We start from the raw sequence: 72089 nt of genomic DNA on the forward strand, positions 1-72089 counted from the left end.
AATATTGATAAATGAATAGATTCCTTTACTTTAGAATATATAATGGACTGTACTTAATTAATTTTAGCTGTTTAAACAAGAATCTGCTGTTTCTGTCTAGAATATCAACTTATTGCACATTTACTGCGCAGTAAATATATACTGGTATACATACCTTATCCGGCATACAGTAGCTTTCACTATATAGTTATAACTATTAAGCAATAGATTAAATTTTACATAATTGATATGCAATACTTAATCACAGTTCAATAAAAACTTAGTAACCTGTATATTATCTAACCAAAAATCCTTTGTATGATGACAAATGTAGGTGGAATCCCATCTATACCAAAATTTTTAATGTTTAGAACTTTTAACGTTGAATGGTTTAAACTATAGGTACTTTAGAAACTCTACCTGTCATAGTATAGCCCCTGCGTTTATTTTTCTGATAAAACGTAATGTTCCTGTTTATTCCAGCTTTAGCCATAGTAATTTTTGAAGATCTGGACTGCATCTTCTTCTTCTTTAGGTGCTATCTCCGCTACGGAGGTTGGCAATCATCATAGCTATTTTAATTTTTGAGGCAGTAGCTCTAAATAGTTGTTTCGAGCCGCATCCAAACCATTCTTTCCGGTTCTTATGCCATGAAATTCGTCTTCTTTCGAGGCTTCTTCTGCCATCTATCTTTCCTTGCATTATGAGTCGCAGGATGCCATACTTCTCGCCCCGCATCACATGTCCGAGATACTGGAGCTTTCTTTCTTTAAATGTAAGTTCAACTTCCTTCTCTTTACTTATTCTTCTCAGTACTTCATTGTTCGTAAGACTCTATCTACCCAGACAACCCTCATAATTCTTCTATATGTCCACATTTCAAAGGCGTTAAGTCGTCTCATTGTGTCTAGATTTAACGTCCATGATTTCACTCCATAGTATAGTACACTGTATACGTAATATTTTGTTGGGCGTACTTTAAGAGCTAATGTTAAATCCTTGCCACATAGGACCTTTTTCATTTTCATAAAATTAGAACGTGCTTTTTCGATTCGACTTCGACTTTGATTTCTGCAAAGGAAAGAATTTCTACTTATTTATTACTGTTTAATCAGATCTTTTCATTTTTTATAATTATATAAATTTTAAACAAACCCTAATAATAAATTCCACGGTCACGTTATGATTGCCGAATCGAACATTTGGTATTATTTTGTACATCCCTGGTAGAGGCAACTGCAGCAAATAGTAGTCGCATAACTCAAAACTAAACAGGTGCACGACTACAAACAAGATCACGATACAACATACACACAGTGGAAATGGTTCTAAGCAATAATAGGACTGAGTAACAGGTTGGAAATTTATAGGTCTATAAATTAGTCGTAATTAAGTAATGCTGGCTAATTCCTATTAATTACCACTGCTTCGTTGTTGTGAAGAAAAAACAACAAAAAAATGTAAATCGTCTTAGATGTAATTTAAGATTAGGGCAAAAATGCAAATTGGAACGTTTGAATGTGAACGAGATACATAGGCGCGACTTAATTTATTTTTTATGTTAGAATGGAACAAATGTAGAAGAATTTTTTTTTATGTGGCTTCGGCAGTTTGCCATACAGCCAGTTACATGATCTTTTAATCTCATTAGGCGCAGTAAAAAGTTTTTGAATTATTTGCAATCGAATAGACTAAAATAGATAAATTTAAAGTTGGGAAATCAGTACAATAATTAACAAAAAGAAGAGAAAAAAAAATATATATACATACACATATATATCCATAACATACACAGGAGAACTAGGCCACGGTAAATAGGATTAAATATATAAAGGAGAGAAAACAAAGGTAAAAAGTAAAAACAATTTTTTTTAACTAATTAAAAATATTACATTTGGTCAAAAAATCGATTATGCAAACGTAAATTAATCTATTTTGAGTCGCTAGGGCAGATAAAACGTTAAACGGAGATTTACCGGTAATATGAACTATATTATTGTATAATAAGGTGGATTTCAAATTATATTTGGCACGACCAAAAATTACATGATCTAGGTCATCTTCTACTCCAAATTCCACACAGTTTTTACTCTCGATGTAGAAGAATTACAAATACAAAGAAAAGAACGGATATACAAATTGATGAAAAATTATTATTTTTACATGTAGATGAAGAGATACAAGAACTGAGAAGTTAATTATAATTACAATGTTTTCTATTTGTGTGTTTGTGTTAAATGCGGTAAACAATCAAAATCATGGTGTTATGGTACAATATACCAAAAAACTTATATGTAAAAAGGAATGTATCACAACACCAATATTTTTATTTATTTGTTTGTTTTTATTCCTGCTTGTTATAAATTTGTATGGCCTGATGGTGATGAAAAACTAATAAATATCGAAATTCGTTGCATTACACTATATATAAAATACAACATCAATATTTATACAATATTGTGATTGGTTTTGGTTTGGTTTTTTCCCACTATTCTAAACCCTACTTTTTTACAGCTAAACTTGCGTTTATTCGCAAGTAAATCGGTCAAAGGACAAAACACCGAGTGTTGACTAAAAACAAATTTCATTCATACAAATTAAAGATTGTGCACCAACTTTCAGATGATGACTCCAACCAACACTAAGATTACACAAAAACAATTTGTTTTAGTGACGAAATTACTTTTTTCCTCAACGAAAGTATCAAAACATACAATGTAAAGCATTGGAGTTTTTCGTGATGGTAACTTAACCCTCGAAGTGTATCTCGAGATGTTACAAAACGCAATTGAGCCGTTAATTCTTGAAATTCTGGAAGATAATCCACATAAATTCAGCAACTTGTAAATAACGTTTTAACAAGATGGTTCTCTTACACACTACTCTGGTTACCTACCTAAGGAATATAGTGGTAGATTGATTGGACAACGAGGTTCGATATAATGGCCAGCTCGGTTACCGGTCCTGACACCATAAGAATTTTTCTAAGGTTACTTGAAATCTAAGGTTTACATTACAGCATTTGACAGTATTGACATTTTGAAACAACAACTTGTCGAAGAATGTAGGGTAATTTTCCCCTGAAGGAGTACAAAAAGAGTTTAGCAATGGGATACATTACGAATAGAAAGTTAATGAAGCACATTTTGAAAACTTAATCTAAGAACTGGTTTATTCGCGCTTATTACAGGATGTAGTAACTGCACGATGGGACTATCATGAAGTAAATTATATGAACGGCAATGTCGTTCGTATAATTAATTCTATGGTAGTGCCATTATCCCGTTGGGTCGACGATGCTAACGCGGCGCTACTAACACGACAACATTAGCGCTCGTATCACATAACCCTTAGAGTGTATGGCCTAGTCATGATCTACTACTACATGGTACATGGACCTACTGGTACATGGCCTACTATTTATATATATTTTTATATTATATAATATAACTCCAGTCTTCCAGTTATTGTACAAAACTGTAGTCTTCTTGTAATCACATTCTTTTCACTATGCCCTGTATATATAAAATGTTTTAACAGACCCATGAGTGAACGTTATCCTGTATATGTTTACTCATATTAATCACTGGACGTTATATACTTTGATGATACTCTGTAGTCTTATTTTTCCCATATAGTTTTATTGTATATATAATATTTAATCGTATTATACCTGTTATCACACGGTCCAATAAAAATACGCCACAGTGCTTTTTTGACACGACGCCATGTTCATTTTAATAATTGTCTTCTCTGCCCTTTATCGATACCTCAATTTTGTGTTCGAAGTGAGTTTGTTAAAACAATCTTCTTTAAAAACCCTGTAGTTCCCTAAGAGGTTTGTTTGATTTTTTTTATTAATTTACAAGAATATCAACTTTACCTCGTGTTGTACCATCAAATGATACGAAAGCATTATTGCTCACCTGGACATCTTCCACAATGGCTTGTCATTTTATTTTCACATGGTAACAGACTATGCAATATCGGAAACCAGGCTCATTCTCGGGTTGTTCTTGTACGGGAACCAAGGTAACCAAGCCCGCTCAATATAAGATTATTTCGTCATTATTTTTAAAAGAGTTGATTTTTGTAATAGATTGTCTTTCATATTTAGAAATTGCATAAGAACACTTTTTAGTAGATTTGCAAGCTTCGCCAGTTGCATGAGATTAAAACTTTAGTTTCTTTGAAACATATTGCATTCTCCCAAAGCTTTTTCTTTTCTTAGAATGTTTCCCACAAGCGCAAGGTTATTGATCATTAAACACTCACCTGTATCTGACACGATTATTTTTATTGTCAGATAAAAGTATCAAACGTTGTAAATAACCACTTTCACTTTAAAGTAAATCAAATTGAGCACTAAGATAACCAAAGAAACTGAAATCATCAGTAGCAATAAGGTTACCCATTGTAGCATGCCATTGTTGCCAACTATTAGGATTATCTGGACTTCTAACGTTTTCCCCTGTTTGGAATGGACATGTCAAATTCTTTCCCCGTACAGGGTTTTTTTAAACACTTATATCTTGTGACTGATCGAGTTATTACTCTGTATTGTAATACTCTTAGACAATATGTAATTCTTCTTCTTCTTTAGGTGCCGTCTTCTTAGCGAAGGTTGGCGATGACCTCTGCAAATTCTTCCCTATTTTGGGCTTTCCTTATTAAACTTGTAACTATGTAATTAAAGCTGCAAATTGGTATTAAAAACGAGAAATGTCAAAAATTGGACTTATCAAGATCTTTCCCTGTGGTCTTCAATTTTAAAACAGTTCTAAAATCGTCCAACTAATCCGTTTTTAATCTCATAAACTAATTTATATCGATTATGTATGTTTTTATAAGTAAAAAAATTACAACGTTCTATATTATTTAGTTTTTGTTGTGGAAAATAAAAAAAAAATTCAATTTAAAAAAAGTAGATTGCAAATTTATTAAATCTATTACAAAATCTATTAAATTCATTTTAATGAAATTCAGTGTGCTGTTTTATTATGATTTAAAACATTTTTAGACGAATTCTAAAGGTTTTAAGTGCAATTTCATTGGTTAAAAAATAATGAATAAGAAAATGCTTGTTTCTCACTCTTTTTTAGTATTTATTGCTATTTTTAAGCAAAGGTAATATATTAAAACATTTTAACTAGTCGTATCTTATAGAAAATTGAATTGTCGCTATTATATTTCCTTACGACTTTGCTCCAAAACGAATTATTTTAAAGTTATAAGCAAGAATAGAAGAAAAAAAAAATCGGTATTTTTAGTAATTTTTTGATCAATATTCCCGACGTATTTGAGAGAAAGAATAATTATTATTTGAAGGTATCACCTCACTATTTTTGCAAAAATCGAAATGCCACCTCTCATATCTACCTCAAACAGATCCGTCCTGGTCTAAAAGATATTTACACGTTATAATAAACAATAGCTTGTCTATAGTTAAACAAAAATTTAAGAACTATCGTTTCATAATTAAATATTTTAATATATTCACATACGTCTATTCTCATTACATTAACCAGAAAAAACACTTTTTATTTTTTTATCTACAACTATAGATCACTTTTTAATCAGTCTTGAGTTAATTGCTTTTAGGACCGTAGTTACGACCATGTAATACAACTGAAATGTATCGTTAGCACGTAATGTAGCATTTTATTTATGGTCGTTTACTTTCTTGTATAAAATTATTACTTTATGATAAATACTGGTTAGTGACTTCAAGCACTGGTTATTGCTCTCTTGAACGTCGTTAAACTGTAATTATGTCTACAAATATTTTTCGAAAAAGGAAAAATGTGACTAACAACCATTCTGCAATAGTGAATATTTATACATAATATAAAATTAGTATTTCTTGGGTTTAGGTACACTAAGTAATATTAACGGCAGGTGACCCTTGCCTTTGTCAAAATTCTAAATTATACAATATTGAGAAAAGGTTTTTGTAAAATATATAAAAACTTACCAAAACGTAAAGCGAGAAATCTCATTGGTTACTGTAAATCTTCGCGACGAAGTTTGGCAATAATCATGGCTATTCTGACCTTCGAGGCAGCTGCTCTGAACAATTGCCTTGAGCTGCAACCAAACCACTCTCTCAGATTCTTCAACCAGGAAACGCGTCTTCTTCATACGCTTCTCCTACCCTCTACTTTTCCTTGAATTATGAGTCTCAAGATGTTGTATCTTTCGCCTCTCATCAGAAACTGACTGTCAATATACTGTCAATAAACATCCAAATTTAATATTACGTATCGAACTTAATATATACAAATTTTATATACTGCAGCAAAAGCTTGCTTTCGCTTTGATAAGTTCAGAAGCCAAATATATCGCTTAAAAGTTTAATTCGTCAACCTCCCGTGTACGAATCGGTATCAAAAGAGTGTTATGACGCCGATTTAACATCCATGCTTCATCAGTCACTCTGCTTGATGAAAAATAAAACACGGAAAAGTCAGCGAATGTCTCCTGCTTATTTCTCACTTCAAGTGGTTAGATTACAAAGAAATGCTGATGAAACGACGTCATAACACTCTACTGATACCAATTTATATACGAGAGGTTGATGAATTATGCTTCTAAGTCATATATTTGGCTATTCAGTTTATCAAAGAGATAGCCAGCTTTTGCTAAAATCTGTAAACTTCTACACATTTTGTATAGAACAGAGGACAGAAAAAGATATTACTAAAATTGTCTTCGTTTATGGCCATCAACTTAGATGATACCCTTGTGCTAACTACTTGAAGTAAACAATAAGCAAAAGACAATCGTTGGCCTTTATGTGTTTGATTTTTGTATTAACCCAAGTGGCTGACGAAGTAGGGATGCTGAAATGAGTTTTCGGGTTTAAGCGCGTGTCAGATTTATATTACTAAGACTAGATTTTGACATACTCTATGGAATCTTGATCAGGGCTTCCGGTGTTAATCTTCTGACTTCCCAGATCAGTACACTCTTCATTGTTTACTTCACTACTGCTGCTCCTCAGGCATTAGCATTTAGGTACTCCCATAATTTATTTGTAGGTCCAAATTAATGTTGAAATTTTATTTTTAACATTATTAGCTTTACAAACGTTAAATGGGCAAAGTGTGCTAAGACCTACCTAAGTACTCACGTAAACAAAAAAAGTTACAAAGCTGACTGTGGAAACTGAATGAAAGTTGGCTAATAGAATGTTAACAATATAATCCAAGCAATGTACAGACTATAAGCGGTTAAATCACTGTATTTTTAATCATTCTGGAAATAACAATCCCAGCCAATATAATGGTGTTGGTAATATACTAGACCCCAGAAAAGCTCGCTCGGTCATTAACTTCTTTGGTACAGAAGAATATATAGGCTACATATAAAAAAAATATCATAAATCATTGGTGATACTACAATATACTAGATTGAATGCACAAATAAAGATATTTTTAAAATACACAAGTATAAAGAATCTCAGTATCTTGTTAGAACAACAACAAGAAATGCCAAAGAAGCATTGAATGATGTATGGAACATTGATCCATTGGAGCAAAAATTAGATTTTGTGAAACTTACAAGCAACAAAAACACGAACAATCTTAGCTAATCTGTGTAACACTATCTATAATAGTAAATATATTGCTCAATATTGGCTAAAAGCTACATTCTTCACTATTTTTAAAAAACCATGTGTAAAAAGATGTGAAGAGTTTTAAAAGATCTATATAAATGAATTCGTAAAAAATAAGTGCAAGATTTGAGTAAATTGCAAATAGGTTTTTCAGATGTATTGTGAACTAAAAAGACTTTATTTCTACAATAAATGTTATTACAGATGTGTAAAGGTAGTAAAAATAAGTTTATCTATGTTTCGCAGATTATATGATATTTCGCAATTTGAATATGCAAGACATATGAGCATGTTGGCCTGGAAAGCAAAGGTTTGGACTGCCAAGATCTAAAATTGTTCAGTTCAACGAACAGTAAATACCTATAGTACAACTAAAAAATGGCAAAACAAAAATTGTCTCAATATAACAAACGTGGAGACAGACCATGTTGTGTACTGAGCTCCAGTTTTCAAACCTATTCGTTAACATATTATTCCAAAATGCAGTAAGAGCCACAGAAGATGGCATAAATGTAAATGAAATATTAATAAATATTTTAAAATGCTTGGATGACTCTGTTTAAGTTATATACAGTTCAAAGGGGTTGCAATGTTTACTTAAAAGAATATCAGCGAGGAAGATCTATTGGACAATAAACACTAAAAAAAAACAAAGATATGGATGGTAAATCGGAATCTAAATCAACCATTACAGAAATAACTATAGTTTTCGATATCGATAAGAATCTTACTCCTGAGTTAAAATTAGAGGTAAAAAATACGTATCTTCCTAAGCGATAGTTGCCCCTAATCCAAATAAGGTATAATTTTGTAGACTGCTACATATATTCCACACTTTTGGAAAAGCTTGAAGCGTAATGACTAAAAGTTAATAACCTAAAAAGACTTGTTGACTTAGATAATGTCAAATAAACATGAAGAATAACTCAAGACATTTTAGATAAAGACCGTAAGAAAGATGTATGGTCCGGTACAAGGTGACGATTGTACATAAGTAAAAAAGAACAAAGTAAATAGTGCACAACATAAAGAAAATGAATAAATATTAGAGGCTGTCATGACTGGAACATGTTTAGAACTTAAACGACATCAAAGCAACTAGAAAAGTGCTTCGACCAATGGACAAACAAAAATAGGAAAATTTGAAGGATAATTTCAAAATCATGAGTATAAGAGTATGCAAGAGAAAGACATAAGAGAGATCTAAATGAAAGAAAATATTAAAATAGACAAAGACCCAATTCGGATTATAAAGCCAAAAGAAGAGGAAAAATGTGGCTTAATAGTATCCTTGAACGCGTATTTAAAATATGTTGAAACAAAATGTTTTGTGAAAATAAAATAAATACGTTTATAATAATCTCCTTTGTTATTACGCCTGTAATTTAATCTATTCTAAAAATAATTTTATTTTCTATTTATTATTTTCGAATGATTAAGTGTCGAGTTTATTATAAAACCTTGGCTTCAAAACTTGATTGACACGCGACACGGACTTGTTGACCTGATTTCCTACATTTTTCCTTTAGTAACGTCTTCCTTCTTTCATAACAAGCATTTTCTCCATGGCTAGTAAACAAGTCTGGCATACAATACTACCTCGTTTGCTTAGTTTTATATTTCCTTGGAAAAAAATAAAAATAACGACCCCAAAAATATGGCAATCGCTTAACGAATATCAGTGACACGAGGTTTTATTTTCTTGAATTTTTTTACAGTCTTTTGTTGAGAATCCATTATGTATTACTCCTATTAATTACTTTGTATTACCAAAAAATATAAACGCTGGCCTAGAATTCTTTGATATATTAATAAAAGGCATGTCGATATAGACTAGGGAACTAACGATTTTCCCATGACACTCGTTGATACAGATATCTAACAAGTGATTTTCATCAATTTGGTGCTAACGAAGTAGACGATTGGTAAATTATATAGAAAAGTGGCAACTTTACTAAAAAAGTAAAAAATTCTTTAAAAATAAGATTTGTAAAGTTATTTTTGTTATTATGTAGCTTAATTATTGCAAAAATGTATTTAAAAGTTTTTTTTTGAAAATTTCTAAAAATTATAATTCATAAGTTTTATTTAATAGTTATTGCAGAATTGAATTTATTGTTTTTCTCAAAAAGCTTTTATCTACAGTACTATTACGCATAAAAGCACCAAATTTAAGAAAACGGCTACGTCACATTCCATTTGGCCCTTTAGGTCACGTAGTCGAAAAATCCGCCCCGTTAGAAAGAGATGCAGGGACTGCTTTGCGTCAGTTTTCTCTGTCGTACTGGGGGAACGTGCCTGTATTGCAACAATCAGTATATTTGAAGAGCATTCACGTAAAAGTTGAAGTCCAATTTAATCAATTTTGAGAAACAAGTTCTTTTGTTATTGTCTCTTTGAAACAAATGAATTTCCTATGCGGATAAATACCTTTAAAATGTTCATTTTTTACTTAGCTCATATAACAATTAACGGTAAATTAAATGCTATAACTGCTACAATTAAGCAGACAAAATATAACATTCTGGTTAGATAACTGTAGGTCTCAAAACAAAAACTGGGCACTTCTTTCCTTTTTAATATATATTGTAAATAGTCCTGAAGTTCAGTTACAAAATCTGACGCTAAAATTTTTCGAACCTGAACACACTTTTATGGCAGCTGATAGTTTTCTTTTTAACACAGTAAAAGTTAGAAAAACATCATACCTAGGCCACATACTGAGAAATAATAAGTACCAATATGCCCAACTTATAGTGAAAGGAAAAATCGAGGGAAAGAGAGGCCTAGGAAGGAAAAGACTATCGTGGCTCAGAAACATCCGACAATGGACAGGGCTAAATTTTGAACAGCTAATAAGAACAGCTGAAGATAGAGAAGATTTTAAAATTGTAGTAGCCAACCTCCATTGAGGAGAGGGCACTTTAAGAAGAAGAAGATAGTTTTCGCCATCAGGTAGAAAAGGCACTAACAAAAATGGGTAAAGGATTAGACTTTGATGACTTTATGTCTTGTGTACAGAATTTAAATTCTGGAAAAGTGCAGATATTACCTATGCAAACAGAACATTTTTATGCTTGGAAAGATCATAGCTCAACACATAAAATTAATTACTTGTCACCAAGGCCGTATTTACGAGATGTAATTCTTATTTCTTGTTCAAAAGGAAGTAAAAAATTTAAATTATACAAAATAAGTTTTTCAGACGATTTTAAAAATCTTAATTTCCTAATGGCAAAATCTTACAAAGCAGACATACCCAAACCCAACATGCATAATAAGGCTCGAGGGATTGACATAAAGAGCAAACAAACATTGCTAAATAAGCTCCGCCCAATATTACCCAAGAATAGGATTATGTTTTGGGAAAATATGCCAGTGTTAGAATCCGTTGTTGAGGATAATTTGTAATTGTATTTAATTTTTTTCAACATTTTTTTAATGTAATTAATTTTGTGGAAATATAAAATATGTAATAGTTTTTTCTTTTTTTAATAAACTTATTTAATAAGTAACTGCAGTTAGTAAAATTTTAATTGTCATTCATATTTAAACTAAAAAAGTCCTATCTGAAAAATTAATAATTCTAAATAACCTATACATTATTAATACTTAGTTAAAAAGTCCTATCTATCAAATGTCAAACTTGGGGTAGTTTTTGTTAGTAGCAGGTAAATGAAAGAAGGGCACAAGAAGCAGAGGACGACCACGAATGAGATGGATTGATGATGTGGAAGAAGACCTACAGATTCTAGGGGTTAGAAGATGGAGGGAAGTTGCCAGGAATCGACAGGAGTGGCGACTTCTTTGTGAGCAGGCCAAGATCCATAACGGATTGTCGAGCCCCTTATGATGATGAAATGAAAATAAACTTTAATCCTAATTAACTACTTACGTGAAAAAAAACTGTCTGCTTTTTAAAATGAGAATGGCACGGTATTAACTTCAAATATTGTTTTTTCTCAAAAGTCTAATATTTTCAATTAGGACGTTTTTACTTAGCAGGGCAGTACACAACACACAAATATAATTTGCCTGCCAGAACGAAAACGCTCATGTTATTTTTCTGTTTTATGTGAACCACAAAATTTCGTGCGCTATCGCTATCTTACACCAAATACGAACCCAAAACTAATAACTGTAAATACTGTAGTGATGTATTTCTTCTTAATGACAAAGGTTTAGCCACTTGGTAACAGGGGGCATACACCGCAAAAACAATAAAATTATACTACAGTGATCCCCAAAGTGTACTTATCATGCTGGAGATATTAGAGCAAACTTATCGAGTTTTGTTTGAACTTACCTATATAAGTGCCATATTATGGAAATATTTACTTTTGCTGGATCGTGAACACTTTCGTATTTATTTTGCATGGTATTTATCAACTTTAGCACGAGTTTTGATGAAAATATCGATAGATGTTTGCTGTTAAATGCCGAATCTATACCTAACTCAAAAATTACAAATTTGGACTTATCCACATTTGTGTGAATGCACTTTATTTGTATTATACAGTTTATCGTTGCAACGTCTATCACATAATTTTATGAATCACAGTTTACTTTGTTGGGTAAGAATGAAGCTGTTGCTCGGCTGAAGCTAAAATTGTTGTGGTATCTTTCATCTTTTAATCAAGTTCCTGTATATCTAGACTCGCTGACTCTATCTAGTATTTTATTGGTAATGCACTTTTTTTACATTGCCAATCTCGACTAAAAGCATGATCTTTGTAGAGAACTTTGATATCTGTAGCTTGACTTTAATTAAGTCCACTAAACAAAAATATTTTACTGTGAAAAATTAGACATACTTTCTAATTATCCCATATTTTTAGCCAACTTTACATGTTTTACTTCGCTGCTGCTGATGAGTGAAATTTCCGTTTAAAATTTAAATACTTAATTTATTGGTGGTGGCAGGAAACATCTATCGGCCGTTTGTTTTTGTCAGTTTGCTTTTGTATACATGCACATACAATCAAAAATTTATAATATTAATACAAAAAGTAATTGAAAATTGATGATTAAATTTTGATGGAATATCAAAAATAATGAAATAAAGGAGAGAGTGAACGATAAAAGGTATTGAAAGCAGGTGATTTATCATCCTCCTCAAAGGATTTTTATCGCTTTATTGATTACGTGTATTTTCTTTCGGTAAAAGATTTTAGGTCCCGCGTAATTTGTCATTTGGTATAATCTGTATAAAAAACTATGAATTGGAGAAAAATTTTCAATCTGGATCATTTAGAATTTTAAACATAAGTATTTAAAAAATATATTTTTATGATTTTAAGAATAGCAAAAAGTTTTTTTTATATATAACATAACACTAATAGTTTAATGTAGATTTCTTAAAATATCATTTAATCTAGAAATATTCTTCTAATTAAATGATGTATTTTTAATTGCACGAACTAAAATAGTCTAGTTGTTAAGTATATTGTATAATATACTCTCGCGATCATAAAATCCGGATCATCTTGAAAATTTCAAGTTTCTTCAATATTTTTGCCTCTGGTGCAGTAATAACCTTTTTTTTGGCTAATTTATTTTTTATTTGTCATTAATGTTTGTTTTAAAAGAAAAAAAAATGGTTTTTTTATTGTTTTTATTGAAAAAACAGAAAACAAATCAAATTGTTGATAAAACAGACATACGAAAAAATATGGACAATACAGAACGTGGTAAAAAATCAGTGAAATTTCAATGACCAATATCGTGTATTGCCTCCCCTTGCTCTAATAACCTCTTGCAGACGACGGGACATACTCTCAATTTTTTTCCGGATTACATGTTGTGGTATGTTATTCCACTCACTCACTAACAGATCCTTAAGCTCCTGTGCGTTGTTAGGAGGAGGTGTATGGGTTTGAATACGTTTTTCCAAATCGTCCCAGAGATGTTCGATGGGATTCAGGTCCGGAGACCTAGCTGGCCAGGCTACCCTCGTAATTCCAACTTCGTCCAAGCATTACATACTGATCCTGGCAACGTGCGATTGCACGTTGTTCTGCATAAAAACGGCGTTTTCTCCAAGACCTGCCATGTTGGGCATAACATGTTCTTCCGGAATCTCCGTAATGTACCTTCGTGCAGTTAGGGACCCATTTTCGATGGAGGGTAATTATGTGTGGAAGTCGGAAGATATACCTCCCCAAGCCATGACCGAGCCTCCACCAAATGGCATTCTTGGAGCAATGCAAGCTTGTGAAAATCGTTCACCGGTTCTCCTCCAAACTCTTACACGTCCATCGGATCCAGTTAGGCAGAAACGGGATTCATCTGAGAATAACACTTTGCTACAATCGTTAATTCCCCAACGCGCGTATTGTCGAGCAAAAGCTAGTCGAGCAACTCGAGGCACCCGGCGAAGTGGCGGTCCTCTAGCCATTACCCGAGAAGATAGTCAAGAAGAACGAAGTCTTCTTCTGACTGTTGCAACACTAAAATTGCGATTTCGTACTTCCTCTAGACGATTTTGATGCATAACCGCTGTTGAGGTCCGGTTTAGTAAAGACTGAAACACAAGAAAACGGTCATCTAGTGCCGTGGTCGTTGTTCTTCGTCCAGAGCCAGGTCGCCTGGTTAGCAAACTTGCCTCCTGAAAGCGTTAAAGCACTCGTTGAACCGTAGAAAGGCTTACGCCAACAGTTCTTGCGACTTGCCGTTGAGTGTGACCGTCTTCCACAAGTGCAACAATTTGTGCCGTTTCAACAGTCAAAGGCATTTTTGTCAAAAAATAAACACTAATAATGGCACTAATAAACACTAATGGTGGCAACAATAAACGTTTGTTTGTTGCATTTGAACAGAAAGTCAAAGCACAAACGAGACATTTAAAACAAGCGGAGTTACAGGTAGCGTTCATTTTGGGAAGTGTGCACTTTACCCCGAAATTGGCACTATTGGAATTCTTTGTTACAAAGGAAACCGCAACAATTCTGAGAAACATGCATTAGTTTGTATTTGTGTTATTATTATTTACGATAAAGCTCGTTAAAAATGAAATATCGGTGATTTTCAAGGTGACCCGGGTTTTATGATCGCGAGTGTATTACGTGCATAAGATCATAAAAGGGCGGAAAAAATAATGAGCCTCCTATACCAAAAACATTTTTTTGAATTTTTTTTCTGAAGAATATGTTTTAAAACAAAATTTATCTCTCTCTAATCATGAATCCCTGGGGGGAGTGTGGTGGTCATCATGATGTCATGTAGAGTCCGTCTCCAAAGATCTCTGTCTGGTCATTTCTTTTAACTCAAGAATGGGTATTTTGCATATGCCTGTAAATTGATTGATCCATCTTGTTGTGGATTTTTCTCGTGATCTCGTAAATGGACTTTAATTATTCAAATATTACTCGATATCATTTTCACAATGTTTAAATTATACACGGTGAAACTATAATGTTAAGAAGTTAAGAAAAATGTGAGATTACAAATTAAGAGATTAATTTGTGATTGAACAGCCGTTTTCGACATCAATTTAGTCTTCTTATATTTCCCTTACACTTTTCATTTCCTGAAAGTATTTGCAGTCAATGTGTTCTAAATATTTACAGAATTTATAGTTTTCATGATTTCTATGATGAGGAATTTGCTAAATCAATAGAAAAAAAACATTAATATTTTTTATAATTTTAAATTATACCTTTAAATAGAGAAACTCTTTATTTTACATATCCACTTCTGAACAAAGAAAAAACACGATTTCCACTTTTACATCATGTAATGTAAAAGAAATTTGATTGGTTCTTTCAAAAAGAAAAGTCAGTATACTATTTTTTTCCTAAATAGCAACCTTAAAATAACATCTATAACATATAAATTCTTTATATTAAGTTGTTACATTTTACGGAAAAAGTTATATCCGCGATTTAGGAAACGAGTCATACTCTCCACCCACGAAGACATTTGCTATATTGCCGTGTCACGCTCTTCCAATTTTACCCCCATCTTGCAGGTTACATCAAGGAATCTTTACCCATTGTTTCGTCAAAATCCCCTTCTGGTTCTAACAAAAGCCTTCTAGGCCAAGAAATCGGACAACAATAGTCCAATAGTAAAATATTCCAATATAACCCTTGTACACAGCCAGTTCCCTCTTACTTCTCCGTGTACGTCTACTCTTTCTAAAAGTTAATGTGACACGTCAAACCTAAGTCGGTATGTCAGTTATGTCTTTGTGTTCTTATGCTGCGTCACATTCTCACAGCCATCCCTGTTCCAATTAAATTTAAGAGAGTTAGCCACTGATTGGCCCTACAATTCCACCAAAAATAAGAGTATTAGTAATGAATTTCATATACAGTTTTTTATTAAAATAATTATTATTGATTAAAAATTTAGTATATTAATAAATAGTTTTGAAACTGAAAATAGCTGTGAATAAACTAAAATATTTTCTTCCTCGCCTTCTTAATTTTTTTTAATATTTAAATATTCGAGATGTTCTGAATAGTCTACCCAGTTTTATGACTTCCACGATGAAAAGTGACATAAGTAAAACTCATTTTAAAGCCAAGTAAAAAAGTTGGAAAATATACCAGAATAATTTCATCACATTAATTCTAAACAAGGATCAAACATGTAGCACATCTGAAAATTACAAAGACTGTTAAGAAGTGACAAAAAACCACTTCCACCATTATACGGAGAAAACGGAATAGTCTTACTTAATAGCAGAAGTTATAAGGAATACTCTCAAGAGAGAGTGCACACTTAACTTTCACAAGTTTCCGCAAAACTACAGGCCAATAAGCTTACTTCCGGCAATCAGCAAAATTGTGGAAAGAGTCATCCTCAGCCGACTCTAAGACAAAACAGACAGTCTTGAAATAATTCTAGAAGCACAGTTTAGCTTTAGAGCTGACCACTCCAGCGAGCTATAAGTACTTAGATTAACAGAGTACATATCAATTGGATTCAATGACAAGCTATAGGAAGGAGCAGCCTTCCTGGACGTAAGCAAAGCCTTCTATAGAGCCTGGCATAAAGGGCTGATACCCAAAAAGAGGATATGTTTACAGCGGGGCAATGGCGAGACTAAACTCTTCTTACTTAAGTAATAGAAGCTTCAGAGATCGAATAAGATAAGTTCTGTCCGAGCACGGAACCCCGGAGGCTAAAGTGAAACAGAAAGCGGTCCTGTCACCAGTGCTGTAGTCAATATTTATGACAGAAGGTAAAAGAAATAATAAGTTAGACTTACTCACAATCAATTTAATTTAACTAATCGGACGACCGGTTTCGCTTTCTATAATATGCAAAGCATCTTCAGGTCACGATACAAAGTTAAAATGCTGAAAATAATAATCCCATATTAGGGTGTTGTCTAATAAAGATAAAACATAGGTAGATGATATAAATTATATAAATTACAGTAATTATGCCAATATTACATGTCTGTGGTTTTACCAATGAATAAAATGTTTAAGCAGACAAGGTAAGACCTACAAATTGGTAACATAGTCTATTAAACTGTAATGAATTAATAAATAAACAAATAAATAAACATTACTTACATGCCGGTACTCTATTAATTGATGGTTGAAAGAACATGGTTCATGTGGACCATGTTTATGGACCATGTTCTTTCAACCATCAATTAATAGAGTACCGGCATGTAAGTAATGTTTATTTATTTGTTTATTTATTAATTCATTACAGTTTAATAGACTATGTTGACAATTTGTGGGTCTTACCTTGTCTGCTTAAACATTTTATTCATTTATAAAACCACAGACATGTAATATTGGCATAATTACTGTAATTTATATAATTTATATGATCTACCTATGTTTTATCTTTATTAGACAACACCCTAATATGGGATTATTATTTTCAGCATTTTAACTTTGTATCGTGACCTGAAGATGCTTTGCATATTATAGAAAGCGAAACCGGTCGTCCGATTAGTTAAATTAAATTGATTGTGAGTAAGTCTAACTTATTATTTCTTTTACCTTTTGAAATGGACTCACACAAGCAACACATTCATAATTTATGACAGACTTTTCCAGAACACCAGGAATCCTTTAAGATTTTATGCCGACGACATTGCGTTGCACGAAATTGAGGTGAGAAATATCAGATGGAACATTGCCGTAAACTCCGACAAAATGCAAGCGATGCTATTCAAAAAGAGATTACAGCAGCCAGAGGAACAACTTACTGTACAGAACAATCCCATCGAGTGGAAAAGTGGGAAAAAATACCTGGTAGTCGTTATGAATAAAGGACTAACATTCAAAACGCACGTAGACGTCACAGTGAAAAAAGTCAACATGGCTAATGCATCCATCAGAGGACTCACAGACAAAAGAAGTAAACTGAGGATTAAAACTAAAATCAGACTAATAAACAGTATCATCCTATCGATACTAAGATATGCATCTCTCGCATGGGGACACATCTGTAAATCCACAAAGAAGGGGCTTCACGCAGTTCACAACAACTATCTAAGAGAATCCGTCAACGTCCCAAGATAGGCAGTAGAACGCTTTATATTCAAAGAATTAATATCATTAAATGATACATATGCACATGATACATACATACAATAAAAACTATACAATATGTTTTGGAACTGTTTTTACTGTAAAATTAAAATAAAGTAAGTAATCATAATAATAATGTTTTATGCTCATAAACTAAAATAAATACCTAATGTATAAAAATAGATACTCAAAAATTACATGAACTAATCAAACTTTTTCTTTCATGTTATCTATTTATAAGGTATTATTAATTTAATATATATTTTTAATTTTGTGTTTCACTTAAAAAATTATATCAAATTCAAACTTATGGGTCGCCAAAAGAGGTTAAAATTAAATATGGTTTCACACATATTTGATTGTTAACTAGATAGTAAAATTTCACATTCTTATTATCCTAGAATATCAGTACTTAACAGCACTTAAGAGTGCTGGCATTCTAGGATTAATAAACATCATTCAATTGACGATGCAGTTGCTTCAACTTCTTCACAGTCTTCAGAATGTTTTGGGAATATTACGAAAAATATATTTACTGTAAAAATTGGTATTATCACTAAAAATAATCATAACAAAGGTTTGAAGAATACTCTTAATACAGAATATTCATAATTAATCAATATCTATCTATTAAAGTACTTACCTAATAAAACAGCATAATTATAACACTTTAGATCGAGTACTTCTTCGGTTTCTTCTTTAAGTTTGCAATTGACAGCATATTATTTTTTCATTATATTCAGGTGTTATTTATGTCCTTACAGTAGAGATAATTTCTTTTTACTTGAACTTATCCTACCGCTGCATCTCCATATGATTATCTGCAAGGTTTAACATTAAATACTTATTACGAGAAATTTAACATATTAATTTTTCCAAAAAAGACAAAATGAATGGTTACAACAGCAAATTTACTAAGATGTAAATTGGAAACTATGGCAATAACAAGAAAAATGGCAGAACAATTAAGAGTAACTGAACGGACCATGTTAAATATAAGCCTCAGAGACAAAATTCCTAACACCGAAATATATCGAAGAACTAAAGTAACCGACATCATGGAAAAAATAGTGACATTGAGATGGTAATGGGTAGCACAGGTAGCAAGACAAGATACCAACAGACGGTCTCATAAAGTGACATTCTGGAGACCTCGAGAAACACAAAAAGCGTGGGAAGACCCAAAAAGAGATGGACGAATGGACGATATAACAGCTGAAGCTGGGAAGAAGTGAATGAGAATTGCAAAAGATTGAAAAGCGTGGAAGCAATTGGAGGAGGCCTATGTCCAACAATGGATAAATGAAAGCTAAAGAAGAAGAAGAAGTGGAGGAAATTGGAGCTGGAAAGTCAGATAATAGAATAAGTGATGTAGTTTAAAAATCTAGGCATCATAAATATAATCTAGCTGCAGAAAGCATTAAACTGAAGCAGAAGATCAAGTGAATAGAGCTGTTTGCTCAGTTTAGCTTTTTAGAGCAAGAGATGGTTCCCCAATAGAAAAACGATCAGGAAAACGACCACGAAAATGATGGAACAACAATTTACTGGAGGCACATTGAAAAACAGACAGTCATGTATACATAAAAGAAGAAGAAGAGAATAATAATCAGAATAAAATAAATATAATAGGCGTATGTAAGGACAGCATTGATCTAATTTATATTTTCTACTTCTGAAAAACGTATCTGTTTGGAATGCACATGTTATTTTTTTTTGTATGTCTACTCGAACACTTTTCAAACCTTTCAGCTTTGCCATGCAATCCAACCTCTTGGTGGAATGATTAATAGGTTCAAGGTATTTTTAAATTAAGGTGGTGTATCGCCATCGCTGAGCAAAATTAGTACGCGTTCGGAATGCGACAATTCGGCTATCACAAAGCTCAAAATTGTTTTTCGGATCTGTATTGTTACTGCCCACTTAGGTGTCTTTTTTAATGAAATTTCAGAGTCTCAGTTATTTTGTCAATAAAACAATGATTGCAGTAGCGTTTAAAAGATTTATATAATGTAGATAGTAATAAGCATAATCTGATAGTTTAATACAGTGGCAAAAATATAATGGCAATCATAAATATTATATTATAATAATATTATACAGGGTGAGTCATGAGGAACTTTACATACTTCTACCATATATAGAGTCCCTCAGGGAGCATATCATGTGGCCACTAAAAAATGTCAACTCCTCTTCTTTATTAATTAACAGGGTGATTTGTGTAATTGACCATTTATTTCATTTTACTGTAGTGTTTATACGGCTCATTTGATTTTTTTAATTTTTGCATGATACAGTACACTACTATCAAGCATTCGACTGGTATTAGCTAAACTAAAAAATTCCAGGACTGGCTTTGGAAAAATTAAATTAGGGATTCGTATTAAATATTACACCCTGTATATATTTTTTTAAAAATGCAATAAGTGATTTTCAAACTACATAAATAGCCAATGAAAACGACATATGCGACAATGTTTTTGTAAATTTCAAACATTTTAATTGAAGTGATAAACTAAGTCACTGCACAACAAAAAACAGTAACTACTAACAATAACGAAGAACAATTAAAAAAAAAACTAAAAATATGTACACAGTTATGATAAACCCATAAATTAGAACTGGAAAAGATACAATAATGGTAACAAAATAAAAATAATTCAAAATAGATTTTCGAAATGGAACCCTGCAGCCTGTACACATTTTTGTTGCCGAATTGTTAATTGACGTATTGAATTACGGATACTCTGGGGATCGTTTCTAATAGTATTACAACAATGTATAATTCTATCAATTAATTGTTGTCGGTTATTAATATTCACTGCGTAAACTAGTTGCTTCAATCGTCCCCAAATATGGTAATCAACGGGATTGAAATCAGGGGATCTTGAAGGCCACGAAATAGGACCTGCACGTCCTATCCACCTGTTGCCATAAACATTATTGAGATGTTGTCTCACTGCCAGTAAAAAGTGTGGGGGTGTCCCATCATGCTGAAAATACATCCCTCGGATAGCAACGTTCGCGTTGGCAAGCAAATTCGTAAAAATATTTTGTAGAAAGTTCAAATGGACCTGCCCTGTTAAAGGACCATCAAAAAAGTGAGGACCTACTAATTGGTTATTTATGACACCAATCCACACGTTAACCGAAAACCTTAACTGAGAACGACGTTCTCGAATAGCATGGGGATTTTCTTCTGCCCACACATGTGAATTTCGTGAATTATTTATCCCGTCTCTGGTAAATTGGGCTTCATCTGTAAATAGTGTCCTGTATAGCGTTGGTCGATTATTGTTAATCCATCTACAAAATTCCAACCTATCGATCTCATCTCCAGCATGTAGTCGCTGAACCATTTGAATGTGATATGGGTATAGATTATTTTTTTGTAAGACTACTTACTTTTGATTGAGTAACATTGAGTTCTCGACTTACTTGTCTAGTGCTTATTGTAGGGTTCATAGTAACGGCGTCCATAATGTCATCTTCCTGCGCTTCATCTACATTTCGCTCTGTTGTTCCACTAGGAAAAGTGCCATTTTCTCGCAAATAATTGAAAACTGACCCAAATGTTGGATGACTGGGAGTTCGACGATTAGGAAATCTCCTGCGATATTCTCTACTAGCAGCCCTACCATTCCCATTACAGAATCCATAAACAAATATTATGTCTGCATATTCTGTGGTCGAAAACTGATATGGCATTTTGAACGAAAGTAACAAAAGCTCTACCAAAACTAACACAATGTACTTAACGTAGATATGACAGAAGAAATATGTATTCTTGTACACATAAATAATACAATGTACATGTACAATGTACAATGTACATAAATGTACATATAAAATATCAAGAAACGTCAAACGGTCAACGCCAACCTTCATTTTAAACTTTTTTAGATTTATTTTTATTTAGTACAGTTGATGCAATGTATTATTATTTGACATAAAATTTTAATCATTTACAATCAACAAAACAACTAACACATACAAGAGGTTTGACTTTTTAATCAATTTAATTTACTATTTATCGAAAATAATGCCCCAATACGATCTATGAGTAAAAATTTAAAATTGAAAAACAATTGATTCTATCGTAGAGATAATACAAAGTGACAGTAAAGATGTTAACTTTCTACGTATTAGATTATGTTGTAGGAACTCATTTTAATTAAAATGTTTGAAATTTATAACATTTGTTTAAATTAATTACCTTATAATTTGATACTTTATTATGGTTGTTCTATTTTTGGTAAGATTTGATCGTTCACTAAAAACTTAATAAAAGTGCGACAACATTGTCGCATATGTGGTTTTCATTGGCTATTTATGTAGTTTGAAAATCACTTATTGCATTTTAAAAAAAATATATACAGGGTGTAATATTTAATACGAATCCCTAAATTAATTTTTCCAAAGCCAGTCCTGGAATTTTTTAGTTTAGCTAATACCAGTCGAATGCTTGATAGTAGTGTTCTGTATCATGCAAAAATTAAAAAAATCAAATGAGCCGTATAAACACTACAGTAAAATGAAATAAATGGTCAATTACACAAATCACCCTGTTAATTAATAAAGAAGAGGAGTTGACATTTTTTAGTGGCCACATGATATGCTCCCTGAGGGACTCTACATATGGTAGAAGTATGTAAAGTTCCTCATGACTCACCCTGTATAATAAACACAAAAGTGATATCTTTATTTCTTCATTAGATCAGTTAGAAGCTGTTTTTTCTGTGGACGAACTGCCATTTTACCATTCTCTTTTTCGAACAGTTGATGCTGCGAGATCTTGTTTTGGCTCTTTTCTTGTGTTTCTTGGGTCCAATTTGCTCTTTTGAACTAAAAATCTTTCATCTGCTGGTGTAGTTTTTCTCTTTCTTTCGCATTTCCTTACCTTTTTATACCCAATAATACCATTTGTTGTTTACGCAAATATAAGACAGAGAAAAGTAAGGTTATGTTTTTAATACTTGATTAGTTGTAAATGTCTAGACAGTGTTGCCAACTGTGAATATGAAAAAATGTCACACTGATCCCATTAATTCGCACAAGTATATCTTAAACAAGGTTGATAAAATACATCATCCTTGACGTAGACATTTATTGACAAGGAATCTCTGTGATAATCTATCTCCATTTTTGATTTTACATGCTGTTTCTTCATAAAAATTTCGTAACGATTTTATTAAAGTAAAGTTAATGTTGGTTTCTGGTGATATGTTTCATTATTAGACTTCTATTTTATATTATTAGCCTTCTATACATTAACAAATACACGGTGGGTTTCTTTATTTCTGCCTAGCCTAAGCTAATGTGCTTTTTTTAAAGAAAATTTTAATTTTACTTTAAAAACTATTTCTATTTTGTCATTAAAAATATGGGAATCATATTTTATGTATACATCGAAATAAGATTCGTAAGATAATAGTTGTGCTTCATATAGAAAGGGTAAAAAACTTTGCTTTAATAGGGTATCTCACGTCTCTTCATGTTGTTTTTTCTTTTCAAAATATAATTAAATTTGTATTTTCGTCTTAATAGTTGCACTATGGTCTCCATTATTTATCACTTCCCATAAGTCCCTTCATCGTTATCTCAGTCTTAGTCGCCATAGACAAAAACTAATGATTTGTTAGTGAGAAGATCCCAATAGAGACACACGTAGTTCGAAAAGTGAATTATAGCTTTCATTTCGGCCCTTGTTAGTCTCAGTCGTTCTTACCCCGTCTGTAAGAGAAGATCCTTGCGGTCAAGTCCTCTATCCTTCGTATCACAGCGGTCGAATCCAATATTACATGTAAATTATCCTGGAACTCCGAGAATATGCAAAGTTTGCGGGAAATTTATGCTCGGATCCCGGACCCTAAAGGCAAAAACGTATCTACATCTAATGTACTGCAAAAAATCTGATTTTGTATATGCAAATGTATACGTATAGATTTACACAAGAGTGGAGGGTTATTAAACAAATATTACTATAATAAATACTAAAAAAATAAATATAATTTACTCTAAAACTTGATTTCAATATAAAAATATAAGAAATTAAATCAAAAGTTGCCTTAAAATGAAATAAAAATTATGGAAATGAAAATGAGAAAACCAAAACATAAAAAAAAGAAAATTTCCTTCATTTTTTCTAATAATAATTAAGGTAATTTTAAGGTTATGTTAAAAATTTTGCATAACAAACGTTGTATATTCTTATAATATCTATAAGTTTTGCATTTAATATTACATATTTATAGAGAAACACTATATTCATCTCTTTTTAGCCCTCAAAATCACTTGCGGAACGTTTTAGCTGTGTAATTTATTTTATTTTTTGTATTAAACCCTCACCTACCACCTTCTATCACAACGCTTTATATAACATTTTTTTCGCTAATACAAATTCTCCATTTTCGACGAAGAAAAAGTATCGTAGAATGCCCTGAAAATTTAACTAAATATTTCATATTTTGTCCCGCAACAGACCTTTTATTACATGACATTAAAAAATAAATTGGTTAAAATCGGTTAACAACTTCAAATTTTATAGAGATGTTTCCAATCTAAATGGGTCACAATGTATAAAACAGTTTGTATTTTTTTAGAAACTTTAATTTAATTGTCCAGAGAAGTTTAATTGTCCAGTAAATTGTAAGTTTTACCGACGACTTTATTTGGTTTTCTTATAGTGACAACCAAAAGGCACTGCGACTTGCTTTGTTTAAAAAATGAGAGCATCCGAAAACGTGTGTTTATAGTCTATCCCTCAGTGGGCAATCCTGACTTCACAGTGTGAATTTTTGAAAAAGAATAGATCACATGCATCTAGGTGGCGCTGGCGTCAGGTTTAGGTATTAAAACAACCTAGTTTTATTCTGCCATTTATCTACATTGTTTGGTACTTGTTTCCTAGTTGCTATGCAATTTTGTGAGTGATTTAAATTTTAATAAGGTATTTAGTAACTGAAAATGTTGGTTTCATAAATTCCCCTTGAATAAAGCTTTATAAAAATAATGGTTGATCGCTATCATGTCTGAAAAGAGTACCAGCAAGCACACAAAAATCTCATCCGGGCATTTTTTAAATAAAATTTATACCGTTACAAGTTTGGGTAAGTTAAAAAGTACTTTTCCTAATTTCTTGCATTGTCATTGTCTTGTTTTTCTAGGACAATGAAGGATCCTTAAAAAAATGCAGTACCTTCAGTAAATTTACCAAAAAGAAAGTTGGAGACTCCAGTGAAGGACTCTGGGAGAAGTAATAGATATAGAAAAGACTTTGTGCATCAATATTGCGACAAAACAAACAAAAAGAGCAAACAGGATCGTACCGAAATTTCAATAGACCGAAGCAATGACCCTATTATATAACAAGTAACATATTCTACATATATACATTCTACATTTGGTCTACATAAGACCAAAAAATATGTATCTGATAGAATTTCTTCTAAATTATTCCCATATATAAATAAAATAATTTGTAACTGTATTATGATTTGTAATTTTAAAAATATAATAAGTAACACTTTGTGAAAATTATTTTCCTGTCTATAGATCTACCTATATTGATCAATTGAATTCCTGGTGGGAGAGCTTTTATTGTTTTTTAGTTTTACATATTATAATATTTGTGACTTGTTACTATTTATCAACTATAATTTGTTTTAAACTTGAAAATTATAAGACCTAAACAAGATTTAATTTGTGTTATTTCATTGGTTAACTATAAGGCAGCAAATAACAAAAAAAACTTTTTTCAACTGAACGTTGAAATATCCATTATCCAAAAATATTCAAACTAAAGATTAAAAAACTCACTAATTTCAAACATTTTAAATACTGTAAAACTATGGTTAAAAATCTGCAAAAATGTATTAAAATATATATCTGAATCTGAGGAATAATATGAGGTTATGATTTAATACCAAACCTCGACGTAAGCGCCCCTAACGGATATTTTTTAACTGACTTATGGCATGTGATCTATTGACGAAGAAATATATTATGTAGTAAGTAAAATAATTTGGTCGAAGGGAGGTTGTGAACGACGAAATAATATTAGGCTATTTGTTGAACTCGGAATAAGGGGTTTGATGTGATTCTTGTTTATTGTGTAAGATAAGAGAGTTATAAACCTGGCTCAAATTATCGATGTCAGTTCGTTTATTAAGGGGTTGATAGATGTTTGAGAATATGGCACATATCAAGGAGGGATCTCTCATGATAATTTTGTTGTGAGACCAGTATTTTAACGTTTTTTAAGTCGATTTCATGATTGGTTGAGATCGCATGTTATGCTAGTGCACAAGAGGGTTTGGGTATCTTAATGTGGCTTTTATGATAAATTCGACGACCTTGAAGAGAGCAGCTGGAGCTTAACTCTGCACAGGGTATGTGATAGACAACATTAGTATATTCTAAAGGGGCCAATGGGAGTTTTGTCTTCGAAAACAATTTTCCTACAGTGTTGGTGTTTTGTAGGGATATTTGAATGGATAAGTTTATGAAGAGTTTTGTAAGTGATTAGTGATTTGTGGGAAGTGGAGGAGAAAAGCATATTTTGGGGATCGTTCTTAGGTGAACGGGGAATTGTTCAACTGGATCTTATCAGAAATAGAAGCTAACTTTTTGCCATTGGGGCTTCTGAAATAGAACGCTCACACTTTTAGAAAATAGATATTTATTAATGATAATGATGGAATAGGAGTTATCAATGAGAATGGACAAGGAGATTCAGAGATTCATTTTTGTATAGCGAATGTATCAATGTATGTTCTCTAAAAGTTATGTTTATGTATGGTTTCGTGAGCAGAGTGGTAATTTTAGAAACGATTGCTGGCCATTTCTTTATTGTTCCACGTAGTGCCCAGTGTGTTATTTCGTGTGCGATTGATTCGCATATTTAAAAAAGTGATGCTACTCTTATTCTTAATATCCAATTCACATGTAAATTAAACGTGAGGATCAAAGCTATTGAAAACTGATAAGGTATTCAAAATCTTATCAGGTGGTGTTACTAGGATCAGATCGTCGCCATAAGGCTTTTCAAGTGAAAACCGGAAATCTATCTTTCTGATACTCTCATCGATAAGGTTGTCAAGTGAAAAATTAAGGAAATCGAAGATTCCATGGGAGTTCCAAAAATTTGATCATGAAATTTGTTATTGAATATTAAATAATTGGCACCGAAAGTCAATTTTAATAATTCCGAGAAAGTCCCACGATACTGGACTGTTGGATTTCATTCCAATGGTTCTGGAAGGAAATAAGTACGATGGAAAGTGGAAGATTTACGAACAAGGATATCACATCAAAGCTTACTAATACATAGTTACTTGGTAACTGATAAGTATTGATGAAATTACTGAACTGGAAAGAGTCTATTATATTGATGTTATTCTTATAATATGTGTATGATTGCGATAAAATATCTGCTAGAAATTGGGCTAGTCTAGTGTTCGGAGCATTTATTGACGATAAAATGGGTCATACTCAATTGGCGTTTATGAATTTTGGGTAGTCCATAGAACCTGAAAGCATTGCCATTTCAATTATGAAGGAATTTGGCTAGTTTCTCGTTAATGTTTTATTGTTTTTTAATTCAGTGATGTATTTGTTAATTTTGTTCGTATAGATTGTGGAAGTGAAAATTTTTCAAAATGGAATTGTGGAGAAATTGATGATAGTATTTACTATCATATAAAAGTTGTTAGCTCAAATATAGATATTGATAAAACCAGAAAATAGAAATCCAAAGAATTCTTGGTTAACGTAATCAAACTTCAGAGTTTTGCTTAAATTCTTTGCCTTCTATAAAATGCATTTTACGATATATCTACTCATCTAAGCAAGAACCCTTGGTGTACTGATTTCTAGTCCTCATAAAATAGTATATTTATGGAAATAAAGAAATGACAGTTAAGATTTGATCTCACGTATAGTGCCCCTGTATATTTATATTCGATTACACGTATTTCATTCTACAATGATTTATCAGAGCGACAACTACAGAAGCTCTTCAGAACTCCTTAGAGTTTTTTATCTTTTCTTTCATACTTCCGTTGATCTGTTATACTTAATCCTGTTGTCTTTGCCTTTGCGCATTCTCTTCCATTACTGGTTTTCATCAAGCCTTTTTTTTGTTTTACTTGTTGTCTGAGGATAACATATTCTTCTCGTGTTTTTATTATTCTGTTGTTTAGGCATTTATAAAAAGTTTAGCCATTTTTGTTTTACTTATTTCTTCTATATACCCAGCACTTCGTTTGCTGGGTATATCGAAGCTGGTGATAATACATTTGTGTTGGGGTCCATTTTTCTTTCATCTGTAGCAAATTCTTTCGCATATTCTGATATAGTGTTCAAATACTAAATTGTTTTAGAAGTTCTACTTTATGCCTCGCATTTGCGATTTTTGCATCTCCTCATCTCTCTGGATATTGTCTTTTTGTCGTATTCCCGTGTATATGAATTTTCCTTGTACTAGTCGGTGGTTACTTGCATATTCTGCTTCTCTGTATTCTTTTATTATTGTTTTGCTGGCTTTCTTTACTATCATTTCAATAATGGATCCTTTTTACTAAGTTTTTATGCTTAAACTTTTATTGGTTGTAGATATTATTTTAAATTGAAATTGGGCTGATTTGCTTGATTTACAAAGTCAATGGGTGCATTTAAAGTAATTTTTGGATTACTTATATGAAACAATATTGGTCTAATGCCCTTAATGCTAATGCTAATTATTTTAATGGTGTAAAATAATTTTTACATATTTTGTTTTTTATCGGAATTTCTAAACTTCACTTTACTAAGTTGTTAAGTAAAGCCCCACTATTCTGATAGCCGGCGGTATTTTCATTTTAGAATTATTCTTCCTTATGAAATTATGTAAGAAATCGTGAAGTTTCACAAGCAGCAACCCACCTTTTATTCCTTACTCTCCTGCAATTCTCCTGCAATTCTCTACCAAGGCACGAATTTCTGAATTATTTATAATGGTCTGACTTGTCTTTATCACGTACACACCGGCCGAAGTCACACCGCCATCAACGCGTTAACAGTGGCGGGTGGTGAAGACGGGATTATACTAAAGTTTTTATTTATGTTAAACGTAAAATACTTACGTAAGTAGATTATACCAAATTTTTTTTCAGGTCGAAACCAGTTCTCGATTAAAGTTCTACAATAACTTCGTGGCAAGTATCAAACGCCACAATAGATGACCTAAACAATAATATCGAGAGTTCGGATAAGAAAAGATTATGTATTGTACTTAAGATTCTGCTTAATAATTATGACTAGACGGTGAATAAAACAATGACTAGATATACCGGAATAGTAATATGCTAATTTTAATATGAAGGGCAAAAGAATAGTATCTTTTGCCCTTCATCTATCAATTGGTTTAGAAAAAGAGGAAGCTGTATATTTTCTTGTTGTGTACTTTTACCGAATACTGTTAAAAATAATTAAAACTTTTACTATAAAAATTTTCAACCATGTGAAACATTATTTTCTTTAAACATTGAATACCTAGTTCTAAATCTTTCCTAGAATATTTTATCTTAATATTTAATTCTGGAGCACACAATAGATTTGCAAGATAGTTTTCAGATTAAAAAAAAAAAAAAAATCGCTTTTACCACGGCAACATCATTTATTAAAATAAAATAGAAGTATAGAACAGTTGTTATATTATAATAGGTTTTAATTATACATCTTTACATGAAATAATATAATAGTCCAGTCGTCAGAGAATTGACCAATAAAAATTATACGAACAAGCTGAATTTTGCAGAAAATATTAATTTTGGGACCCCAAAAAGGATGCAAATAAGTTTATCACTTTTACCCTCGTGCTTCCCACTAAAACCCCCCTCGCAGAGGGAGTAAAAACACAAAAAAATTGATTTGTCAAGAATCTGTACACCGTAGAAGAAAATGTTTCAACTAAAAAATGTAGCTGAAATAATTATAAATAAAAATGTTTATAAGCATTTTTTGTGTAGAAGGAACCGTTCTCCTAGAAACAATGCTTGAAGTGACCGTTAATTTTGCATGTCAACTACTTGCGTAAAATCAATGTTCAATAAAATTTGTGTCAGCTCGACGGTAAAAATCAACCTGTTGATCTCTCTCTGTCCAAAATATGTGTGTATTTGGTTACTCAGCCATCGATTTGGCAAAATAAATTTTGATCTCTTCGCCGGCTGAGCACCTGAAAAGCCTTGGTCATCAAGCCCATGCTTGTCGCACATGACCTCAATGCCCACTTTTCGCGACTGAGGTCTTTTCCGACATCCCTTTGGGGCCTAAGCCTAAGCGGCTGTATAAATGTTTCGACTGACCTTTTATACTTTGCTAATGAATTAAAGTTTTTCCTGATAAGATAAGTTATTCACTTGACATCAATAAAAAATGGGTATGATATGATAGAAGGCAAGGTTTTCTTTATTAACTACTAACCGAACCTACAATAGTGCGTGTGGTGGGGTGTGTATTTCCAGTTGTATACAGCCATCACATACCCCGTGTATATTGTACTTATCCTAAAGCGCACCCTCTCGCCAGACTATTTTGGGTTTACCTCCTATCTGCTTACTACTATTTGTTTTTAACTACCGGGTGGCTATCTCACTTCTTCATAGGTCCTCTATTTCATTGTCTCCGTTCGGCTCGCGGAGATAAGAATACGGCCGAGGCCAGAAAGCCCTGCCTGTCGTAAGAGGCGACTAATGGGTAGGAATCGAGAGGTGGAGAGCCGTCGCTTGAGGTGTCGGGTCTGTAGAAACGGACGTCACGGTCTACACTCCTAATATCCGAGACGAGACTCTCGTGGGACCACTCTACTCTCATTCCAAAAGAACCAGGTGAGATTGAACGAGCTGAGCCCATAAGCACCTCTTTCGGCCGGCACCACCATTAGGGGCACCGGTGTCTTGGCAAGTACCCACCTTGGAGATTAAAGAGTGGTAGAGGAGAGATCCTCGGCGGCCTATCTACGTGCGAGGTGGAATTTTTCTGCCTGCGTCACCTGTCCGCCCCTGGGTGAGACTAACGGATGGGTGTGCGTAATCGCAACACAGGTACTACGGAGAGGGTGGAGCTCCACGATGCTCTATGCATCGCACCACCCTCATTTTGGTGTTGGACGCCTGGTAAGGGCAGTGGAGTCGCTTACGGTCATATGCCTTACAGGCCAGGAAGACCAGGGTCCAGCCAATTTTATAATTGGAGGGTCACGAATATAGCCATGTATTTCCTTGTATCTTATGATTTGATGTTGTCTCCGTTTATGTACCGTCCCCTCGTTTTAATTGTAGCAACTCAACTCTCTTAGCTTTATATTTTGATGGATTCTTAGAAGACTGTTAAAGATTTTGTAGGCTTTTTCGTCTATAGTACGCAGGATCTTATCCCTATATACGTATCTTAAAGGTACGTATTTGGGTGTATTCAAGGCGTCTCTGATTATTTGGTTTTGCGCGTTTGGATTTTCTTCCTATTGTGTGACCACATGCAGCAGATGCAAACTTCAATGTGGGTAGTATTACACAGTTTGTCATTTTGATTTTTGTTTGAAATCTTAATTTGTTTCTCCTGTCTATTAGAGGTGAGAGTTGACTCTTGAGCGCTTTTTTCCTTATAGACCCCTTGTTTAACATGCTCCATGAATGTTAGTTTCTTGTCTAGGAATACTTCTAGATATTTAGCCTCGTTGTTTTATTCTATTGGACTGTTTTCCATTCTTATTTCTCTGTTTGGTCAGCTTTTTCTTTTCTGGTGCATAATTTTCTGTATTTTATCGGGTTTTGGTGCAATTTTCCATTTTATGCACCATCTATGCAGTTTGTTTAGAGCGTTTTGTAGGTGATAAGTATCGCATAGTGATGCAGTATCGTCAACATACAGGCTCAGTAATGAAACTGATAGAAATCTCTAACAGCCACAGCATTAATACACGCTTGCTCCGTGCTGTCAAGCAGATCTTCTATAATATTAAAAAAAACTGAAATCACGGTAGAAACTTTTAATGGGGACGTTAAGCTGTGAAAATGTCTTATATTTGTTGTAAATGTTAGAGAAAAGATAAAAGACATTTGGCTTGCATTGTACGTGGCAAATTCACCTATTTTCGGTAGTAATAAAAGTCTATAATTAAGTTCTATATTAGAGCTCTAGGCCTAGAGTCTAGAGGAGAAATACACTGAATACAAACACACACACACATACACACACACACACACACACACACACACACACACACACACTAAACTAAGAGGATTAGTGAGATCAAATTTTTTAATTACAAGTAAAGCAATAAATAAATCAAATTGATCTGTCATGTACGATAGTGCATGTATAAAATATTTATAGCCAAGATTCTAAATTTAAAATTAATTAAAAAGATGCCGTTTAAAACCCGATACTTTATACCAGCTTGTATTAAACCCTGAAAAAATTTTGTATACTCCGGCATTGTTTTGCGCACTTTATTTCATCTATTCCATAGTATTGTCGTTACAACTTCAGGTGCTTGCTGCGTTTCCTTAGAAGGAACGAAGGGAGTCTTGAAGACGATAATGTTGATAGAGCACGTTTCTGGAAGGTAGATTTGGGATTTTTGGGGTTGATATTTATGACATTAGATTAAATGAATAAGAGATAGAAATACGAGATAATATTTTTGTTCTCAATCGATAATTAATACATAATCATAAAGCTGTTAAAACCTAGTAAAAAATTAAAACTTTTACTAACTGAAAGTAATTATAAATTTAACATATAAATATAAAATATACCAGGCGACAATTTAAAAACTGTTTACCATTAAGATCTTTATTTCCGTAAATAATACGAAAAACCGCTAAGACATAGCAACATTTTTAGGGTTGACTCAGTAGATATTACTAGTGCTCAAGGTTTAAACAACTAGTAGCGGTAAATCTTACCTTTATAATTTTTAATAGAAATAGGGGTAAAATATTATATCATTTTAAATAAGACATTGGTTCATTAAGCTCTGTTATTCAATCTAATCTTGGATGAAGTCATAAACACCTTCAACAAAGGAAGAGGATACATAATGGGGATCAATGAAATTATAAATGTTCGTATTCGCAAGATATTTTATAAATACAATTCTTTGATCTTTTTTTTTATTTAGATAATCGCATCGAACAAATGGCGATTATTAACAAATTAATAGATCACATAAATACGTTTGTTAAATTTTGTCGTACTTATTAACCTTTCCGGAACCGTGCTACAAAAACTTGCGCTTCAGGCCGTGTGGGGTAACTATGGTACCCCACTAAAATAATTTAATAATTATTTTAAATTATACATTATTGTTTGGGAAGTTATACAAAGAAGCACTAGTAACTAAAATAATTCGTTTTTATTATTAAAAAAATATACATTGTTTTTATTTTTAACTTTAACTAAAATCTTTAAATTCATTATTTTTACTGTCATGGCATACAAATTTTTTACTTTCTTCTCGATGTATGTTGCAAATGGGCATTCTGCACATACTACATGATATTTTAGTCTTTTTATCCCGTGATCTAGCACAAAAGCTCCATCTTCGATTTGTATAATGTTGAGTTCCTCTAGCAGGGTTTTCTGATACTGTGGCATTACTGTTAAAAAGAAATACATCTATTGCGGTTTTTACAGTTTTGTGAAAATAATTGCTATTCTGTTTCCGGCTTATTGGGAGTGCAAGTTCTTGTGCCAAGTTTTGTAAAAAAAATCCTTCGCCTACTTCGGTCATTACTTGTCCAATCAGGAAACTTTTTAGTGAATATAATATGGGTAATGAGTGCAGCCATATCAATAATTTCCATAAAAATCCTAAATGGCCATCTCCTATTTGAACGAACACATGGGTCAACGGACCCTTTGGTTTTATTATAGTATCAAATAATTTCAGGCTTACGTTTTGCTTTTTCATCAGAGGATATTTCGCTGCTGTGAAACTGTATCGATAAAAGAATAACTACTTTCTTTTTTGTAGGTACATAGGACACTAATGTGAAATCATTAGAAAATCCAAAAATAGAGGAACGTTCTTCGTGCGCAGAATTCGGAGCAAATTAGGCAGGAATCTCTTTTTTGTTAGCCCTTAGAGTTCGCGTAATTGTAAGTTGATGTCTTAGCAGTTCTTTAGCTAGGGGAATCGAGGTAAAAAAAAACTACCCTAAAACCTTGATTCATTCTCGTTGTTTTTCTATCATTCCAGTATATATCTGACTGTTCAAAATATAAGCAGTATCAGAGTCCAAACAAACCCAAATTTTTATTCCATATCGACCAGGTTTACTTTTTATATAAACTCTAAATGGACATTTTCCTCTGAATGTAGCTAACCTCTCATCGACTGTGATATTTTCACCAGGTGAATACTTATCAATGCAATTTTTACAAATTGATCACATGTATTGCGAATTGCTTATAGTTTATCTTTTGTTTCTATTATTCTATTTATTCTTGTGGAGAGGTCATCAAATCTTATGTGTCTATAGATCATCTTGAATCTATTTCGAGACATTACAGCGGTTAAAAATGGTTGTTTGAATAGTTCATTTTCGGCCCACATTTCCGCCAGGTGAAGTATTCTTTCGTGATTCTATATTCTATAAGTACTGCAATGAAAGCGTATAATTCAGTAATTGTAACATTTTTCCAAACCGTTTGATCAGCAGGATGATTTTCATTAAATTGTTCAGTATATACTTCTCCGTGTCGATTTGTGTGCGTGCATATGTCACCTAGCATATTCTCATTTATATAGCATTGGAATGCTTCTTTTATTGAACTAAGAGCCATTCTAAAACAAATTGCGAATTTATCAAAACGTTTGTTTATTTTCAAAATGTATACTCACCTATTATTTTGTAAACCTTCACGACAGTTTACTATATTATGAGCCCTGCGACTTGTAGGTGCAGGTGGTTGTGTTTTCCATTCATATCCACATTTCGATTTTAGTATTTCGGCAACTGGCTTAAAAGTAGATTTTTCGCTTTCGTTTTCAAGGACTGTAATTTCATCTAAAACTATTTCTTGTTTTTCGACATTGTCCGTACTTTCTGATTCACTATCACTAAGCTCGTATTCATCGTCACTGTCACTTTCTTCTAAAATTCTACGTAATTCCACTTCAGTATAATATTTACGTCGCGCCATTTTCTCCGAAATCACACATACGTAAAGCAAAGCAAAGTAAAGACTAACAGTAATCTAAAAATAGAATATTGTTTTTATATTTAACTGGCCGAAGACAGGAATATAAGTATATGATTCCAATACATAGCAGGCCGTGCGGGGTAACGGAGGTACCCCAAGTAGTTAATTTCAATTTTAATAGAAAATTGAAATTAAATCTAATAATTTTTATAAAAAAAGGATTTAGTAATGTATTTTCTAAGATTACCTGGAGGAACAAAAAAAATAAAAATATTTTAAAAAGTTATAATAACAAAACCGCATCTGGAGTACCTAAAATACCCCGCACGGTCACGGAAAGGTTAATGTCTTTCAAGAAATTTATATTATTGGTGAAATTACAGTCTGCACCTAGGTCTTCTAGAAGTGTTGCTAGTATCTTTTTGATACTTCCTTGATTATTATAAAAGAGACATTCACATAGTAGGTGTTATATTGTTAGCGTGGTATTTCAAGTTTAACACTGCGGCGATTCACACTTTTTAATTAAGTAATTATTACCAAAATTAATTAAGTAATCAAGAAACATTTTGTAACGTTATAAACGTCACATCTAATTAATTTATATTAAAATAAAAATTTAATTTTAATTTCTTTATTAATTTATCAGTTTCTCTTTTTACTATTTTTTATTTAAAAAGTAGTTGGCGCCCTCTCTTTCTCCATCTGTCTTTCTTTTCTTTCTCTTTCTGTTCCGTAGAATAAATATTCGCCCTCTCTATTTCTGTCCGGTAGACTAAAATATTCTGTTCCATGTTGACAGACAAGCTAATTCCATCGTATAGGAACATCCTATGACATCTGTGCTAACTTCAAGCAGTCCCTACCTATTTTCTGTCAATCACCTTTAATGGTAGGAGTATTTTTTGCTTAATTGAAATTGATAAAAGAGGGTAGGAATTATAATAAGCTTCATTTTATGATCTGCAACATTTCTCTTGGGGTAAGTACTTTTATCGTAATCTTTATTCTATAATTCTGACAGCATTTCCAATATTTATAACCTCACTTCACGTTTTTTTAATTTTGTGCAGTAAAAATCTTAACAAAATTTAGCTAAAGTTCAATAATAATTATATTTTATTTTATCCTTGCCATACGCCATTTGTTTAATTGTAATTTTGTAAAATGGCAAGGAAATTAAACCCTTTTTGATGTGTCTCTAATGCAAGCTGTTTCTGATATTTTAGTTTATTGGGTTTATTGACAAGACCATATTTTATTAACCAGTTTCATTAAATTTAATTTTGTGAACACATTCATAATGAAACACTGAAAACTTTGTTTTCAAAACTTCCACAAAATTTATTTTAAATTCTTATCACTACAGCTGTTTCGGCTGATTGCCTTTCTCAAGTGATCTGTTTTTGACATGGGTTTACACTTTATAGTCTCTAATGGAATAGGTTGAGGAGGGGAGAACTGTTTGTCTCAAGCTGTCATTCAGAATTATATCTGTGTTTTTTAATTTGTTGATTTTCATAGATTCTAACAAAGATAGCTGAAGGCCTTTATTTTGAATGTGAAGAATTTTAAATTTGTCAATAAAAGAATGATTATGATCTAGAAGGTGAAGTGCGTATTTAGAATCTGTTTTTTTATTATTGAAAGCCCGTTTATGTTATGCTATTCGTTTATTAAAATTTCTGCCAGTTTGACCAATGTAAGTTTTTGGGCAGTCGCCACATTTAAGTTTGTACACACCACTGTGTGTGTTTTTATGTTGGCTCTTGTTGTTTTTAAGATATTTTCCTAGGTTGTTATTTGTTCTGAAAGCTGGTGTTATTCCTTTCTTTTTATGTGTTTGGCTATTTTTGTTGATATTTTGCCCGTATATGTAATCGAGCAGAAGGTACTGGGTTTTTCTCTGGTGGTGGAAATACTAAGTTCAGGGCTTTCTTGTGTAGTTTTTGTTTTAACATTTTATTAATTGTTTGTTAGTTGTATCCATTGTTTACTGCTATTTGCTTATCAAAAACAAATTAAGCTAGCGTTAGAAAATTCAAAATCAATAGTAAATCCAATTTAAACTACACAAACCGGATGCTTAGGTAATGATGAATAAAATTGTAACTTACGAGAACTTCGTTAACAAGATATGCTCTTTCGACGAAGTAATATTTGTACTGTGTGGGAATGTGAATTGCCAAGATTTAAAGTATTGGAGTGAAGTAAATCCACAATCAATTACGTGAAAACCATACTTAAATACTACAATAACTAAAAGTGTGGTCAAAAATCATACATTTTTTTGTAAAAATAACATGGTTTTTTAGTTCCTGGTAGAATTTCTACAATCATTATGTATGGTGTTCCTGCAATATCCTATCGTCTGTCTCTTAACACCCGTGGCAGATTTTTTTTAAAGAGAACATCTTATACATTTAAAAACCTGATCATTTTATTTTCCATTAGTTTTAATATTTTAATCTAAAACTTTCCTTTTCATACACAGTTAAATATCATTACACATTTTCTCAGAAAATAAAAATGTGAATTTCGTTTCTCTAAATTTTAATAAACGGTAATAGTGCTTGAAATTAAAAAAAAACTAGGATTAAAAACATTCGATTGTTATCGGTTGATCCATGCCAGTTTTGTTTATTTCTGATTTGTAAACAAAGGAATATACAACATGCATTTCGTTCGGAATGTTCAAAATTTTTTCCATTGCTAGTTAAATCAATAAATGAAATAAAACTCTACCAGGAGCAATTGACTACCAAGTAATAATCTATTAAAATTCCTAAACTTTGTCAGTATTTATTGTTACTAGAACTTTTTTAAGAGTGTGCCTTGTAAAACTAAGCTTAAGTATTTAAGGATTTGTGCAGACACTCATTTACAATGGCGTTATTCTGTGACTTGCCTACATGATGTAAGCAAACAATCAGTATGATATAGCATGGTTAAAATGAATTGTAAACGCTGGATGGGTAATAGTAAATACATCAAAATCTTCGAAAATTTTATAAAGCAAACATATTTTATTGTTTATCTAAAATTGTGTTTTTCAATTGGAGAGGTATCGGATACGTTTGAACATTAATTGTTATAACTTTTTTAATAATAAAAATAAAGTAAGTTCTTTTCGACTGGAACGAGAGTCTAGTAATACTTTTACATAAAAAAGGGGACAAATGTGATCTACAGAATTATAGACCTACATATATCGTTGCTCAGTCAAGTATACAAACTATTTATGAGAATTATTAACAACCGGTTAACCTACAAAATGGACAATTACCAACTGGTTGAACAGGCTGGCTTGCGCAAAGGATATAGTACATCAGACCATCTGCTGACAATGAGATCATTGATAGAGAAGGCATATGAATACTAACTACCCGCATTTCTTGCCTTCGTCGACTATGAAAAGGCGTTTGATGGTATCGAGATGTGGGCCATAAAACAAGCTATTAATAATTGTAGAATAGATTCGAGATATAGGCAACTAATACATAATATATATGAAAATGCAACTATAATAGTACAACTAGACGAAAATACAAATCCCATCTCCATTAAGAGAGGAGTGAGACAAGGAGACGTATTATCGCCAAAACTTTTTAACCTAGCCCTAGAAGACGTCTTCAAAACTACAAATTGGTCAACCTATGGTATTAACGTTAATGGCAACAAGTTAAACCACCTCAGATTCGCTGACGACATAGTGATTATAGCGAGCACATTCGAGGAACTGCAAATTATGATGGAGGAACTAGCAGCCAGCTCCCAATACGTCGGCCTAAAAATGAATATGAAAAAAACAAAACGAATGACAAACACAGATGACCCCAGACGTATAACTATAAATGGCAGTGAGATAGAACAAATTCAGGAATATATCTACCTAGGCCAAATCCTGAGACTTGACAAGAGAACCAAAGTGCGAAAATTACTAGAAGAGCAAGACTAGCATGGGCAGGATTTGGAAAACTTAGTTGGATACTTAATAACCGCAAAATACCCCAATACTTGAGGAGCAAAGTGTTCAACCAATGCATCCTTCCTATCATGAGATATGAACGTCAAACCTGGACCCTAACCAAGGCAAACATGAATAAACTAGCCACAACAGAAAGAACAATGGAACGAGCAATGTTAGGTATACGACTGTCAGATAAAAAGAGGAACGACTGGGTAAGATCCAAAACAAAAGAGGAGTGAGACAAGGAGACGTAATATGGCCAAAGCTTTTCAACCTAGCCCTATAAGACGTCTTCAAAACTACAAATTGGTCAACCTATGGCATTAACGTTAATGGTAATAAGTTAAACCACCTCAGATTCGCTGATGACATAGTGATTATAGCGAGCACATTCGAGGAACTGCAAATTATGATGGGGAAGCTAGCAGCCAGCTCCCAATACGTCGGCCTAAAAATGAATATAAAAAAAACAAAAATAATGACAAACACAGACGACCCCAGACGTATTACTAGAAATGACAGTGAGATAAAATAAATCCAGAAATACATCTACCTAGGCCAAATCCTAAGACTTGACAAGGAGAACCCGGAAATTACTAGAAGAGCAAGACTAGCATAGGCAGGATTTGGAAAACTTAGTTGGATACTTAAGAACCGCAAAATACCCCAATACTAGAGGTGCAAAGTGATCAACCAATGCATCCTTCTTATCATGACATATGGATGTCAAACCTGGACCCTAACCAAGGCAAACATGAATAAACTAGTCACAACAAAAAGAACAATGGAAAGAGCAATGTTAGATATACGACTGTCAGATAAAAAGAGGAACTACTGGGTAAGATCCAAAACAAAAGTCGAGGGCATAGCAACAAAAATTGCCAAACTTAAATGGAGTTTCGCGGGCTACACTGCTAGACAAAAAGATCAACGTTGGAATACTACAATACAACATTGGAGACCTTACGAAAGTAAACGACCAAGAGGAAGACCACATATGAGATGGGTTGATGATATTAAAAGAATAGCCGGAAGAAATTCGAAATATGTTGCTCAGGATAGAGACCGATAGAAGGAGTTGGGAGAGGCCTATGTCCAAACATCGACGAAAGAAGGCTAAGAAGAAGAAGAAGTTCTTTTAAAGGTAAAACAGTTTCCCTCTTAATAAGGGGATTTTGAAAGTTAATCGCAAGTATGAAAGCTTAATTAAAGGAAATAAAGATGAATACAAAAAAATGCAGGCTTACATCAGAAGAAAAATAAGAGAAGCTAAAGAAAAAGAAGCTGTAGAGAAATGTAAAGAAATAGAAAGACTACAAGCCAAGCATGACAATTTTAATGTACACAAAAAGGTAAAAGAAATAACGGGTACTTTTAAAAAGAGAACACAAATGAAACTCATAGACACCAATGGAAAATTAATCATTGACACCCAAGAGATGAAGGACAAATGGAGAATATATTTGGAGACACTTTTTCAAGATCAAAGAACGGATTATAGGCATCCATTTTCAGAGAGGATGACGGGCCCGGACATACTTAAATCCGAGGTAGAAGAAGGAATAAAACGGATGAAAAGCAGAAAAGCTGTAGGGCCTGATAATATCGAAGCTGAATTTTTAAAACTCTTGGAGGATGAAGGAATAAATTGGATCACGGCTGTCTTCAATAAAATATACAATACAGGAATCATCCCTGATAAATGGCTAGAATCAGAATTCATAGCGATACCTAAAAAACAGGGGGCTAAAAAGTGCGAAGAATATCGAACAATCAGCCTAATGAGCCACATGTTGAAACTGTTTCTTAGAGTCATCCATGGAAGAATTTATAAGAAGTGCGGGGAACAAATATCAGACAGACAGTTCGGCTTCATTAACGCAGTGGGTACCAGAGAGGCACTTTTCGGAGTACAGGTACTGATTCAAAGATGCAGGGACGTTAACTGCGACGTATACGCGTGCTTGATCGACTATAAAAAGGCATTTGACAGAGTTCAACATCAAAAGATGATAAACATTTTAAAAGAAGCAGACCTGGATGACAAAGACCTCAGAATAATTTCAGAACTATACTGGAATCAGACCGCATACATGAAAATTAACGGAGAAGAAACAGATCACATAAAAATACTACGCGGAGTTAGACAGGGATGTATTCTATCGCCGTTGATATTTAATATGTACTCAGAAAAAATTTTTAACGAGGCTCTTTACGGAATAGACGAAGGCATCCTTCTAAATGGTGAAAGAGTAAACAATGTTAGATATGCCGACGACCCCATGGTGATAGCAGATAGTTTAGAGGGACTTCAGAGGCTAATGGACAGAATAAACGAGTACAGTCAACAGTACGGACTAAACATTAATACCCACAAAACCAAACAAATGATTGTCAGCAAGGAGAATATAAATGGGGCTCATCTATACATTAATGGGACGCAGATAGAGCGAGTAAAACAGTATTGCTACCTGGGAACTATTATAAACGAACAGTGAAGCAATGTACAGGAAATAAAGTGCCGCATAGGAAAGGCAAGAACGGTCTTTAACAAAATGAGCGCCATCTTCAAAAGTCACAACATATGCCTGGATACAAAAATGAGACATTTGAGATGCTATGTTTTCTCTGTGTTGTTGTACAGGGCGGAGGCATGGACGCTTACAGACACCACTATTAAAAAACTTGAAGCATTTAAGATGTGGCTTTATAGAAGAATGCTGAGAATATCATGGACAGCAAGGATCACGAACAAGGAAGTTCTAGAAAAAATGAAGAAGGAACCAGAGATTGTGTTTACGATCAAACGCATAAAATTGCAATATCTGGGACACGTTATGAGAAATCAGCACCGTTACTCCCTGCTGCAGTCTATATTGCAAGGTAAAGTCAAAGGTAAGCGAGGACCCGGTAGAAGGAGAATATCATGGCTGCGGAATTTAAGAACATGGTTTAAGAAAACCTCAAAGGAGCTGTTTCGAGCCGCAGCGAGCAAGGTCATGATTGCCAATATGATTTCCAACATCCGAAACGGATAGGAACCAGAAGAAGAAGAAGAAGAATGAAAGCTTATACTTGAAAAAGACCCATTGAATGGCTTTTCTGGAATTGATTTTTACGAAATTTGCTATAACTACGGATCTAAAAATTAAATCAAAGTTTACAAAACGCCATTTATTTCATTTTTTAAAAGAGACAATTATTATCATTTTGGAGAAATTAAATATCTCTAATAGTTTAGTGGATACAATCATTTAAACATTTAAATTAATAATAACAAATTATTTGAGGTTGGGTTTTCAACCTGGTACCTTAAAAAAAATGACTAAGCATATTAGAAAACTGGTAAATCTGGCAACATTGACCCCATAAAGAGTTAGATTAATCAATAATTAATCAATAACTTGAATAGTCGATATCTTCTAGCAAGATTAAGGAAACCGGATATCTTGAAAGCCGTTAAACTACGTTTTGCTCTTCTATACGACCAACCTGCTTCAGTCTGTTACGAAGAATTCACCAACACAACTCTTTTTGGCTTCCGAAGAACTTCTCACTAAGACTGAAGATGTACGAAAAATCCTTCTAGAATTTAACGATGGTTATGGAATTGGTAAAACTGAGGCGGATGCTGATCTTGCTGCTTTTAGGTACTTTCTTACTTCAGAAAGAATTATTCACCAACAAAAATTAAGGGAAAGTCGCCGAAACTACTATTTCGTTGCCTCTCCAAAACGAAATTTTTAAATAAAATGACATGTTCTGTAGGACTATAAACCTCAAATTATTATAATGATGACAACTTTAGCATGTCTAATTTTCTATAGGATATAAAACAGATAAATTATTTTTGTTTCTAGAGGAATTGGGATTTCCTCCGATAGTTGCTGTTACCGAACGCTGGCTTGAAGTTAACGAGCCTTTTTTTTGTAGAAAAATATACCACAATTGCTAGGTATGATCGTTTAAGTTCAGCTCATGCTAGAACCTTAATTTTTTCTAAAAATAATGATTTCTCTCTTATAACAAAATATGACTTGAGTTTTCATTTGTTTATAACAAGAATTTTAATCTATACATTTTTTGCATTTAGAGATCATCTGACTTTTCCACGGAACTATTTTTTCAGAACCTGTTGAATTTGTTAGACGACCTGCCCAATAAAAACAGAAAGATTCTATGCGGTGACTTGAATATTAATTACGCAGTTGCTTGTGCTACCCAATCATCTTTGATCAATATTTTCGAGTCGTATGATTTCACAATGCACGTTAATTCTTCTACAAGAATTACTAAAACAACATCTACCATAATTGATTATATTGTCTCAGATTTCTCACCCCTTGATGTACGTTCTACAATATTAATGCACTCTCTGACCATGAAGCAGTATATACCAAGTTTAACACTCTTAACAAACAATCCTCGAAAACTCAACGTTTAGGTTGGATTTTTTCAGAACTTTCGTAAATTCCAAAATTTGTGCTTGACTTCTGGGTGGTACTTTCCCTCTGTGAACGTGGACTATAATTTCAGTTATTTGTTAGATAAGGTCGTCTGTATTTCCAATAAGGCATTTCCTTTAATTACAATTAAGTCAAAACATCACAGACCCTGGACTACCAAAGGTATCCGCATATCAGCCAAGAATATGCGTTCACTACTGCACATCAAGAAATTTACTATCAATGTCTTTGTCACTGAATATATCTCCAAGTACAGAGCAGCCTATCTGAAACTTATTAACTGAACAGCTGAAAAAATGTACTATGAGAATCGTCTGGGAAGCTCTAAAGATGTTGCAAAAGAAATTTGGTCTTTGGAAAAACGAACACAGCTCAAACATATTCTCTTTCAAAACCTGAAAATCTAAATAAATACTTCGTTAATGTGAGTAAAACTATAACATCAGCTATTTTGTGACACCTAGATCCCATTTTGTATCTCCTCAATTCAACAATGGTCTCGAATTCATTCTCTATAAGACCAATTAATAAATCTAAACTTATCCAAACAATCAGTAGTATCAAAAGCAAATCGTACTGTAGTACTGATGGACTATCCATAACAATTTTCGTAAATCTCCCAAATAATGTGTTGAAAGTCCTGGTCTCACTAATTACTGATTCCTGAAAAAGGAATACTTCCAGAGTGCCTGAAGACAGTCATTATTATTCCTCTTCATAAGGGTAGTGATAAATCGAATGTCTGAAACTATAGACTTATTGCCTTATTGCCAGTTCTATTCAAAATAATTGAGAGACTTATAAAAGCCCGACTTGTTTCCAAAATAACATACTTTTCTTTGTTCGAGTCTCATCTTTGATAAGGCCTTCCTTTTTGGAGTTATCTTACAAAAAAGAGCAATATGGTATCTTTTTGGTCTCAGTAGAATAATACATTGCAAAAGTTACTTTAAAAATCACGAGTTATTAACTCTTCCTTCTCTATATATTCTAGACACTATTTGCTTAATTCGTAAACACCTAAATATTTTTCCAGCAAGACCTAATCATGACTATTCCACCAGAAATTCAAGCTGTGATGTTTACTTACTGATCCCATCCACTGAGTTAGTAAAGAAATCTATATTATATTCGGCAAAAAAATTATACCACCATGTCCCTTTGCAACTTAAATCTACAACTTCTTTCCTAAAGTCCCGTAAATTGACAAAAACCTATCTATCTGAAAGACTGTCAAGACATACCTCTATAGACTAAATCTATCCGAATCAGAAATTTGTGATTGCAATAGTTATGTTGATGATATTAATCATTGGCTGTTTGGATGCAAGCATAATGATGATGCAATTAAGTATTTGATGCACACTCTGGCTCAATAACAAATACCTTTACCACAAAATCAAACTTCTCTCTTATACTTGTCTCGAAGAAACTATAAAATACAACAAATTATTTGGGAATGTTTAAAAAGGACTAAGAGAAAAATCTAACTTGTATGAATAAGTCAACTTGAATGTGTTTAGCAATTATTATTTCATGTTTATTCTTATGTAATATTAAGTACCTCCCTGTAAAATATAAAAATTGTTATTTAAAAAATAAAAAGAAAAAAATATGTATATAAAACGAAAAAAGTAATTAAAAAAAAAGGAAAAACAGAGGAAAAAAAGAAAAAAAAAAGGAAAAAAGAGAAAAAATATATATATATAAATAAAATTAAAGAAAAATGTATAAATAAATATTAAAAAAAAAAGTCCTATTGAAAAAAAAAAACATTCACAAAGAAGGCCTAAACCTCCGAGGTGTTAAACCGGGTTTATGTCTTAGCGCTGTGAAAAAATATTACTATTTATGAGTATTTAGTATTAGTATTTAGTATTAGCAATTAGTATTAGCATTTAGTATTAGCATTTAGTATTAGCATTTAAGTAATAATTACATTAAGTACAAATAGAGGTCAATTTAATGTTTCCACTTCCTTTTTGTATTTTTTTTTATTTTTATTTAACAATACCTATATATGTATGTGCGTGCATAAGTATGTATATGTGCGCATATGTATATAGTATCCGTATATTTAATATTGTAGCAAACAGTATTATTATATATCGTGGCTAAATGGATCAATAATCCAAAGCCATTAAAAAGTAAAAAAAAATATCTGAAAGACATTGATCAGTGGAAGAGTTTCTGAACGAATAAGTAAGAAATTACAGTACGTTTAGGTACAAGCAACAAAGTATTTATATTATATATATTTGGGTATCACATACAGCAGCTTAAACTTATTTGTAAACTAGTTCGTCAGGTTTTATTATGCAATTTGCAATTTAGTAAAATTTTGCAATGGATTGTATATTTTATTATGTTTAATTCTCTGATATTGACGATTTATGTAATTTTTCCGTCGACCATCCATTTATGATTAATTTTAACACCCTCAAAATCATTGATTAATGACCCCTATTAATGAATGATTTTCTATTAATGAACGATTTTATTATAGGCAACACAACATACATTGCTTGTATAATAATTTAACCACATTTAACGCTCTGTGATTGGCAGTGACCTGTAGTGTAGGCAACCAAACATATAGGTAGGTATTTATATTCCCACTAAGAAATTATTTAAAATGACATAGCCGCTGTAAGTACTGTCTGTCATTGTATGTCATTATTTATCGTTAAGTAAATAAAAATTTAAACTAAGATATTTTTATTTCTGAAAAGTTCGGTCGACGGAAAAGTTTTGTAACGAACTCGTGAATTAAAATCGCCCTTATTAATACACTTGTTCGTTAAATAACTATTAGTAAATTTTAATTGTTATTGTTATTATCTATTACCTATTATTTTGACGTGACAACGTCTTAAATTATGTTGTGGCTCGGAGTCACTCATGAAAAAGTGTAACGCCCGCTCACGTCTGTTACGATGAGTCACCGAACGAGAGAGAGGCCCGCCGGACCGGCGAATGCCTTGCGTCTCTCTCCCACTCAAACATGATCGGTCCGCTGGTGCGATGCTATTTCTCCTATCATCGTCCTATCCTCAACAAAATCACTCAAATAGAAATTAGTTAAGTTTAAGTTTACATGTACAATGTTTTAGTAAACAAAATATATTTCTATAGTTAAAATTTGTGCAATTCTTATTTTCATTCAATTCCTTGTTCCTATTGTGCAATTTAATAATATTCATATCAATAAATATTCTACCGAGAAAAAGACGTTGTCACGTAAAATCTTCGCCCGTAAAACCGACTTTATAGGCAACCGATTTTTTTTTTACTTTTTGTAAGCTTTGTCCATAAAATTGTACAATTTTCAGTGACAATGAAGCATATTTCTATTCTATAACATTGCAATCATCAAATTTAAAATCTTCATATTTCAGAATAGGCTTAACCCGGGTTTTGTAAAATTTGGAGCAACCATTTAATTTTAGGAGTTAGATTAGATAATTAAAAATTTCCAGACTTTTCGTCCACTAATATATAAAAATTCAAAGTTAAGATTAGTGTTAAAGGTAAAATTATTGCAAGGTTGATACAAAGACGTAATTCATAAGCGTAAATACCGTCGTGACACTTTGAAATTTCTATACCCCCGTATCACTTCCAACAAAAAGCTGTTATCGCCTGTATCACAACCGCGCATAAAACGTACCAGGTAGCACTTTACATAAAGACCCATTCACACATGCATCTAAAAGAACAAAAGACAGCCGGTGGTAGCGGCGTTACACGCGGAGCCATTAAAGTCCCATCAATGGGCCCTTAATGGTACAATGCCTTCCCATCTTCAAAACGACAATTCCCATCTTTCTGCCTACCAATTAGAATGCGAACGGTGGATTTCTTACCGCCACGACCAATGGAAAAACAGGAAGTTTCTTACGATAAGGCCGTCAGATATTATATTCGACATCCTGTACTAATCGTTGCTTTCCGCTAAAGGTGAATTGTTTAAAAGGTGAGAATTTGGGGATTTTTTATTTGTTTTTCGGTTTGGTATCCGAACTAGGCCCTAAAAAAAGTAAACTGTCCGCTTTGACAACAGTAAAGTTATAAAAAATAATTAAAACAATTTCTTCACTTTAAAATTCACTTAAAAAATAATTAATAATTTGTTTCTAGTAATCAATAATTAATTTATATTAGTAGTAGTATAAAATTTATAATACTAAATCAAAGAAAGTTCATGTATATAACAAAATAATCAATAAAAATTTATAGACGTTAAAGATTTCTCAGATATTCTAATGATATACAAAATGAGTTGATATTGAATGGGCCAAAATGTATTACTAGATTTGATTTAACTTAGATATGCCTCTATAGTCTACATATATGCCATACTGAAAAGTAGGTAGTTTGCAGTGACAGTATATTTAGAAACAATAATTTTTATATATTTTTTTAAAATGGCTAAAGAAGCCAAGGAAAAATAAAAACTTTTAAGAAGGTGTTATTGTAAATCCACAATCAACTCAACCTTGTTGACAACAAAAATGTGTTTTGTACTATTGGGTAGAAAAAGGTAAGTTACTAATAAAACTTTAATACAAATTAGAGTTTTCAATTCTATTTGCCTTCGATGATGATGATAATAGTGTGTTTGGCATAGAAATAAGTCCATTTGCCACAGATTTTTGAAGGATAAAAATGTAGCCAAAAATGCTTTATTTTTAATAAATCCAAATAGGATGTGATTAATATAATACTCGTGAGCATGAACTTGTTCCTGATTCCATAATGTTTAATCTAGCCAAGTGAGCAGAAACAGCACCGTGACTAGTTTTTAATCTTGTGATATTGTTGCTGATCGTTTAGATATGGTATAATAGAATATGTATGGTAATTTTGTTAGGGTTGGTAAGGTAGGATGAATCTTGTTTGATGTATTAGCTAATATTTTCGATCTGTCTTGCCAGTTAAAATTTAATTTTTTATTATAAATATGGATTAAATCTGTTATTGTTTAAATATATTCTTGTATATCAGAATAAACAGAATTCTTAGCAAGCTCGTCTACTATTTTATTATCTTCTATCACGGTGTGACGTTTTGCTCAAATAAATGTTACGTATTTGATTCTTAATTCTCAATATCAGCTCGTTTATTATCTTATGGTTCAACTCAGTACTATTAAGTCCGCTAAGAACTGACTTACAGTCGGAGATGATTACAGCATCTTGCAAATTTTCGTGCTCTAGTCAATCTAAAGCTTTCCTCATATGTAATGCTTTTGCAGTGTAAGTAGAGCATTGTGAAGGAACTTTTATTTTGAATTATTTATTGTTGAAAAGAATGCATACTGCAGACCATACCTTCCCATCGTTCAGGTTAGAGTCATCTGTGTAATTTATAGTTTTATTAGTGTATTCACTCAATATGTAGTTCAAAAACGTGTTATTTATTTTAAGTGAATCTGAATATTTTAGAAATATAATACTTGTTTTTTTAAGATGGTAAAGAATTCTAATTTATAAAGTGGTATAACAAAATTTGTTGTTAATGTTATCAGTAAATCATTCGTGGGTTTCCAGAAAGGCATCCGCTAATGGTGAAACATTTTTAATGGTCCAATAACTGTTTACCAGATGTTGTGTGGATAAATTTACACAGCATACTGAGCAAAGCACTCGTTTTGGTCAGTAATTTTAATACATATTTCGTTGCTAATAAACTTCTATGATTTTCTAATGGCATTTCCTTACATTCAGCAAGTAACAGAGGATATAGTGTTGATTTCGTAGCACTCAGAGTTATTCTCAAACTTTTAAACTGATCTAAATTTTAAACTAAAATATCATCATCATCATCATTGGTGCTACAGCCCTATAAAAGAGCCTCGACCTTCCCAAGTCTATTACGCCAGTTAGTTCTATCCATTGCCAACTGTTGCCAGTTTGCTGCGCCTATTTGTCTAAAAAACTAAAATATATTTTAAGTAAATGTGTATTGCTTACTAATCTATTTAACATACATCCTTAATCCAAAATTGATCTCATGTGTCCTGTAAAACATCATTGCAACTATGGGATCAGTATCCCATCTCTTGCAAGTAACACATTTAAGGAGATTGAAGCCTTTCTCACATCTGTGTTTTTACATATTGGAGATATTTGGACGATAGTTATTAGGGATCTAAAGTAATAATCTAAGATTGATACAAGCTAACAACAGGTATAACATATCCTGTCAGGTTTAGACTATCAAGCGTATGTATATTATGTCTTGTCATTATCATAATAGCAGAGGATATAAATAGTTCATGGTTTTTAGATAAATTATCCACTAGTTTCACGATGTATTCTAGAACCCTTACACAATCGTTACATGAATTAGGGATGTAATAAATAAATATGTCATTGGCATACTGGATACACCTTATGAAAACAGCAAGAATACTTTATATACTTGCCAAAAATATGTTCGGCAAGTGTACAAGGATAAGAGAATCAGGCTTAATACAGATCCCTGTGATAATTCTTTATGAGTTATTCTTGGACCATGTAACTAATTCCTATGGTCTCTGATAAATATATTAAGTTCGGTTGCTAAAAATATATCTGCATTAGCAAATAAATTTGTGGACAACCGTTCGCATAACTTTCAATGAATTACTGTTAAATCAACAGAGTCCTAAGCTTCTTTAGAATCTAGAAAAAACACGCTAAATATTTATTTTTAAAAAAATTAAGTTGGATATCTTTTGTTAAGTGGCTTATTACATCTAGTTTACCAAGACCGAATCGAAATCCATACTAAGTGCATTGAGAAAGATTATAGTGTTCGACCGTCCAGTTACGGCGACTTTTTAATAATTCTTTCGAAATTTTTTATTAAACAAGACAATAGAGAAATAAGTCGGTAAGGCGATGAGAGAGTTTTGTCTTTGTTGGGTTTGATAAAAAGACAGAAAATTGTTTCTTTCACTTTGTCAATGTAATTTTCTTTAAGAAACTAATCATAAAATGTTTTTACTTAATGATTTTTAGCCTTATCGGGGAGATGGTTAATTACTGTAATAGCCGCATATAGTTATTGGATGTTTACAGGATTTTCTAGAAATTTGAATTTACTAGAATCCCATAATGTTACGTGTTTTAATTGGTCTTACACGTATGGTAAAGCCAACTTCTCAAGTAACTCTTCTATTAGCTTTATTAGAATTGGTTGTGTTCTTGAATAATAGTTTTTTTAGCCATTTTATTAACAAATGTCCATATTTTATTAAACCATGTAATGATGTTTTTTTTATTTTTAGTGTAAAGAACTTTCCATTTGGCTGGGATGTGTTCACTATTGTCCACGAAGAAGACTTGGAGTTCTCTGAAGGTGAAGAACTAGTTGACCTAAATATCGTACGAGGTAGGTCTTTTATTGGAAAAGACAAGAAAATTTTATGGAACTAAGTCCCAATAATTTTATCAAAAATTCAAACCAGAGTAAAGAATATTGTGATAAAGTTCACCGGAGTCACTAAAATTGCCAAAAAAGCGGATACAGTTCTTCAGGCTTGGAAATTTTATTTTTCCGGACTTCAGAATCAAAGGAATAGCTTAATGTACAAATAGATACTTTGTAAAAATTAGAGTTCAGTATATTAGAAGTCGAGATGCAGGAGGTACAAACGCGGTGGAAATCAAGGCAGTATTAGATTTCTTGTATCTGTCAGGTGTTCTGCATTCATACTACTTAAATTTGAAAAACATACGGATGCAAGACATCTTAATTTTTAATAGTATATAATGCAACATATTTGTAAATTTATATCATTTAAAGGGTTTTTACCCATATATATATATATATATATATATATATATATATTATATATATATATATATATATATATATATATATATATATATATATATATATATATATATATATATATATATATAGTGGCTCACAGCATGTGCACTTTGTTACACTGATGATGGAATTTACATTCCGAAAACGTTCTGTATTTGTGTTATAGCCCGTTTGGGTGTTTTATTTATACCTTTTAATAAAAATTTTGAAATAAAATTTTTTTTGTAATACATAGTATACAGACAGCTACAGGAACTTAGTTTTCTAGTGGATTTTATTACAATATCTTTGGCGGTAGAGCTTGAAGAAAAAAGAAATAAAAGAACTAAAGGAAATAATCCTGAATTTGTTGCAAAACTATGCCAGTTAAAATTGTAAATAACAACCCAGTCATCTCGTACCCGTGTAGTCACGTAACTTCTCTATAAACGTGTTCAGTCGTGTTGAATAAAAAATGAGGTGTGGATTTGCCATAATAAGATATCGTCGCAATGCCAGGACAATGGAATCCTTAGATATCAGAACATCTTCAAAAATGGACATGTCAAAACAATTTTTAACTTTATTATAAACGAGTTGACAGAACTTGGTAAGACTATCATCTCACTGTATAAGTTTGCATATTTTCATCTATCAAAACGTTTACAGCTCTGATTCCATATCAAAAAGGACTGACAGATACTCTAGTGAACTCAATTTCAACTTTTTGTATAATCTAATCAACAAAATATTTTACGAGTTTAAAGTAACTTTCCGTGCCAAAACAACTTTCTCTTAATGAGTGATATAACTTTTGAATCTCTCACCTTTTCACGACTTCGTGATTTTGAGGAAATATTTCACAGCAGAGTGATTCAGCTTCCTTGGAAAGTTTAAAGAAACATATATACGGAAAATGACCGATAAATTCAATTACATTGCTGGCTCTTTTGAGCGATGCTTCCCAAAGGGATTTGACGGTAGAAATTATAAAAAGTTTCGGCAGAATTTTAAAGCGGACGTGAGTTACCTTCAAATAAAAAAATCCAATCGCTGTTGTTTGTTTAAAGAAAAAATATGATCGGTATTTCTGTTAAATTAAATTGGGGAACCGAAACTTATAAAGGTTTAGTTTAATTGATTAATGAAGTGGGTTAGGGAAATCATGTTTTCTCACTATAAACTAAAATCCTCAAACATTTTAGGTTGCGAAAATGGCTTGAATATGATATTTATATTTTCAAATAGAGGTAACATTAAAATATTAAAATGTTACCAAACTTAAACATAAATAAGGTTTTCTAAGATCTTTCTTCGTAAAGAGCATAATAGAGCATAATACAGTGAACGAACTATATTGGACCGGCTCCTAAATTGGACAGTTGCAGATTTGAGCGATCCGATAACAAGTGGTGCTATCCGTTAATACCAGCTAGAACTACATCCAGAAACCTGAGTTTCAAAACGTGGGCAGCTGTAAATATTGCTTAAAGATATATTAGTGTTTCCGTAATTATTACTTCCGATACAAAGATACTACTACTTACCCAAGTAAATAATTACACCATTTATATAATATCTCTGCTTCTCAAGGTTCATTAAAGAGGTCATAGTTTAGGAATTATTTTCGTGACCTAACCTCCAAATTGGTAAAACCAGTTGTAAGTGAAATTTGATATTGTTTAGCTTTAGGAAGGTTTCCTAAATTGTACTATTAATTGACTTGTAAGTTTGACTGGTCCAATTTATGCAACCATATTGTAAATTAAACCAGTCCCATTTAAAATCCACAAAGAAACTAAGTTCCTGTAGCTGGGGCTAAATAGCATGGATCACAAAATTTTTTTTATTTAAAATCCTTTATAAAAGGTATATAATTAAAGTACCAAATCTATATATCACAAAACGTTTTTGGAATCTGCATTCCATCATCAGTGTTTCTAGGTGTACATGTTTTGAGCCACTAAAAATATTTGGGTAAAATCCCGTTAAATGTTATTAGTTTAAATTTAGATTACATTATTCGATCTTTAATGTTAAGATGTTAAAGTTACCAGTGGAATTGATAACATGGCAATGTACGACTCTACATGAGGTTAGCCAAAGAAAACATCAATAACAAGGGCTACAGGATATAGCAGAGCACGAGTACAAAGAAGAGGAACAATTGACCGCCACAAGCATATTTAACGTCGATGAGATAGGATGCTCAATTGTACAACGGCAATTTCAGAATATATTCGCCAAGAAGAGAAAACGTCAATTTGGGAGCATTTCTAATGGGGAGAAGGGGGTAAATATTACTGTGGTTTCTTGTGCTAGGGCAACAGAGCAGTTTTGTACCCATCATGATACTTTTTAAGAGAAAACGTTTTTCACAGGAACTTTCATTGGGAGCTCCGGCTGGCAGCATTGTTACTATTAGCGATACTAGATATATCAGTAGCGATCTTTTTGTGACATGTGTTAATCATTTTATTGAAATAGTTGAGCCAAGCTCTGAGGCCCCTCTTTTGTTATTGTTGGGAGGCTACAGCACCCACAGTAAAAACCTAAAAGCTCTACAAATTGCCAGGAATAATGGAATTAAGTTATTGCAGTTACCAAGTCACACCACACATAGACTTCAACCATTGAATGTTGGATTCTTCAGACCCTTTCAAAATAGTTATAGACAATGCATTCAAAAATTGTTAGGCAATAACGTGGGTCGAACTGTATTAATATATTAGGTTTCTGGGATAACTGAAGGGGCTTCTGGGCTTTCTGGGCTTTCCTGGGTATCTCTAAGAACTAAGATATTTTATTGTTTAAATTGTACAACTTAAGATTGAGATTCATAATATTAGATGACAATACAGATTTTTTATATTAAGGTTAAGTTTTTCAGTTACGAAATGTTGAATATTAGTTTATGTTAATATATATTTTTTAACCCGTTCCGTTTATTATGTTTAAATATAGGTTTTAACATTTGTCTAATTTAGGGCACTAATGGCCTAATATAGATGCTGGTATCCTAAATTGGACTTTTGTTTATATTTTTTTCATTTGAAAAATAAAATATTGTAAACTGCCATGTATCTATTATTTGTGATTTTTTAAAATATAAAAACTGTTGCGTTCTCCACATACGACGACCTCAATATAACAATTGGGGTCATCCTGAATGGGAGAGAAGATATTCTGTTCAATCTAGAACTAGATTGGGTATGTATATTAAAATAAAAGAAATGAAAGTTAGAGGACTGTATAAAACTATATTTTAACAAGAAGTAAAAGCAATCGTAAATATACATAAACACATACAATTATAACTAAAGAAGAATATATACAAACTTAAATATTAGTCAATACGAAACGACACACAAAAAGACAACCAAAAACAAAACAAAACTGTCGATTCTAAAAAAAATACTGACCGAAAGCAATAAAAATACCATGTTATACAGAGAAATAATATTATACAAAAAAAACATAAAAATATGAATATTTCATATAAAAACAAATTAATAAACTCAATGAAACGTATACTCAAAATACACATTATGAGTTAATATATATGAGGTAATAAAATGCACATTAAATTAATAATAAAATTAATGCAATTAATAAACTCATCACGTAAACGCTGTGATATACATACAACAAAGAATATTGAAATTATTATAATCTAATAAATATACAAATCTATGCAAAGGTAATAACGTTTAATGTTCTCAATAAAGTTCAAAAGTTCAAAATCGCGACACAATATGTAATAATTGGGCACCAAACAAACATACTTACTTTTCTACGCATTTCTTAATTTTTATGTCCACGCTTCTCTTTCATATATTTCTCTTATTGTCTTCGCTCTTCCTTGAACTCGTCTTCTTCTTTCATTTTTAAAAACTATGCATATATATTTTCTATCAAAATAAAAAAAAAACAAAAACAACTACTAATCTTTGATCGCATCGCTGCCACCAGTTTTACACTTCTTTAAAATCAATTTATTTAATCACCAACAAAATTACAATGCTTTAACACAATGACAACTACATAGGTACTTTACATATAGGTACTTTAAAATACTACTTCTTTTGTGTATATACATTTTCTGACATTCCAGACAATCCGAGATATTTTAGAATGTTGCAATGACAACTCGAAAATTCTAGACTTCTTTAATACTTTCTCTTTTCGCTAATATACTTTTCCTATATGGAATAAATTTCATGTAAGTGCCATAACAAGATGATAAACCACATAAAAAGTATCAAGATCGTAAATGTAATATCTACTACGATTGGTGATCGATTTCTTTTGCATGAAAGAAACATTAATTTTAGAAAAAGAAATTAGCGATGCTATAGCATATACATACATTAAAATGTTAATTCATTGCAGCACCTACTACTGCAATCTCATAAATAGTCCGGTAACGTTTATGTGCTCCGTAATGTGAGATACTCAAAACCCCAATGAAATTAATGGGCCATTACCAGCTTTTTTATCAACGGGCCTGTGCCACGGCAGAGCCTCACAATTTCGCCACTGGATATTCTGCATCATTTATTATAATTAAGAATTTGTTTTAGCACTGAATAGAATAATGAAGAAGTTCACAATTAACATGTTATGACTACGTATTTTGATACTACAAAATATTAAAATCAGGACATTAAAACAGGACCAGTTATTGAACGGGTTTTGGACAAATTTTGTAGAAAATATGGTGCTATGAAAACGTCGCAAAACTACTTAAAACGTTAATAATAACAGAGAAACATTGGAAAAAAATATAGAAAATAATAAACGCTGGCAGAGAAATCGACACAGTCTAAATACATAAATGTTATAATTAAAATTCTATGACACAAACACGCTAACATATGGTTATGACACAATTTAAAAACCAATAATAATTTTTTAATATTAATATTTCTAACTAGGTACTTACAGAAATTAAGTTGAAATTATACTGCTAATAAAACTTACACACGAGAAAAACAGAAAACTGCACATACACACATACACAAATGTATCTTCTTCTTCATGCGCCATCTCCTCTAAGAAGGTTGGCAACCATCATGGCAATTCGCACTTTCGTTACCGCTGCTCTAAAGAGGTCAGCAGAAGTATAGTTAAACCAAGCTCTAAAATTGTTTAACCAGGAGATGCATCTTCTTCCGCGACCCTCTACCCTGTATTGCCTTATTAATTGCAACAAGTTATAACGCTCGCCCCTCATGACATGTTCCAAATATTGCAGTTTTCTAACTTTAATTGTATTTAAAACCTCTTTATCTTTTCCCATTCTTCTCAACACCTCGACATTCGTGACACTATCCACCCAACTTATTCTTAATATCCTTCTATAGGCCCATAACTCGAAGGCTTCTAATCTGTCCGAAATATCTTTCTTTATTGGATTAAATAATTGGACTTGAGAGTTAGGCTGACAAGGTGTTATATTTTCTCGACTCTGCTTTATGGGATAGAAGCATGGACACTTAACGCGTCGACTGCTAAAAAGTTGGAAGCATTTGAAATGTGGGTGTATAGAAGAATCCTGAAGATATTATGGACCGAGCATGTAACAAACAACGAAGTCATGAGAAGAATCAACAAAAGAATGGAAGTATTGGAAACCATCAAGACACGAAAGAAGCTGCAATACATGGGGCATGTTATGCGTAATAAGAGATACAACCTACTTTAATTGATTATACAAGGGAAAATCCAGGGCAAGAGAAGTGTAGGAAGAAGAAGAATCTCATGGTTGCGTAACGTGAGGGAATGGTACGGATGCACATCAATTGAACTATTCAGAGCAGCAGCATCTAAGATCAGAATAGCCATGATGATTGCCAACCTCCGTCGCGGAGATGGCACGTGAAGAAGAAGAATGTCCAAGCCTCCAACCCATAAAATAATACGGAGAACACGTACCATCTCAGCGGTCTTATCTTTACAGAAATTAAAATGTCCCTGCTGCAGAGTAATTTTTAAAGTTTTTAAGTCCTATTTTAGCCTTAATCTCTTTTGTGTACTCATTATTTTCGTTAATTATTGTACCCAGATATTTATATTTTTCAACTTTTTTAATTTGTTCTCCATGTATTGTTATGTTTTCTTGGCGCTGTTGGGCTTTTGTAATTACCAGAAATTGTGTCTTTTTTGTGTTTAGGGACAGTCCGTTTTCTTTACTGACTTCTACCTTTCTGTCACCCGTATATTATAGATTGGTCGGCATTTTACTTTTATTCCCATAGTTAGTTCTTCTAGTGCTTCCTGGATTATTTTCTCTGAATACAAATTGAACAAAGTAGAAGACAGGACACAACCCTGCCTGACGCTCCTCTTAATCTGTATTTCATTTGAAAAGACATTCTCTTTTACCACAGCGATCTGATTATAATAAATAGCGCTAATGATCCTGATGTCTCTCATATCAAAGTTTTTTTTCAAGTAATTTAATAAGACGGTTATGTCTGACCTTATCGAGGGCTTTGTTGTAATCCAAGAAACACATATACTGGCTGATTAACATCCATGCACCTTTGCGTTCACAGTACATTCACAGCGAACAGGGCTTTCCTCGTTCCCAGTGCATTTCTAAATCCAAATTGTGTGTCACTTATGTCCTGCTCAAGTTTGTTGTGTATTCTCCGGTGTATAATTTTTAAAAATATTTTGAGCGTACGACACATTAAACTTATTATCCGTTGGTCTTGGCATTCTTTTGCATTTGGTTTTTTTGGTAGTGTTATGAATGTTGACATGCCAATCTCTGGGAATGATTCCTGAATGTTCGTGTAGAATGATGAGAGAATTTTCTCTCCTGATGCCAACCATTATGTAGCTTCGCCCATTTAAAAAAAATCTGTTTGTCCTTGTGTAGTGTAGTGTAATGTAGAATTTTATGTTTACTACATTCTATGATTGTTGGATAGGCCAAAATTGACAAAATGCTCTAGGAAGCGAAAGTACTTGGGCAAGATTTAATTAATAAACTGTGCTCGATATCTTCCTTTTATTTGATCTAAGCTCATTTATTCGAGCATTCAACCTTATATCAATTGAAATAAAACTGAAAGAAAAGTACCAGGGTTCTTTCAAAATTTTATGTTTGTTGTACTGTATACCACGAAACCACAAATGTTTCAATTTAATATTATTTAAAATTTAGATCGATTCAATTTTTTTTTATATTTTAATAAATAGAATTACGGTTTTCCAGTCTAATTAAAATAAAATCGTTACATATTTGCCTAATTTACGTCACTACTTGTCGTATAATTGATACCAAAAGCATAATTAATTGAAATATTTTGGAATAAAATTATTTATGGCTTGTGTAAATGTAACCAAAGTTATTTATACATTTTATAAAAGATTCGTTTAAAAATTAGGTATATATTACACAATACCGGAAATTATTATTAGTTATGATAAATTAAATTATTATTAAATATTTGGTGTAAAGTTCTTCAAATATGTTATGTAATGTAATGTGTTATTCACCAAAACCATGTTTAATTTTGTGTAAAATTTGATTAGTAAAATTATCTGGTCAAATTCATTGACTGTAGTCAACTCATTGAAACAATAAAACAAATTGTTGTGATTTTTCATTAAATAGTTCTGAAAACAGGGAACAAGCAACATTTTGATTCTGGCTGTGCACTGACGAAACAAGTCAAAGTAAAATATTATCTGCTTCTATAAAAATATTTATCAAATTCATAAAATGATCAATTTTTTCCAGAGCACACTCAGAACTAAAACCGACCAAAATATTACCATTTAAAAAAAGCGCAGTCTTCTCCTTTATACCTCTTATTGAGCACCAAATACTTGGCGCACGTTCCCTCGCTCCTTACATCAGTTTGGGTGCTTTACTTTACGTTACGAGAGGAATTTCAGCAGTTGCATAATCCTGCACATATTTGAGGTTTGAACCTTTGACATGCTGCATGGTGTACTTTATTAAACATTTTTAGAAAGAAATCAAAACAGAATATTGGAAAAGACTTTACGATGTGGGAAAAAGTTTTTACGATGAAAGATATATACATTTGCAAGGTCCTGAGGAAAGCATGAGAGGATCAAACAAGACCTGAAGAATATTGGTATGATCTATAATAGAATCTGGTGGAATAATGTAATAAGAGAATTCAAAGAGAATTATGATGAATTTTTGCAGTTACTACTCTTGATTTAGCGGTAACTGTAATTCCCTCAGGAATTTTTACCGTTTGGTTTGTTACAATCTGCGTCATTACAATTTTTATAGTTTGTTACAATTCAGAGGTACTTTTAAGAGATTATTCAAACATCTTAACCTGGAAATTCGAATAATTAACCCTAGGTTACTGCAAGTAGAGAAGTGGTTAGGTACTAAGAAAGAATTAGCTGCTGTCAGAACAGTATGCTCTCATGTTGAAAACATGTTAAAGAGTGTTACAAAAGGATCCCAATACAAGATGAGAGCTGCATATGTACACTTTCTTATTAACTGTGTTACCATCGAAGGAAACACAGTTATTGAAATCAGAAACTTCTTGGGAGAAAAATACATTAGAAGGGTAAAGATGGCCCCAGGTGTTACAGTCCATATGGTTATGTAAACTCCACCAAACAAAAGGATGAACTTATCATTGAAGGAAACTCATTGGAGGATGTTTCAAAGTCAGCAGCCCTTATTCAACAATCCACAACAGTTAAAATAAGGATATCTGTAAATTCTTAGATGGGCTTTATGTATCTGAAAAAACAACTGTTGTACAAGAAGAAGAAGAATAACTTGTATTTTTGAAATAAATTTAGGTTTATAAAACTAAAAAATATATATGATAAAAAGATGCGTGACACCCACAGCAACGCAAACAAAAATAACCGTGGGAAAAACTGCGAAGAATCTTGAAAAGGAACCAGGTGTAAAAATAAGAAGGTTGGACGAGTTACATAAAAAGTGAAGGTGGCAGAAACTACCAGAAGTGACGATGGAAATATTAGAGCAAGATTAAAAAGAAGACACATCAAAAAATAAATTCCTGCGAAAATGGAAAATTGGAGGTACCTGATATTGTGACAATCCAGATAATTGGGTCTGCAGATGACGCAAAAGTAAAGAATTTACGGCAAAATACCTAAATTGCTTACGAAAGCTGCACTGTTCACCTTTATAACGCATTTTGTTTTTTATTAATAAGACGCTTCTGATCAAAAGATATCGGATTTTTATATATAGAGTTGACAAATTTTATTTAAAATTAATTTCGTGGGCGTAATTGATATTTTATTTAACATATCCGGTCGCTTCAAGTGCTGTTTCTGAGAGAAGGGTTCATTCTCAGTAGTAATATCCCTAGGGCATTGATAACAGACGAGATAATTTCATGAGAATCGAAAGCTCGTTTCTTGGGAACAGCACGAATCCGACGGCTGAGTGCTGTTACCAAGTAACGAGCTTGAGAAATTTGTCATGAAATTATGAGGCATTCATCAATGTCCGAGAGCTATTCGGCGGATAATTTTTCGAAAAAAAAAAAAATCATAACTCAACAGAACGAAACATTTATTTATTAAAAGTACAGTTATTTTTCTTTGATTAGCGCATTTATACTTTGAACATTCTCATTGCCGAAACGTGACATTTTGAAATTTATTTGGATGAAGTTGTCAAACTCGATCGTGTTGTCATAGGGATTGAAAATTGCACTGAATGCAATTATCAGTCTAATGTTGACATGATTGGGTGAAATTGTTCCACATGACACAATACAGATTCTTAATAAATCGATTTTTTCGTCCTTCCCCGCACTAAGTGTGGGGTTTCAGGGAGAAGCTGGAGGTAGGAGTCGTTAACTTTTTTGAATCCTTTTTGGGGTTCCAAAATTGACATTCTCGGCAAAACTTAGCTTGTTCGTCTCGTTTTTAGAGATCAAATCGCTGACGACTGGACTATTTCAAGTGTTTTAAAATAAAAAGAATAATAGTGAGTTTTCACCTACGCTAAAATAAAGATCAACATAAAAAATGTTTATGCTAGTCAATATTGTCGTTAAATTTTATAAGTTTGATTAAAACGTTTATTTTCTTTAATTTAATTGATGTTGCACTTTCCTTATATTTTTCCTGTAAACAGACATAACAACGCTCTGTAAAAGCGTGAACTATGTAATCCTCGTTAAGTTGGATTTCAAAAACAAAAATGTTCACAGGTAGTTGTCTGGCCGCCTAGCGATAAGTTTTTGCCTGTAATTTGAGCGTGTGAGCTTGCCTGAGTGCGTCGTAATTTGTAATCACAGAGTAAAGTTCTCTCCTCTTGTCTTGTGATGCTGCAACCTCTTTCTCCTCTAATAACGTCGTTCAAATCTGTTGCCGCTTGTGTGAGAGTTTCTACACGTTTACCAGAGACGGTTTGTCTTAAATTTAAGTGTTTTATTGTCAAGAAATTAAAATATTAATGAAGTTAGTATTAATAATTAAACTTTTATTTAAAATATTCATTTATATGTTAAATTAAACTATTGTTACATTCCCTATGTGCATGTTACTGTAATGGTTTTTAAAGTATAAAAGTATAAACTCTTCATCAATATATAGATTAATATTATTGTTTTATTGTTTTCAACGATATGTAAACTTACTCTGTATAGAATTAAGTTGAAGCAATAACTTTCATCTCACAATCACTTAACGAAAGGAACCACGTCATAGGCATATTTCTAGACGTCCAGAAGGCATTCGATCAGGTCTGACACAGAGGCCTGATCCAAAAAATTCCACCTTGCTGGATTGGCCATGCCTTTCGTTAAACTAATCAATTCCTATCTCTCTAATCGGACGATCAGGATCAAAGTAGCAGACCACTTATTCACACCATTCACTCCAAAAGCTGGAGTACCCCAGGGATCAATACTTGCACCAATATTATACACAGTTTACAACAGTGACATTCCCCGCCTACAGCAAAGATCGGAGTCCCGTCTGCTTTACGCTGATAACACTGCCCACCTCACGTCAAGATCACACAGAGAACATAGCGGATGTCTGTATTCGAAAGAGCATAAAACTACCTTAATGGAGTCATTAGGTGGTGAAATAAATAGAGAGTGACCATAAATTTCTCCAAAACACAAGCAATTTTATTTAAAACTTCAAAATGTCGCAGTGTTTAGGGTCGAATAACCCTGTTGGGAGAGGATGATTCTTAGAAACTCAGTTTCCTATTTGGGAGTTCATTTTCATAGGACTTTCAACTGGAAAAGCGACATTCAAGATACCCTAGACAGGATGAGAATGAGGTTTAATCTCCTGACAGTGTTGTCCGGTAAACTGGACAAGACTTAATCCAAAACTTTATTGCACACCTATAAAACATTCATAAGACCCATCATCGAGTACTCGTAAGGCGTGCGTTTATGCTTCTCTGAAGACCTACGAAATTAATGCCATTACGGCAACTGAAAGAAAAATCCTTAGATACTGCATGAGGCTTGGCAGGATATATCCATCAGCACAGATATATACACTGGCTAATATCACACCAATCAAGGACAGAATACTATCCCTCAGCAGGAAGTATGTCCTAAGAACCATTGCAGGCTCGAACAACAGAGCCAAACAAATACTAAAAACTACATGCAATCGCCAAGCGCAAATATGAACCAGGCTTCCTAAAAGAAAAGTTCCGTTTCGTCCAGCAAAACTTCTTCATAACACTGGACATGAACTTCCTGATAAGTATTTTGATATTTTAGAATCATTCCCAATCAAATATCGCAGTTAACTACTACATGCAAAAAACGCTGATAAAAAGTCGTTCCTACTGTATAGCTGGTAACTTCTCAAGTTCCTCGTCTCACATGCTTGGCAAAGTTCTCCCAAATTTCTCATGTGCGATCCTTACAATCGTCCACACAGACACGCCATCTTCTGAACCCCCTTTGCTTCTTAGTAGTCCACTACTTCTCCACCAATACAACATTAATTTCGTTAACCACACTACCATTACTCCGAAAAAAAAGGAGTACCCGATTCCTTGAAGAGGCGCAAATCTAAACAAGTTTAAAACTCCGGCTCCAATCTGTATATGTTGCTGCGTTTTGTACCAACTGTATATTGTTCTGAAGCTGTTTTCTTGTGACATCTTAAAGCAATTACTAAATTAATGGGAATAAGCCACAACTGAAGTTTAAAATAAGTTTATTGACGTTTTAATTTCCACTTCTGAAATCGTTTAATACAAAATACAAACATTAATAATTAATAATAATTAATTAATGTTTGTATTTTGAAAACAAGTTTCGAAGTGGAAATTTAAATGGCAATAAACTTTATTTAACCCCAATAAACAGCATTTTAAACTTCAATTGTGTCTTCATCATCATCATCATCAGCCCATAGTCGTCCACTGCTGAACATAGGCCTCCTCGAAAAACCTCCATTCAGATCTAGTTTTATTATCTGATATTTCATTCTTCGAGGGAAAATGGCCATGCTTGCCATGCGTCTTGACGAGTTTAGGCGAGAAGAAAGGATAGTGTGAATAAAATAGTAACCTGTCTGCCTTCGGAAACCTAATCGCCATTCGGGGTCGGAAGAAACAAGAGTTAGCCAAGAGAGGGTGATAGGATAGATCAAAGGACATTTCACCCAAGACCAGTTAAAGAAGAGTGAAATGTGAAGGCCCTCATGACTCGCCAGGTGTGATTTTTGAGCGTATGAGTATTTATACTTATTGTGTTCCCGCTCATACATCGGGGTAGTAACTACAGACTGTATGGCTCGTCCAGCATGCCATAGCATGGAGAACTGAGGGCATGACATACTGCGTTGCAGACCCCACACTCCCGAAATCTATGGCCTGACGGTTGTGTCCAATATTGTCTTATTTCCAATAAAATAGTAATTACCAACTGCATATTAGCCATACTGCTATGCTAACTGCTACTACAAATATTGCTATGCCTTAAATATCGGAAGTGGATAAATTTGATGCCTGAATGGCTTCAACTATAATTCCTCCACTGTTTCCTGCCTGGTTAATCAAAATTGTCCTTGCTTTTTATCTGTTTTGGTAATTCCAGTTATCTTAATTCCCTAAGATAATATCGGTAGGGGTTCTTCTTATTCACGTAAATGTTTCACGCCTTTGATGTTCTCTCATTAGGATCGCCATGTGATTTCCATCACAACGACTAGCAGGATCGCCAGTTATGGTGTTGGGTCCCATTCAAATATCGGGAAAAAGAGTTAAATCATTTGGAATTGAAACACTTTATTTGATTAAAAAAAACTAACTATATTTCTCAAGCTATACTACTACAACTTATAACATTTAAATCTGCATAATCGGGAGAACGATTATTAATCAGGGCGGATCTATTTTGAGGACTCATCGTCCCTCTTAAATAGGTCGAAAACATTAATAAAAAAATTAAATATTTACAAATTTATAAAAATTTCAACCTCAAAAACTTAATATATTCACTTAATACGCATCCCTGTTGAACTCCAGGCTTTAATTTGAAGTTTTTCGAAACCACATTATTAACTCTTACATTAGCAGTATTATTTACATATAGTTTTTGTAATAAATATATTACTTAGATGTTCTGGCGTACTCATTTCTCTACGTATGTGCCATATTTCATCCCATTTTATGGCATCGAAGGCCTTGGAATAGTCAACAAAGCGTAAATATGTTATACTATGTTAAACTCTCGAGATTTTTCGATAATTTGAAGAATGTTAGGAATATGTTTTCTTGTTCCTTTACCTGGAACGAATTCTCATTGTTCTTAGGGAATTTGTGGTAATAAAATTGATTTTAGTCTTTCATTGATGATGGTTAAAAGTACTTTGCTCGCGTGTGATATCAATGCTACTGTACGGTAATTACTGCAATCTGCCGGTGAACCTTTTTTATTTATGGTATTAAACTTGAGTTTACCCCAGTCATTTGGCCACTTTCCGGTATTCAATATCTCATTGCAAATTTTAAGCATTACTTCCGTTCCTAATTCTCCCATTTCTTTGAGTGTTTCAGCTCTTATTCCATTTTCTCCTTTTGCTTTTCTGAATTTTAGCTTTTTAATTGCCGCCTCAATTTCTGATTTTAATATTTGAGGTTCTTTTTTATAACTTTTTTTCTCTGTATTATTGTCTGAGTCGTTGTTAGAGAATCGTATTTCACAATATTGTTTCTACACTTCTGCGATACCGTCTGTGTTCGTTATGGTATTTTCACTATTATCTTTGATGATCTGTGTCTGCTGTTTGAATTACCTTGCTGGACTTGACTTTTGAGAAAAAGTTCTCTAGATTCTTGGCGGTCAGCATGTTTCTTTAGTTGTACAGACATGTTTTTAATATACCTAAATATTTTTGTCCTTTTTGCACAAATGTTTTAAAGTTGTATTTATGGTGAATATCTCTATTTATTTTTGTTTTGAATTTGATGTGCCGTTTCTAAGTTTTCGTCTTTCTTTTACAAGACTGAAAGTCTCTTAAGTCATCCAATGTTTTTTCCTAGCTGTTTTGTCTTTGGGATTAGTATTGTTAATGACTTCAGTGATCCATTTCTTTGTGTATTCCCACGTTTTGTAAGGGTCTCTGGTAGTCACTGGTATGTTAGCTTCTGCTAATGCTTCTCTAAACTTTTCCGGATGTTTTGGAATCTATTTTTATCCGTTATTTGTGATTGTTTTACTGTGTAACTGAATGCAAAATTCTGCTTGTAAAATTTTGTGGTCGAAACCATAAACTGCAGCTGGTTTTGTCTTCACGTTGATTATTGAGCTCCTCCATCGTTTAGTGACAAGAATATATTCTATTTGGTTCTTGTATGATCCTCCAGGGAAAGACCATGTTGATAATCTCCGCAGATGATGTTTTACCAGTGTGTTAACTATACTAAGATCCATATTAATGGCAAATTGAAAGAGCCGTTCACTTTGTTTATTTCGCTCGCCTAAGCTATTCCCACCTATCGTTTCTTTCAAATTGGCATGTATTTAAGTTTTCCTATTTTTGGATTTCAATCTCCTATTATCATCATTAGTTCTTTTTTAGGAATGTTAGAGATGGTTTTATGTATCAGGTTGTATGTTTCTTCGACTATATCTACTATACTATACGAAAATCGGTATACGTAAAACGATGTATTTTTTCGGCTTCCAATAAAGCAATTTGCTTCAATTTTTTAGTCCGACGTGAATCAAATAGAGCCATCTAAAAAACGCAACATTAAATGCTAGAGATGTTTTAGTTTTGTTATAAATAAATTAATTTTTTTGTACTCTAGTCGTCAAAAACGAAAACGCAACTGAACCTTAAAAATCATACGAACAAGCTGAATTATTCTAAGAATGGTAATTTTGGTACCCCAAAAAATGAGAAAAAAGTCAATTATTCCTACCCCCGGATACCCTTTGAAACCAGCCCCCTCGTACTGAAAAAAAAAACGGAAAACGATTAACCAAGAATCTGTACGTCGTAAAAAAATTTTGTTAATTTTTTGTGTAAAATAAAATGAGGAAATAAGAGGACCTATATTTATTCTTACAGTAATATTGAATTTTTCATCAAGTTTTAAATATCTTTTAAGATCATTTTAAGAGTAAGGCTCATTATGCTAATTAATCTAAAATGAAAACAATAATTGGCCCTATTCTTTTTGTGTCTTCACATAAATTTTGACTTACAACCAGTCTTTTATAAGAGGTTTGCTGTTTCAAATACTTTTTTAACTAGTTAATGTATTATATTCAGTTTTGGGCTTATATTTAGCTATCTCTTTCTATCTTCCCAATCTTTCGTCATTAAAATTCTTCCACTCATAGAGCATATTTACTCCATATTGCCATTCTAATCTGGATCTTCATCTTTTTGTCGTCCTAAAGGTTGTCACTCTTGAACTTTTTTGGGAACTCTGGTTTCCATCGTACGATTGACATTTCCATATCACCTCAGTTGTTTCTTCTTGGTACGTAAGGTTACATCCTTCTATATGTTATTTATTACTTTATTTCTGATTTATTTTTTGTAGAAATACATAAAGATTTTTTAATTACATCTATTTTTAACCATGGTCACAAATATATAATTTAATCAACAAGCTAAAAAGTTCTAGTATATGATATTCATTAGTTTTTATATAAATGTATTAATATTATTAAATAATGAAAACAAAAGATCATCTACAATAAATCAATGTACTTAAAAAACCGAAGAAAAATTATTTCGTGACGGTTTTGAATCAACACCACAAAATATTACAGAGAGAAACGAAGCAATGTTTATCGTCCAAGCTGGTCGAATAATTAGATTGTTCATACACTTAACTGTAGCGAAAATTAGTACCCTTGCCATGCCTGCAAATTTTATTGGCAAATTGTGTGCTTTATCTTGATGGAAATCGTTTATTGAAATATTGTGGCAACGTGAAATTGCTCTACGATGTAGATACCTGTAAATATAAGTCAGTGGTGGATCAAAACTGTTTAAATTGTGTTTATTCACGATGTTAATATCCGTTTAGTACCATAAGTATTATTGGTATTATTATCCAGATTTATTATTACTATTAGTATTATAGTACATTGATGAAGGAAAGATTCCTCAATAATGGTACAACTCCGAAGTAATTTTACTATTCAAGAAAGAAGACAAAACAAACATCGAGAATTACCAACAATATCCTTGCTCTCACATCTGTATAAATTACTAACTAAAATCATAACCAACCGCCTAACACATAAGCTCGATTTCTATTAACCTATCGAGCAGGCTTGATTCAGAAAACATTTTAGTACCATAGACCACTTGCACACCGTAAAAACACTGATAGAAAAATGCACCGAGTATAATGTTCCAATTCATATGGCGTTCGTCGATTTCCACAAAGCATTCGATTCCATCGAATTATGGGCAGTGCTTGAATCTCTAGAAAATGCACGTATAGATTGAAGATACACTAACATAATTAAAAACATATATGAAAATGCCACCATGCAGATAAAGCTGGACGACAGCACAAAAACTAATCCCATAAGACTACAACGGGGAGTAAGACAAGGAGACACCATCTCTCCCAAACTATTTACCCTTGCTTTAAAAGACATTTTTAAGAAACTAGAATGGAACAATAAAGGTATCAACGTCGACGGATAATACTTAAACCACTTGCGACTCGCAGATGACATAGTTTTAATAGCCGATAATATCCAAGAACTAAATGATATGTTACAACAATTAAATGCAGTTTCAGGAGCGGTAGGCTTAAAAATGAACTACAGCAAAACAAAAATACTGAGCCGAGACCAGACAAATATAACAATACAAAATCATACCATAGAAAATGTTGAACATTATGTATATCTGGGTCATGTTATCAAACTAGGAAAACCAAATCAAGATGCTGAAATTAAAAGAAGAACACAACTGGCATGGGGCGCTTTCGGAAAATTAGCATTTATCTTGAAAAACACCTCCATTCCTGTAAACTTAAAGAAAAAGATGTATAACACATGCATACTACCAGTTTGTACTTACGGCTTGGAGACAGTAGCCCTTACCAAAAAATCTGCTAAAAAATTAGAAACAACGCAAAGAGCAATGGAACGAATCATGCTTGGAATATCTCTAAGAGACAAAATTAGAAACACCGAGATAAGACGTAGAACGAAGATTAGGGATATTATGGAAGAAATTACAAAAATGAAATGGCGCTGGGCAGGTCACGTAGCCCGATATAATGACAACAGGTGGACACGAAGAATTCTAGAATGGAGACCAAGGACGACAACAAGAAGCATGGGGAGACCTCCAAAAAGATGGGTAGATGACATAAGAACAGTGGCAGGCAAACAGTGGATTAGATTGGCGCAAGATAGAGAAAGATGGAAGAAATTGGGGGAGACCTACATTCAGGAGTGGATGGAAAATGATTGACAAAGAAGAAGAGACTATTAGTACGATTAGTATTAGTAATAAAGATTTAATTGTATTATTAAATCCTCATTTCTAAAATAATAATGGTTAAAAAATTACATCACGCTTTCTTAGAGGTCGGAATAAAGAATAATATAAACAAGAAGCAAATAGTGACTAATCTGATGCTGAATCTAAATATTGCTAATGATGGAAGGGATATTGTGCAGACTACATCGTGAAAGTACTTAGGACAAGAAATTCGGTTGGAAAGAGATTACCAAATATGTGAGCATCCCAGGTGTCATAGGATTATCCTGAGCAGCGTTTGGTAAATTAAACTATGTATTGAGAAATGAAATCGGGTAAACACATGCTTCAAACGGAAAATCTTCTACCAATTGATCAATGTGTGTTAGCTGTACTCATTTATGGAGCGGAAACATTAAAACTTACAAAAAAGGTAATGAATTAGATTCGCGTGACTCTTAGGGGCTAAAGAACGCCAGATGTTGGGTAGTTCTCCGACAGACCGAATCCCAAACGAACAATAGAACAAAAACAACAGAATTGGGCAGGACACATCCCCAGATTATCAAAAAAAAACGATGGAAAAAAAGGTATTGTCGAGTGGAGACCAAGACAAGAATCAAGAAATACAGAAAACATAGAAATACCCATTATACAAAGAAAGGTGGAAGGCCCAAATAGCGAGGAAGATCCCCAACAAGATGGATCGATCAAATTACAGGAATATGCAAAAGACACTATGCATGAGGTAAAAGAAATGACCAGAGACAAAGATCTTTGGAGTCGGTATTACCTCAACCACTACACTCCCTCCGAGGGATTAGGATTAGATTAAAGAGAGAGATTGAGACAAACCACAATAAAAGTGACTACTAAAAATGGTTTCATTTTTTAAAAAAATGAAGAAACCCTGCCCTAAAACATCAATAACCGTTTGCATACAATTTGGAAGGGAAAAGAACACATTTTGAATAAAAACTTAAGGAATACGTTTATATTCTTCACAAAGCATGTATTGAAGTTCTGCAAAACTTTCTGGCTGCCCTGGTTGACTTCTAACCTTACGATAAAGTTCATCTCAAAAATGATCGATGAAATGAATAAATGGATCAAATGAAACTACTGCTTATGATAAAAAAATACTATATATAACGGTGAACTTTCAGGGGACAATTGGTGAAAAAAATTAAACTACTGCTTATGATAAAAAAATACTATATATAACGGTAAACTTTTAGGGGTGAAAATAAGTTAAGTTTGAGCTTCAAATGAGATTCCAGCTCAAACCATGACACCACCACCGCTAAATTTTCTTCTCTGGAACATATAAGCTTAGGCATATCGGCCATCTCCAGACTTTAAACAGAACCCCGATTCATAAGTAAAGAGAACTGGGCTTCAATCCAGTAATTCCGAGTCTTATAGTGGCCACTTTTTTTGTCATTCAGTGTATATTGTTTTGGTTATCGAGGTCCATAAAACTCAAGAAACTTGTCAGATACCTGGCCGGATCAAAGTCCCGAAAGTTTTTTACCGTATTTATCTGAGCTAAAGGCAAACAGTAAAAAAGCCCTTGCTCATTGCTCAATATATTTAATTGCTGTATATTGCCTAATGTACATATAAGTTTATATCAGGTATAGTTTAGGAGGACCAAATAATTTCTTATTTTTAATGTGAGATAACGACAATTACCTGGCATAAAAAACTAAACTCTTACAATTTTTTAACAAAATATACTCTGGTAATAAAATGAAACTGTCTGGTTTTAGTCTGATTTATATAAAAGCATTATTACGAGGCGTGTTTTTTAAGTAAGTATCGTTTTGGAATTAAAAAAAGACGTGCAAAGATATGGCAATAATTTTATTTTTACATAAAAGCCTGTACCTTAATCTACTTTTCTAATAGAATATAAATAATAATTTCCGTGAATATTGAGGCACTTGTCATAACGTGGCACCCGTTTTTGAATACCCTCCTGATAAAATTCTGCCGCCTGACTTGTTAACCACTGCATCACAAATGTTTTGACTTCGTTATCGTCTTGAAGACGCTGACCGGCCAGGTGTTTCTTCAAGTGCTGGAACAAATGGTAGTCTCTGGGCGCCAGATCAGGGCTGTATGGAGGATGATCTAGAGTTTTTCATTTAAATGATTTGATGAGATCTTTGGTCTGATTAGCCACATGTGGACGGGCATTGTCATGCAGCAAAAAGATATCCTTACTCAACTTGCCACGTCTTTTGTTCTGGATTGCACGACGCAGATTTTTCAATGTCTCACAATAAGACGCTGCCTTGATTGTCTCATTACGAGGCAGAAACTCCACTAGCAATACTCCTTTTCTGTCCCAAAAAACTGTGCACAAGATTTTCCGGGCAGAAATTGTTTGCTTAAACTTCACTCTTTTGGGTGATGATGAATGTCGCCATTCCATGGATTGTTGTTTCGATTCTGGTGTGACGTAGGCCACCCACGTTTCGTCACCAGTAACAATTTGGTCTAAAAAATCTTCACCTTCACTGTGGTACCGCTCAAGGAAAGTCAATGCACTGCCTAAACGTTGGGTTTTGTGCAAATCCGTCAACACT

At 32.8% G+C, this 72089-nt stretch overlaps 1 pseudogene; it reads left to right on the forward strand.

Moving 5' to 3' along the window:
* The first annotated feature begins 48245 nt into the window (after positions 1 to 48245).
* On the forward strand, positions 48246 to 60327 carry LOC140433975 (large ribosomal subunit protein uL6-like; annotated as a pseudogene).
* The last annotated feature ends 11762 nt before the right edge of the window (positions 60328 to 72089 follow it).

This window comes from Diabrotica undecimpunctata, chromosome 2 (assembly GCF_040954645.1).
Source record: "Diabrotica undecimpunctata isolate CICGRU chromosome 2, icDiaUnde3, whole genome shotgun sequence".
In the NCBI taxonomy this organism is placed as follows: Eukaryota; Metazoa; Arthropoda; class Insecta; order Coleoptera; family Chrysomelidae; genus Diabrotica; species Diabrotica undecimpunctata.